At 38.4% G+C, this 66907-nt stretch overlaps 4 protein-coding genes across 5 annotated transcripts; 1 reads left to right on the top strand and 3 right to left on the bottom strand.

Moving 5' to 3' along the window:
• Window positions 1–6089: 6089 nt before the first annotated feature.
• LOC143849466 (uncharacterized) lies at window positions 6090–6596 on the bottom strand. Its single transcript, XM_077358477.1, has one exon. It carries the CDS (start codon window positions 6594–6596, stop codon window positions 6090–6092), a length of 507 nt encoding a protein of 168 aa, XP_077214592.1.
• A 9421-nt stretch (window positions 6597–16017) lies between these two features.
• Window positions 16018–26289, bottom strand: LOC143849310 (putative potassium transporter 12). Its single transcript, XM_077358297.1, has 9 exons — window positions 25794–26289; window positions 21318–21546; window positions 20873–21121; window positions 20726–20776; window positions 20127–20387; window positions 18711–18759; window positions 18463–18581; window positions 17770–18024; window positions 16018–17267 (listed from the first exon to the last, which is right to left on the bottom strand). Exons 1-9 carry the CDS (start codon window positions 26016–26018, stop codon window positions 16171–16173), a joined length of 2535 nt encoding a protein of 844 aa, XP_077214412.1. The 5' UTR covers window positions 26019–26289; the 3' UTR covers window positions 16018–16170.
• Window positions 26290–32759: 6470 nt separating this feature from the next.
• LOC143849922 (serine/arginine-rich splicing factor RSZ21A-like) lies at window positions 32760–45295 on the top strand. Of its 2 annotated transcripts, XM_077359221.1 has the most exons (6): window positions 32760–32915; window positions 36476–36584; window positions 42404–42492; window positions 43364–43598; window positions 43988–44101; window positions 44200–45295. In XM_077359221.1, exons 2-6 carry the CDS (start codon window positions 36496–36498, stop codon window positions 44237–44239), a joined length of 567 nt encoding a protein of 188 aa, XP_077215336.1. In that variant the 5' UTR covers window positions 32760–32915; window positions 36476–36495; the 3' UTR covers window positions 44240–45295. The 2 variants fall into 2 exon arrangements, with proteins under 2 accessions (XP_077215336.1, XP_077215337.1); XM_077359222.1 differs by lacking the exon at window positions 44200–45295 and having other exon boundaries at window positions 43905–44042.
• Window positions 45296–48040: 2745 nt separating this feature from the next.
• LOC143851287 (spermidine synthase 1) lies at window positions 48041–57948 on the bottom strand. Its single transcript, XM_077360652.1, has 9 exons — window positions 57588–57948; window positions 55186–55262; window positions 54946–55068; window positions 53713–53817; window positions 52218–52290; window positions 49066–49137; window positions 48783–48978; window positions 48378–48507; window positions 48041–48301 (listed from the first exon to the last, which is right to left on the bottom strand). Exons 1-9 carry the CDS (start codon window positions 57892–57894, stop codon window positions 48236–48238), a joined length of 1149 nt encoding a protein of 382 aa, XP_077216767.1. The 5' UTR covers window positions 57895–57948; the 3' UTR covers window positions 48041–48235.
• Window positions 57949–66907: the final 8959 nt, after the last annotated feature.

Below are 66907 nucleotides of genomic sequence, written 5' to 3'. Positions count from 1 at the left end.
TCTTTTTTTTCTTTTTTCTTTTTTGCTTTTCTAAGTGGGTCGGTGGTCAGTGGAATACATTATGCAAAATGCAGAGAGTGGTGAGAAAACAAACACAAGTCAAATATGTATGAAATAAAATGGTCCTTCTTTTTTTTTTACTAAGGTTGGGATCTCAAGGGTAGAGGGGGTTTTGGATCATTGAACATGTGGCCACCATTTCCATCCCTCTTGTTTATATTTTCCTAAAAATTGCTGCACTTTAAAAGCTAAAGAAAAGGGAGTGGAAATATCATTTTCCATATATCAGCACCCTCGCGTTTCAAAAAATGGCAATCTATTTCATATTTTACAGTTTTCTAATTAGCTGTTAAGAGCCTTTGGATCATGCTGAAGTCACGTGGTTGTCTCACGATTGTCTTAGATTAGATAATCTCATACTATCATACACCATATATATATAAAACAATTTCAAAGGTGGTTGTGTGACTAAGACAAAGAAGAAAATGGGGAAATCGTAGGTAAAATGTATGGTTTGAGATCGATTTAAGTGACTAAAATAGTACTTATTTATGAGTAGAAAAAAACCACATTGTAGACAACACGTTATGTAGGTGAAACTACATTATCTAACTTATATTATATTATATCAGGAATCTCACACTAAAATATTGCATAGATCAATTCAAAATATGTTCAGTATCTTGCACTTGACGGAGGTTGTATTGATCGTCGGATTTAATATAGGATTAGTCAAGAATTACAGGTGACAGTGCAGATTAGGCATATGTGCTTGTGTGTGTGCGTGCGCGCGCCCAAGCAGGCGGCGTTTGTGCGTGTGTGTTTTTAGCAAGACATTGTCTTGATGAACTTACAAAATAATGACCCAGTGCAAATTAGGCATATGTGCTTGAGTGCTTCATAATCTGGGCCGTTGAATTTGAATTTGGGATGTTTTCGCCTTTTCGGCCTCAATTCCCACGTCGTTTCTATTTGAATTTTTCTTAAAATATACAGTTCCTAAATAAAGTGATCATTCAAGCATTCATGGATACACAACATTCTTCCAATTCTTTGAGAAAAACTTGGGAGTTCCGTGATGTTTGAAAAATTCAAAAACTCAAAGAGAAACTGAAATTTTGATCAAGTTCCTGAACTCCCAGAGGAGAAGCTGCCATCTACCTTCAATAAAAGGTATTTTTCCTTTACTTTAATTTTCTTATACTTTTCTTAGTCTACGTGCTAATATAATTCAGATCTCCATGATTTTCAGTTCATTTAGTCTGCAATTTGAACTCTTTCTTTAACTGTAACTTAATTTCTTCCGGGTCTTTAAGTTTTCCAAAGTTTAGTTAGATTTCATATTTTTCTTTAATTTCTGGACCACTTTTATCATTTGGATCCAATTCTAGTTTAAACTTTGCATTCATTTGTTTTTTTCATAAATTCAGTTTCCTATTAGCCAGTTTCATCAATTTCCAACAAAATTCATGCTTGTTTCAGAGTTTTTTTTTTAATCAAATCCACATTTGATTCTAGAATTTAAACTCAACCCAGGAACTATGGCATACAGACTGATCGGTATGGTTTTTAAACAAATTACCAATTTGGTTTTTAAACAAACTGAAATTTCAAAATTTTAAAATATAGAACTGGTTTAATGATTATATAGTTCTTAGAAGTTCAATTGTAGTTTAATGATTATATAGTTCTTAGAAGTTCAAATTACCCTTAATCACCTGTGTGGCTTTAATTAAGGGCCAACTCTCTATCAGTTATAATTACATTAGGTTTAGTATGATCACCGAACATAGTATTCGACTTTTTCAACATCCCTCTTTTTTATTCATTCAAAAAAAAAAAAACTTCTTCTTCATAGGGAGAAATTTGACGGCGACGGTGGAGATGTAAAATAATTCAAGGCATGCTACAATCGTCACTTTCCCTAAGACACTTTCCGGCTTTTTCGCCACCACCATTTTCGCAAATTGCCTCCAAGATATAATGAATTCTGGTTACAAGACTAATGTATATGTTAAGAGGTAATTTTTTCTCTGTTTTCTGTGTTTGGAATGACAGTTTTCTAATTTTTTTTTATCGACTTATTGGTGGCTTTTCAGTCCGACCTTTGGCTAGAGTATGACTGTGGTTCGCCCTGTAATGCTTATTATACCATTGGTTGGATCGTGATTGATTGTTAATTTGACCGTGGTGAAGTCCAAAGTGCGCCAAAAAGCACAACTAATCGTCCTACAACCCACTACTTGTATGCGTGTGCGGATGCACTCTCCTACGGTCTACCATGCAATGCTTGCTTTAAGTAAAGTAGCAACTAGAGTGAGAGATGCTTTATATACTCCTCCCGTCTCAATTTCTAGTGGGGTACTAAACTTTTTAGCCCAAAAGCCTTTATTTTGAAAATAGTTTTTAAACAACTTCCCCATTCCGTAGAAAAGCAAAGCATGAATAGAGAAAGTGTTAAAGCTTGTAACCCCAACATTATCAAGTAATGACGTCTCATACGCTCTTGTAACACAAATATATTCGAATAGCGCTTGCTCATTGATATTCAATCTGGGTGAGAGATGTAAGATCTTATGTGGGAAAGCATTGATCTAAGATCGATTGTCTAGATTGAAGAATGAGATTGAGTGTGAAATTACTAAAGTTACTAATTTCCACAGTGATTAGTGAAGGCTATAAGGGTAGTCAGTGCATCTCATCCCTATTGAGACATGGATGATTATTGTAGCCTTAGATTCAACTACATCTATTAGATAAGTAGATTAAGCCAAGTAGGGTTTATTTTGGGTGGAACACTGGGAGGTCTTTATCTATAAATAAAGGGGTTGGTCTCTGTTGCTATTTAACTTGACCAAAAGGAGATCACCCCCTCCAGATATCAAACAGACTGGAGAGGCAGTAGAAGATCAAACCTAGTTGATCACCGTCATGACCGATCGAGATGTGTTCCTTAATCCTTCTTTGTATCATAGTCACTTGCATGATACGATCCTTTAGATTACTTTGTTACATTCCTTTATTATGTTTGTGATCCTGGCATATTAAGTGAACACCATGATCCTAGGTTTTATGAGAGAATAAATATCTATTAAATATATACATTAGAGATGCAATAAACAATGACAAGAGGAGTTGATCAATTGTATTTGAAAATATAAAAAAAACTATGCAATAAAATCCATCCGTTCCAAAGATGCTCACCAAATCAAAACCCATCTCGATCTATTGATGAGATTGTTTTAATCACAACATAGAAAGCCATTCTAAGAAATCTAAAACACAGACAAAAGCATGTCAAATGCACTCTCTTTTCTCGGTGGCCTCACTTTTACTGTACACTGCAAGACAAAAATGCGGGTCTATCTCTCCCCATACACGCCACTAATAACCATGAGAAAACATTTATGCTTGGTGTTGGTCCCCTTAGAATATGTGTCTTGAAGAAGTAGAGGAATCTCCCTCTTTAATGGTAGGCACAATGCCACCTAAAATTCATACTATTAGTGGGTTTGTGGACTTTGAACCTACCTAATGCAAACACGAAGTAGGGATCAATGCTTCAATCATGTTACCCACCCAAAAAAAAAAAAAATGCTTCAATCATGATTTAACCCCACATGTATGGCGCAAAGAGGTTAACCTCTCTGTTCAATGGACTAAACTTCCACTAGAAAGAACCATTGATTCCTAATGATAATTTCATTGAGTAGTCCTCGACCACTCTAAATGCAGGCACAGTCAGAAATATTTGTCTAGGGAATTTCTTTGGAAGGAAGTATCCCGAGATATTTTAATTATTTTTTTTATTATCAGGTCTATATCAGGAAAAAATGAAAAAAAAATAAAAATAAAACGTTTAATATAAAAGGGAATTACTAGCGTCCATCACAAAAGGCATTTCGCGGCCGGTCTGTTGCATGTGAGACCACTTTCCTCGTGAATGGAGACAAAAGCTGTTGTCTTCATTCACGAGTTGTCTGGTCTGACATGCGACAAACCAGCTGTGAAATGCCTTATGCGATGGACCCTAGCAAATTCCTATAAAAAAAATATACATTTTAAGAATTAACAAAATTAGGATAACAAATAATATTGTGAATTTATCATTACATTTTCTTAATATTTTTGTGTTACAAATAAAATACGAAGATAACTCAATAATTTTTCAGAATCATGTGAAAATTTTGGAATTTTGTCGTTTGACTAATAAATCACAAAATGTGGCAATTATCAATGATGATTTTCCTGGACAAAAACAATGCTCGTTCAAAGAGATTCTCTTTACGATGATAATGCCTTGGAATTTCTTTTCTTACTATCTACTCAACTCGACTAAGCCTTCATCCCAAACCAGTTGGGGTCGGCTAATGAATCCTTTAGAAAATTTTCATGATGAAGGTGAAAGAATTTACCCAGCTCAATCTCAATATAAAGAGAGAGAAAAAGTAACATTTTATTGGTGTCAACACCACTTGGCTTTCAGAGGCTAATCATGACCATTGATCTTAGTGGGTGGCCATCAGACAGTTTGGGCAAGGTAGATGAAGATCATCTCCTCTCGATCATATCAAAAGGTAAAAATGTGTCTAAAGATCCTCCTTTGAATCATCCGCTGAGTATGGGACCACTAAGAGAATCTAAACCGGTGATTTCTCTTTGGCGTAATCATAGGGATGTGGTGCCCATTCGTAATGGGACCAAGATTATCTGGGTACCGCATAAGATCAAACGTTGAGATTGCACACACACATCTATGTGGGACCCAGTGTTGATCATAAAGATTCAAGGGAAATGATTTATTCGCTCCTGTTTCTTCCCCGAGCCACCCCGTTTATTATTAAAAAAAAAGTAATCATAAATACACTAGAGGAGTGGCATTTTCCGACTACTATGGGATTGGATCGAATATGCAAGCAGAATGCAGAGCCCTTCTAGATGGCCTCAGATTACGTAAAAAAACTAAATGTGTGTCATCTCTATTTTATTGAATCCGATAGCGGCCCAATCAAGGTTTCAGATACCATGGAAAATTAATTACTTTTGGAATGAGATTAAGGAGTTAATGCAGGATCTTTCTCCAGCCATAACTCACATTCAACTAGAGGTCAACAGAACAGCTAACACCTCGGCCAACGAGGGGGGTGTTTTACTCAAGATAACAAGCAGTACTACAAATTGAAAGATCTTCCCAGAGTAGCGAGAGGAGCAAACAGATGTGATAGATTGGACTTACCTAATCTGAGGATGATAGTTTTTCCTTAATCACTTACCTAATCTGAGGATGATAGTTTTTCCTTAATCATATTTCGATATATGTTTAGTATAGATTGCTTTTAGATTATTTTTGGGTCCTGTTGCGGCCAAGTGGCTTTGGAAGAGCTGAAGTGAGGGGAAAGTAGCTATGATGTACTGTTCTTTGCAGAAGGTAACAGATGGTCAGATGACCAACTCGGAGTAGTTTCTCCGGAAAGACCCTCCGATGCTTAAGTCAGTGATTGAAACAGATGATATAAGGACTATGAATAGTAAATTTGATTTTTATTTTTGGGTCGGATTAGGGTTGATATGAGATGGTATTGGGTCCCAGTTCTCCCACCAATGGAAACGGGGAAATCACCAACTTTTATGGTCCATCCACATGAGATGGTATTGGGTCCCACACTTATTCCACCAAATGGAAATTGGCCCATCACTCTCTCATGCTCCCTTTCAAATGAGACACATCTAGTAAGTAGACAATAAAATTTGGATTAAAAGGGGCTTCCATTTCTCATTCCCAAATATTCCTCCTACACAGGTGAAAAACAGAGAAAATGGGTAACAACACATTAACCCACCTTTGCAATGAATAAATTAACAAAAGGAGTATTATTTTTCTAAAACCCTCCATAAAATTACACATCCATCAACCTCCAACAAATTCCAAACAGACAATTATAATTTATAAGTAAACTCCCTGACAAAACAAACAAATTAATTTTTAAAAAAAAAGTAAACGAATCTAATAAATAAATAATCAATACAATATAGCCGACTGAAAATCTTCTACACCCCATCCGTGCACATTAGCCAAAGCCCGAACATTTTCATTTTTCAGTGGCCGTGAAGTCCGGCCCATCCTTGCCGAGATCCATCGAAGATTTCGCCGACACTGGAGGAACGGCATACCGGGCCGAGAAACCTCGGAATCCGTTAAACTCATCCTCAGAATTACCATTTTGCCCATGGCCTTCGTCGAAATTAAGGGCGTAACTCAAAGGATCGTATTGGAATTTACCTTGTTTTCCTCCCGTTCTGATGTTCTTGTTAAATCGCCTTATAAAAGTCTTCCATTTGGGCCCCGCCACGATCTCAGACAATTCTCTCACCTTTTTCCAACCCTTTTCCCACCATCTCTCTTCGTTCTCGGACTTACGGATCCGACCCCACCAGATCGATCCTGATCCGACGGTGTTGGATCGATCGGACTGGAAGCACGGTATCCAGAAGCAGCATCCTCTTTTCGAGAAGATTAGATCGGCTTCATCTCCTAATTCAATTGCCTTCTGGTTCGCGAAATCTGGATTCTCCGCCGTCTGAGAATCAACGGCCATGGAGAAAAAAGAGAAGGGGAGAAGAGAAAGAAAGGGATTTAAGGTAGCAGGAAAAGCAAGGAAAGGGGATCCTTGCCTGATTCCTGCAAACCCTAACCCTAATTCTTCTTTTTTATTCTCTCTCTGCCTTTGGTATGAGAGAGAGAGAGAGAGAGAGAGAGATTGGTAACGTTGTGGTTTTGGGTTGGAATCGTTATATTAGACGGGGTGTCAGGAAATTGCCAGCTGTCGATGACGTGGAAATTTCTAACGGTTCGATATTGGAAAAATGACTATATTTATTCGCGGTCCGTTGTATCTCGCTAAATCCGCTCTCCTTTTCTTATTAACGGTCGGAAAAAGAAAATTAGAAGCGAAAAGAAGAATAGAAAATGTGGGTTGTGTGTTGCGATTTCTGAAATTGTAACGGTTGGATCGAGTGATGTGATGTGGCCCACATTGAAATTGGAGGGACGTTAACGAATGTGACAATATTGAATTGGTGGACCCCACTCATAAACAAATGTGACACTAATGAAGTGGTGGACCCCACTCATGTGCCCAATCCGACGGGGTATCTAGATGTGGTGGGCCCAAGATTAGGACATTTAGACGATTTGCCCTAACATAGTGGGGTCAGATGTAGTTGCCCGCACAACCAGAATAAGACAAAAAATGTGTCCGAGCTGGCAGCAGGTAATGAGATGTGGTGCGGCCTATATTAAGATCCAAGATGTCCATTGACATTAGATGATGATATGTGGGCCCCATTTCTACGTGTATTCATATCCTCCACTGAAAACCCTTTGGCTCTAGTTAGATAGCAAATCACCGTTTATGGGAAACAAAACAGAGAGAGATCAGCCCCTTCTCGGTGTGTGAACTTGAAGTCCGGTACTTTTTCAAATAGTACAGTGGGGCCCGCTTCATATGATGATCCAAACTGTTCATTCATTGGGCCACAACGTAATCCTAACCTTCTAATATATGGGAGGGACTGCACATTATACACACCTCTAGAGATCGGAGGGTTAGGATCATCCTGGAGTGATGATGAACTGGATACATCTTATTTACATTGTGGCCCAACAAATGAACGGTTCGGATCATCATTTGAAGTGGGCCCCAATGTTCTATTTGAAAAATACTAGACATCGCTCTCACTTACCATGTAAAATCTCTGAGAAAGAGAGTTCAAAGTGACATGAACGAATTGTTTGAAGTAATGTTTAATGAAATTTTCAAGATAATCACAAAGAAGTTATGCATAGGAAATCGGTTCGGGATTTGACCAAGAGCAAGCGGTTAAGCTTCTGATTTTCCACGAGTTCTGCTGTATCTCTCATTCATGTATGGACAAAATAGAGTTTTTGTTTTCCTTATTTTTGAGCAACTTGGTACAATCCCCACACATGCGGCCCTCTCAATTTTCTTCCTCTCCAACTCTCCCAAACCGAGAGGGAAATTGTTGATTTGTCCTTGCTCAACCACATCTTGGTTATTCACTTTGTAAGCTACCCGTATATGCATAGCAAGGACTTTATGAAATACAAAAAAATGAGAAGCCACAATCATTCAAAAAAAAAAAAAAAACAGAGTGGAAGAAAGGAAAAAAGATGAGAAACCAGACAATCTCACACAACTTAGAGAACGACTTATGTAGAAGCATGCCATTTTATAGCATTAAAAGATAACACAAATCTGCAGCACAGGTGGCCGGTTACACTTTTTCAACTAGTACCATGATTGTAGTTTGTAATGTGTGTGTGAGTTGTTGTGCTTCTGGTTTGAATAAGCCAATATACAATCTATTTCTATGATTTGAAACTCCAACTTCGAACATACAGCCCTTGTAATATTTTCCAAGTATATCAGAGCAGTTTATGCTTGTCATTTCATCAAAAGAGAAGGGTATTTTTATCATAAAAAATGCATCCTTCTAAAGATGGAAGAATAGAGGGTGATGTGAGTGTGGTGCAGTGACCAGTTCACAAAAGGGCATACTTAGCTCAGTAACCTATGTTGTACCCTCCATAATTTGGACAATGTTCAGTGGAAAAGATGCCTATTATTTATATCTAAAAAAAGGACAAAAAAAGAAAAGCAGAAAACTGCCTAAAAACATCAGACCATAATGCAAGTTCTAACAGTAAGAAGATAAAAGAATTTCAAACTTAAAACATGCAAATAAGGTCATAGCATAATAGAGTGGCAACTTTAAGAGCTGAAACAAATCAGAAAATCTAACACACAGAGGGAACAAAAAGAACTTAATCTTATCAGAGAAAATGGTACTTGTATACCTGCCCATGTTGGCTATTATTGAGATTCAAACTTTGTGTAACTGATCTTTTACCACTGGCAGGAAGAATATTACTGCTAGCTGGATCCAAGTGTACTTGGGCAAACTGTCAACTAAATACACTTTGAGTGTCACAATTCTTGGGGGTTCAACGTGAAAGCAAAGATCCCACATGCATGGGAAAAGTAGTGGGATGTGGATGGACTTTATAAGGATTTGGGCACCCAACCCTTAGTGACTAGCTTTTGGGGTGAGTTCTACCCGGGTCCCAACAACAATGACAGGTTGCAGGGAATTACATAAGACAAACTGAAACAGTATAAAAGAGTATCCCTGAGATTTATGGGGAATGAAATTTGAAATCTTGCACTTTCCAATTTTGTAGTGAATTGTAAGTCATTTAGAAGATGGAACTTAATGCAATATTTTTAGGGAAATGATATATTATCCCCCCCCCCCTCATTTTTTTATTACTTGGGACAGTCCCCTCTAGTGTAAAACAGTAGTCCTAAATACATTAGAAGGGGCTGCCCCAAGTAAAAATAAAGGGGCTAATAGATCACTTGCCTGTTTTTAGTCTGAACGTTACTCTGTGTTGGTTCTTGTTCTTGGCCTTTTATTAACAGAAGTTGGCTTCAATTGTTCATAGAAATGGAAAAGGTTTTAGACTTGTTCCGTCATGTTGCTCCTTTTGGGGTATGGTGTGGAGTTTTGGCCTCTTTGAAGTCATTAGTGGAAAGTCCCTGTGGGGTTTGCAAATTGCAAGTCAAGGAGAACTGGTGAGGAATTCAAAGACTTTAAGAGACCCTCTTTGAATGCCATCGACCTTATTTGTAAATAATATTATTTTAATTAAATCTTTTTTTTTATAAAAGGGACTTTAAGGCCTCTTTGAAAGCCATTAACTTTAACCATTTCTAAAATCTCTTATTATAAACAATATTTACAAATAATCACATTTATCTTGAAAACCCCATATAAGATTATATGCAAATAACTTTTAGGGCTTCCTTTGATGCCTCCAAAGTTGGGCCAAATTTGCAAATAAGATTATATTTTAAGTTTAGTCTAATTCGTAAATTGGACATTGAATCCACTATGGAAGGAATTAACAATGGCTTGAGGCCTAAATTGCAATTTGGTAATTTCAAATGGGAGCAACAAACCCTGACTGTGTACAAAGATATAGAGAAAGACAGATTTCACAACACAAGAAAATCCTCTTCTCAAATAGTGAAACCAAAGTTTACACTAGCCCAAGATGAACAACCAAGTAGAAGAAGAACAATGCCCAAAAGAGATGTGCTTCAATATATGATAGAAAGAACAACACTACAAGATAAACAACAGTAAAAAGAAGAAAGCTTCAAGAGGAAAGCTTGCACACAAGAGAGCTTCAATGGAGCTTCAATGGAGGTCTAGGTTGTGGAGAATCTCTACCAAAATGAAGTTAATGAGAATTTTGCTTGGTCAAGGAAAGTAAAGAGAAGTAATAGCTTTGGTAGGAGATAGTGGGTATGGAAAAATGGTGATTTTAATATTAGGATACTGGGTTTAGAGTTTCAAGTAGGGTTTGAATTTGAAATAGGAAGTAGTGGGAAAAGTTGTAGCAAACATGTGTGGCTCACACATGTGCAAGCTAGGCAAAAAGACCAACATGCCCATGGAAACAAAAGTACATATTTGCCCTCACTACATCTCTCAAAATAAAAATAAAATAAAGCAACCAAAAAATACACTTTAAAATTAGCACTCGTCCTTAAAGTGATTTTTTGGAAACTACTCCAAGCTTACCCCGAAGTAGCTCAAATGGTCCTTTGAAAAGTGACTTAGTAAAGATATCGGCAATGTTCTCTTTGCTCCTCACTTCCGCTACACCAATTGTACCATCTAACACTTTTTCACGAATGAAATGATGCTCGATCTCAATATGCTTTGTTCTTGCATGACAAACCGGATTTGTGGCAAGTTTGAGTGCACTTTGGTTGTCACCAAGAATAGTCGTCGCCTTGTGAATAGGTAAATGAACATCTTCAATCAACCGCCGCAACCAAACACATTCTTGAGACGCAAGAGCGGCGGCCTTATATTCCGCTTCCGTTGTTGAAAGAGACACCGAATCTTGTTTCTTGCTACACCAAGAAACACCCGCCGATCCACACAAAAACACATAACCGGAAGTAGATCTTCGATCATCCAAGTCCCCCTCCATAATCGGCATCGGTAAATCCATTCAACACAAAACCAACTCCTCTTTTGTAAAATAACCCAGAGTCAAGGGTAGAATTCACATACTTCAAAATCCTCTTTGCCGCCTCCAAGTGTGGTTTCCGTGACGCTTGCATATAGCGACTAACAAGCCCAACGGAAAATGAAATATCGGGTTTTGTGATAGTCAAGTAGATGAGACTACCCACAAGAGCACAATATGGTCGTGCATCCGGAAGAAGCTTGCCTTCTCCCCGCCTTATCTTTATGTTGGAATCAAGAGGAGTAGAGGATCATTTACTTTGACTCATCCCAAATCTTCCAACTAATTTCTCCGCATAGCCTTTTTGAGAAACTAGAACATCATCCTTCAAGGTCTCCACCTCCAAGACAAGAAAGTGACTTAGCTCTCCCAAGTCTTTCATCTCAAAACGAATAGATAGCCCCTCCCTTAGCTTTGCAACCTCAACATCATTGTTGCCGGTAACTATCATGTCGTCGACGTAAAGAAGCACAATAACAAGCAAGCCTTTATCTTTCTTCACAAATAAACTAAAATCGGAGTTGGAAGCAAAATAACAACAAAATTGCAAGTATTCGACAATCTTACCATACCATGCCCTTGGAGCTTGCTTCAACCCATAAAGAGCTTTCTTGAGCTTGCAAACATGAGCTTGCTTCAACCCATAAAGAGATTCATGGCAATAGGAGAGAATCCCTGAGATTCCGGTCATTCACCGGCCCCAACTATGATACCGGCAACGACCACGGCATCGCCGCCTCTGACGTAATCTCCAATATCCATCAAATCATTTGACACGTCGCCACCCAAAAGCATGACAGATCCCCATCACTTTCCAACCCATAAACATACGGGACCTCTCAGGGCCATACAGGGCATCCGTTGCTTGCTACCTCACTGATAAGCGCCGCTCCCCCAAATAGCACGTCACATCAATCACCTACCACTCCTTTCAGCCATACCACGGTCCAAAAGCGCCTAATCACCTCTATCCCTTAGCATTAGTACTCTTCTGTGTATAAAATGAGAAGAATTCTTTGGATTTGAAGAAAAATATGAAAATGAATAAAATAATTAAAAAAATAAATACCCCATGAATTGGTTATCCCTAAACGAGTCATGGCCTCTGCAATTTAAGAATCTCTCTGTCGAATGGCATGTTCTCCCCGGTGAGAATTTTCATTTGTTTTTCTTTTTGAATAAGTAATAAGAATAAGAGGTTGGTTGCTTTATCTATGTTCCGCGTGTCGTCCTGTGTCAGTTGTCGACCCTCCATCTATAGGGATATATAAAAGCTCTATGTATTATTTATATTTTTATGGATGTTGTTTATGTTTTAGTTCCAAACAATTTTTTCTTTCCTTTTTTGTTTGGATGATGATTATACTACTGAACAGCCCGGTTACAGAGGTGGTCAAGAAGCAAAGTCCAATCAAACCAGTGATACAAAATGCAATATTAAAATGTATCACTTAGAGGCCTATCTAGATCCAACAGCAACTCTGGGCAGGACTCAGAGACGTTTGAATACATGGATTTTACAATACATGTTTTTAGCCTATAAAACATGGATTATAAAATCCAAGCTTTAGATTGTAAAATCCAGGATTTTACAATTCTAGATTATAAAATCCATTTGTCCAAACGACCCATAAGAGTCATTCTGTTGTCATTTGTCTCTACCGAATGCATCTTTGTATCTTATTATATCTTTTTTATCTAGCTAGGGGGTGAATCTGGCACCAATCCAGATCTACATCTGTAACTCCCCACAATCGTTTTCATTTAAATGAATACAAACTGAATTTGGTGTGTAAGCAACTAGCATTCAAATCTATTGATGGTCGTGGGCTCGTGGCGGAGTGACATTAGGAGCCTAATCTCCTTTTCTCACCCTTTCTTCCTTCATTTCACAACTCTTAATCTTGCCGTCACTCTCCTTCCATAGATCATGATGATTCATGGAGTACCATACCTTCACAACAATACTTCAAAAACAAAACCTACAACCAATTCAATTGTTGGCCATTGCATAAGTCAATAAGTGCAAATCCCTCATCTTAGATGTATCATACTTTGCACTTCATACGGATAAAGGTAAGCAGCCAAGACTTTATCTAGCATTTTTTTTTCCATTTCAACCTACAAAGCTGTTTCCAAATCTACTACATTGACAACTATCCATTGGTTTGTCTTCATAGAAAAGCTATAAATAACAAAGTTCATACTATTACCAGCTACTATTCGAAATGGTTAACATGTATCTAAGATGCAAACAGAGATAAAAGGCAAGTATCCTATCATTACAATTCCAGAAGTCCCCACATGGATATTCATAACTTCTCATACATGATTTATTCGAAGAGTATGTAAGTAAGAAACAGAATACTGATTAGAAATTTATCTCACTTACCTTTCCGGTATCAGAAACTAAATTTTGCCCGCATTTTCTTTGATTCGTACTTTAAATAAAATCCATCCATGTTCCCCTGAAGCTCCTGATTCATTCTGAAGAAACTGAAAAACAGCAATATTCAGATGCTTAAATAGCTGATCCATTGGTGACCCGCCATAATATTTGTTTCTAATAGTTTTCACTTTGGTTAATTTTTATTACTATGAGGGCAGTAACCTAATATGAGATGCAACTTCACCATTTATCTCTACACAAAATAGTTCAAAGCTACAAATCTAGTTCAGAAAACTGAAAACTTTCAATATAACTTCTGTTGTGGGACGGAATCGGGGTGTCCTTAAAGATGAGCATGGTGGGGTGTTGTGGGCTTTTGCGGGGTCAATTGGAGTTGCCGACTGTAGCAAGGTGGAGGTGAGGGCGGTACATCAAGGTATCAAATTGTTCGAGGAGAGAAAGGTTGATCTCAATCGAGTGATGGTGGAAGGTGACTCTCTTAATGTCATTTGGTGGCTTGCCGGTGCACATTCCTTCCCTTGGTGATTCGTGGATTATTTCAATGAGATAAATCATCTTCCATCTCCCTTCGTCATGTAAGGAGATCGGCCAATTGTGAGGCGGATAATCTTGCCAAAAGTGGTGTGGGACTCGTATCCCTTGAATTGTTTGACTTTCTTCCCCATGATACCTTTTGGTATCTCATTTGTACTCTCATTTTTCTCTTTCTTTGTATTCTTTGACCTTTTCTGGTTTTATTAATGAAATTTTGACCATTCAAAAAAAAAAAAAACTTCTTTGTTGTTTAACCCTTGCAGTTATTTGAGTATCAATTGAAATGGTCTGATAAGACGGATTACCACACAGAGAAAGATTTCCTCTGGTATTATTTATAACTAGTAGTCCCTTATATGATTATTTTAAACATTTTCACTTGAATATTTTATTTCCCCATTTCCTTTTGCCCTATCATATCAATCAGAAGGTAACTAAAATTCTAATGCCAAACAACTCACTCTACTGAAGACTGCAATTAAAGAAATAGTAACCTAGCCCTGTTCATCTATGTTCTTCCGGAAAAAAAGTCATTACATAAATTTTCAGAATGCAACAACCACAATCCACAAGGGTGGAGGATAAAATGCAAAGTTAAAAGACAAAGCAGAATAACATTGAACAGCTACAAGCAGCTATCAGAGGCAAGCCAACCAAGTTGACGTACCTGAAATAATAATCTAATATACCACAGAGGCAATTCTGAAACATATTGAAATGATCAGTACCAAACCAAAATAATGAAACCCGTAAATTTCATGACTCAAAGCAACTGATTCACTCACAAACATTAATCCAAGGCCCTATAACACACCTCTTCCTATGATCCCAAAGTCCATTGGCTGGAAAAATTAATGTACTCAACATTATTTATGAAAAATTAATGTTCACGTGTTTGTGTGTACATGAAAAAAGTTTAGAACTCTCAGAAAACTGGTGAGTACAGCATGGCAGAAGTTAACATAAACACACATCGTTCAATGAGTAATTGTATGTCATACACCTGAACTGCACGAACATGATTTAGTGTAACTATGATTATATTATTATTATTATCATCATCATCATACAAATATAGAATATTAAAATGTGGAAAGAATAGCAAAGTAGAAAACACCTCAAATCAAAGGATCTTCACAAACTTCCAAATTTTCTAATAGGAGAAAATTCCTCACATTAAAGGATCTTCACAAACGATAAGAAAATCCTCGGCTTCATCCCCAGTGCTATAAAAATTGTGCTCTCTCCTTGGTACTAGAAAAACAGAATACAGAAAAATATGAGAAATTGAGCAAAAATTTCAAAGTTGTCATATATATAAAGAAGAAAAAACCTCCAAAATCCATTTATAATTACCTCTTAAAAGAACAGGTAGATGAAAATCTCAAAATAGCTGTAGTTGAAACCGATAAATTCTCCAAAACAGAGTGACGAAATTCAGAAAGTTCTGAGAGAGAGAGAAGGATTTCATGGGTCTGTTTGGGGAAGTTACTGAGAGAGAGAGAGAGAGAGAGAGAGAGAGAGAGCAATTTCGTGTGTTTAGGGTTTTGGTCAAAAGGGTGTATGCGTTGAAGTCAGCGTGAACAGTAAAAATCCCATCTAGCTATATATAATATGCGTCCGTGTGTGTCTTTGAGTGAAGTAGAGGGGATGAGATTATTGATATGTTGATTAGACAGGCACAGAACCCACAAAAGAAACCTAAGCAATGAATGCCAGGGATAATGAGAATGAGAAACAATAAATCACCTTGATTATGCCTTGATCAGATACTTTGCACAGTCCGTTTACCTATGAACCTTTTAGTCAACAGATTGTTGTTTGGTGTTCACATTCACAGTCAACAGATTGTTGTTTGAGTGTATAGTAAACAACAAAATCTACAATTTTTCCAGACGAGTTGATAGATGGAACAACCAATCCATTTCATAATACAGAAAGAACATTGGAAACAATAATAGATAAATTATATAATTTGTAATCAGGACAGACATATTATGATGACAAGACTACTACAGCTAGTTCCTCTATAAACTCTCTTACAAATTCTCCCATCTTCCCTATTATTGGAAAACAGTTGCAGTAAGGCCCGAATGCATCAAACCATATATGTCATCCCAACCTGCAAGATGTTGATATGCGGCACACTCATATTTGCCGCACCAGCTCTGCAATTCCTTCTTAGGAATGCATAGAAATAATTTATAATTAGCTTCTTGAGGAACCATGACTCCTTCCTTGCCCTTACGTCTCCATGCGCAAGTAGATATGTAAACCCAGATTCCATAGCTTCTCGAAGGGCTGAAAGTTCATATTCCAAGCTCGGGTCTTCTTCCGATGACATTACACTCGATGGCAACATAGACACAGCTTCTTCTGAAGTAGAAGTCCTCACATCAGACATTAGTAGAATTTGAAGATCCTGAAAATCACTCGGTTCCCCCGATTCCTTAGACGTCAAGCTCGGCAGCCTCCCAACTTGAGGCGTCAGCCAGGGAGGAAGTGGAGTTTGGCTCTCTCCGTTTTCGGACTCCATGTCCAATTCCATCTCCATTAAATTTTCCTCCAGTGCAAGTTCTTGAGCCTCCCTTCTCAAGAACTTCACAAGGCTCTCGACCAAAAGCTGCTCAAATGCATGATGGTCTTCTTTCCTGATATCTTTGTATCCATAACGGGCAATGCAACGGAACATGTGGTAGTCTTTTGGGCATAACCTTCTGAACAAAAACCTTTCCTCTTGAGGAACGACCGGAACTGGGACATACTTAATGCAGACAAACACAATTGTCGAGTGGATAGCTGGAAGGCTGAGAAGAAACTGAACAAAAATTGAGGGAATGCCCTGAACCAGCTCATTGTACAATAATCCTATCCCAGGGACTCTAACAGTTCCGAGTGTGGATCCAAGTTCAAGCATGAAATCCATTGAGACCTTCTCCGTTATCTCATTCTGATATTTCAATACACTTCCATAGTTCCAAGTGTACATCACACACAGAAAACAAGAAGCAAAAACAAGCGGGAGCCAACCACCCTCCATGATCTTTGTCAAGACTGAAGATAAGTAGATGAGCTCAACTGTCCCGAATATGGCAGGGAACCACAGAGCCAGAAATAGGTTGGTCTGCCATATCAGAAGCATTACAAGTGTTACTAATGTAGTGCTCACCAACATCACCCCAACCTCTGCAATGCCTGCAAGAAGAACAATTTGATTAGATAAGTATGCCTCCTAAAGTCTCCCATCATTCTGTATGGAACAGAGAGTGAATTGAAGTCCTTTTGCGTGAGGCAGTTGTAAGCAGGGTTTAAAATTGAAGTCCTGTATGGAACAGAGAGTGAATTGAAGTCCTTTTCAGTTAGGCAGTTGTAAGCAAGGTTTAAAATTTCAGTTTCGGTGTCAGTATAGGCAAACACTTGCTGAAACCGCCTGAAATTTCGGAAGAAATTTTGGAAAACTCAAAAAATTTCTGAAAAAAAAAGGCTAAAATTTAGGAAATTTTCTGAAATTTCAGCCAAAATCTGGGCTGACACCGAATTCATGTACTTTCGGTGTCGGTTTTAAACCATGGTTGTAAGAAGATATTACTTTAGCTTGTATAAATACAAAATCTACCATTCTTTTGTTACTAAAACAAAACAGTGTAGTTATACTGGAGGATTTATACGCAAAATGTTTTGAGTATAAATACTTAACCGTATGCGTTGGCTATTTCATTGGTACTTCTGAAAGAAGCAACCACGGCTATGCACATAATCATCAGAAACCAGTTGATTACAGGAATGTAGATCTGACCCATGAACCTCCGGGAGGTGTGAACTATCTTGAGCCTCGGGAAGCAACCAAGAGCCATGGACTGTTTCACGCATGAAAATGTTGCTGATATCATGGCCTGACTAGCAATCATGGCTGCCAGTGTGGCTATCACAAAGACTGGCCAGAACAAACCACCTGTTCACGCGCATTCGAATATAAAATAGGTTCAAAGTTAATAACTAACCTAATTCCCTTTCTTGAGAAAATGTCTGAAAATATCGAACATGGGCCAGGATATAGAACCATGGTATTAAATTTCAGTCGAAATACCGAAATTTCGGGCGGCACTGACACTGAAAGCACATTGAATCGTTTTGTACCGACTTTCGGCCAAAATTTCGGTATTTCAGCTGAAATTTCAGTTTAAGCCACAGTCGAAACCAAAATTGTAAACCCTGTATAGAACTGATGGCAACAAGAAGAAAATCATTTTCCTTTGGTTACCATCTTATGCTAGTGATCAGTGATTCCATCAATGCATGTATATTATTAGCAGAAAGGATACTAAGGAGAAGCGCAGCACTCTTTCCAAAAATTGAAACATGACTAGCAGCAATTTCAGACAAAGCTTACCTGGAACAGAATCGTAGAATACCATTTCAACCAAAGTTGGATTTTTTATTAGAAATGCAGCTTGGCCCATGTAAGCTAAAAGAAGGCAAGGGAATACCACACACGTGAAGGCAATCTGTGAGAACCAGACATATCCAAAGAAAGAGTTAGCACCTTTGAGTTGTGTAGACCCATGAAAGAAGACGAAACAAGAGATCCCAAATAAAAAAGAAATCAGAAAAAAAAAAAAAAAAATGGGACTTTCCTGTATAGATTTTACAGAGAAATGGCCTAGATCAGCAAACATTGCTTCAGATCCTGCAGTCACATATAACCATTTATTTTTTATGTCAAATGCCAATAGGAACATAACCTCCAAAAAAAAGTTCCACAATCTAACAATCTAGCAACAAATGTCTGGAACTTTGGTTTGTGGAAAATTCGATATCATATCTGAATAAATGTCATGGTGGATTCAATAAATCTTCAGGTTCCCAATCCTACCAATGGAAGACAAGTTTTAAGAAAAAATTCTTACACTTATAATTAAAATAGTAAAATGCAGGTCAAGCATTAATGCATTATTACTTTGGCAAATAAGTTTTTAAGGGAAGTTCCCATTATGGTTAAGTATGGGCCAAATTCAAGAAATGTTAAGTTGGTGAAAATGAAAAATCAATTTCAAGAATGAGATGTGTTTGAGTTAATTTTAATATCTTGAAATTGTAGTTGGAAAGTGTTTTCAAGATCTTGGAAGATCTTGAATTTGGTTTAAATATATCGCAAATGTGGAATGCCTCATTCACAAAATTGGTAATTGGCCTAACGAAATTGGTAGACAGGAACAGAGCCATGGTTGTCCTAAGGAAACACCAAAAAGGTCAGCTGTTCTCAACTTGTCTCTGCGAATCCTGGATATGAGTTCATATGAGTTTATCCTCCAAGAGCTTAGCATTTCCCTCAAAAAACAGAGCAAAGAAATTCCTGAAGAAAAAGAACTCAAAATACAAATTCAACAAGCAACAAATAGCCCTTAGTAAAAAGAACTTAATGCCATTAATGAGCCCTAACTTGAACTCCTCACTCCTCAAACAGTTCGTATAGTTTTCCCTGTGCTTGTCATCTTATCTTGCTTCTGTCATCTTATCTCTTCTCTTTTTTCCTTTTTAATAGCTAAAATTTTATTAAAGAAAAGGGGAAGGATCCCAATGATCGTGATGGCCGAACAAGAGAAATCACTCACTTTTGTGGGCTGTTCCTCTCTCTTCTTGGGAGATGAGGTTGAGGAAACCCTAATTTTATTAATACAATCAAACTACTTTCTACGATTGCTTAGTGCAATCAGATTGGATTTCATGGATTGTTCCTCCCTCTTCTTGCAAGATTTTGTAGGGACAATGCCATGAACGACAGTAATCAATTACATCTCACCATTCAATTATCACAGCCGGAAGCCTCATGGAATATTATTCAAGGATTTGCACCCAATTCACAACATAGATTCATGGAACGATAACTAGCTACAGGTGTAGACATAACAAAGAATATGAAATAAGCAAAAGTAGGAAGAGCAAATCTTGTGAAGAAAATTTAGAGACCAGATAATCCAGATGAGTAGTTTGAAAAGAGGATTTCTGAGGAAACAAACATAAATAGCAATTAAAGAGGCCTAAGGACGAGATAACCTGTAATGCACAAAACAACACCCCCAAGAGCTGACCATGCCTTTGTACTGTTCCTCTTGAAAAATAAATAGATATAAACTGGATTGAATGCCCTTAGAACAGTGATATCATATGTAATTATGTTGTATATCCCAATGGATCCCAGGGAGAAGAACCAAATTGCCAGAACAGGAGAGAAGATGAAACCAACTTTGCGAGTCCCAAACCTCTGCACGCTAAACAGTGCCGCAAGGATTATAATCGAAACAATTACGACAGCATCTGAAAACAACAGAGTTTAAATCAACCTGCGTCATAGATTAGACAGTGGTAATGAAATCCTTATGAAGAATCTCTGAGTCGGGGTTATAAATTGTATGATCATAAATACCTACAAATGAACATGGTTTTAAATTTCGGCCGAACTTTCGGATTTCAGTTGGGACCGAAACCACCAAAATCCAAAATTTTGGTCAGAGACCCAAATTTTGGCCAAAATTTCAGTAACTATTTCAGAAATTTCGGTAATTTCGGCAGAAATATCGGTTTTGGCTGTGTCCAAAACCGAAATTTAAATCCTTGTGAATGACAAAAAATGGATGGAAAAAAAGACAACTAACCTGTACCAAATCCAGAAATTTCGTCCTGCAAGCCACTGACAGCAGACATAACTACAACAATGGAAAAGGACCGTGTGCATAAATGAGATCTTAGTAGCAAATAGACAACAATGTAAAATGCAAGTACATAAGGAACATTCAACATACCCGACATTGCCGGAGTAAGAATGCCGTCCCCAATGATCATGGAAGTGCCCATCAGAACCAAGAGCAATAAAAGAGTTTTTAAAGAGGATCTTTGTTCCAAGCTGTCTTTTATATTCAGTGCCCTTTCCAACTCAGGAGTGGGCAGCTTGAGCCGAAAATTTGAGATTTGTTCATCAGCACGCTGTTGATTTGGTAGCAAATTAACTTTTGCATATCTGCAAATCAATGAATATAATGCAAACGTGCCTCCTGTAGTTACAGTAATGAATTTCAGGCTCAGTACCATACTAGGATTAATAAATATAATAATCACAAATACAGATTAATAAGTACAAAAAAATACAGAAAAGAGTTACGCTCTGCAACATAAAATCTTGCATGGTTTGAACAGCAGGATATAAATTATTTGAAGAGAAAGAATCGATTCAGATTCATAAATCCATACCTTCACCATTATCATTAGCTCTGAGCACTATGAAAATATATTTTGCGAAGGGAAGGAGTGCAATTGTGTACATCACTAACGATAAAGCTCCCAAGACATCAACTTCTGAGTTTATCGGCACCTTGCTGAATACATCACTGAAGACATATAACGGACTTGTTCCCAAGTCACCATAGACCACACCAAGAGTTTGAAATGCCAGTGCAAGGGTACCCCAGAAAGAGAGTTCCTGAGTTAAAAATATATTTAAGTAAACAGGAAGAGAAAAAAGTGCCCTTGCCACTGAAGACATGCATTTGAGATTGATCATCCCATGCCAGTAGTAATTAAATGTATGAATTAATCAAACATTTTTTTGTCCCGAGACTGGACAAGTGGTTCATATTATCGATGCAATTCAGTTAGTTTATGGTTTGCCATCCATAATCAAGGTCATTGTTTCCTAGCAGGTATTAGTAATTGTTCATGAATTTCTAATTGATGATCTAGATGTTCTATTTTTTTCTGCAAACACATAGGTCTACCTCCTTTTCCTTCTTCTTCTTTTTTTTGAATGGTGGGTCTACCTCCTTTTCCTGGTTAGCTATCAGCAATTGGAAACTTGCTATAGATAAATAATTCCACAGGGATTTTATGTTGCAGCAAAATGTGCTGTAGGAGTCACTGTTCTGCCTTATATCAGCCTAAATAATATTGGGCATTCTACACTGCCCTATTTTGTTTTACTAGGAGTACAGTGATTGTATATAACCAGCTCAGTCAGCAGATTTGGATATAAGGACAGCAATGCTGCCATGCTTTAATTAGGCCTTCAGTGAAACCTTTTACATTTTACCAAATTCAAGCTTTTCTTGAGCTTCCAGACTTATCAACGTAGATGATTTCGAACAGGAATCCCCCACTTAATCCTGTTCTGATTGCCCTAAGCAAAACCTTTGGATGCACCAGAGCCAATCCATGTCTTTACGGAATCGAGTTTTCCATTATGAGACATGCACCCATGGCTTACGCTAGACCAATCTATCTTGCAGATGTTACCGAGGCAGCTGAGAGCATGGTTTTAAATTTCGACGGAAATCCGAAATTTGGCGAATTTTCGAATTTCGGCCTTCACCAAATTTCGAGAATTTCGGTACGAAATTTCGAGATAATGCAAATTTTTTAAAAAAAAAGAAACATTACAAAATTTCGACTGAAATTTTGGAATTTCAGGGGTCCGAAACCAGTACCGGAACCGAAATTTTAAACCACTGCTGAGAGTGATGGATTTTAAACACAATCTCCTCTCCTGTCTAATCCTTCCACAGTTCCACCAATGCCTCTTGCAAATTAACCACTTAATTTATGCACTGGATTAACATAGACAAGGTACCTCCATTGTACTTTTTCAGACCATAGTTTCAAAACTCCCCCGCATGACCGCATCACTGTGGACTCCCCCAAGTTTACTCCATTTACCCTGGCCACGTCCTTGTCCGAGTCCACATTTTTCCTTACAAATTCAAACAAAACTCCTTTGACTCTCTCGAGTTATGACCACATCAACCAAGTACTCGACCATGTGGTGCTGAATCGACTAGGATTTGTTTTGGCCGTGTTTTGACCCACATCCGCATTTTGAAACACTGTTTTAGACATTTCGGTAAGAATTTTGGCCCTCACACTGTAATTCCTTAGCTGCTCTTGAGGAAGAGCACAATAACATCTCCATTCTCTATTCAACTTCGAAAGACCAGCTAAATAAACTAAATGGTAAGCTGTTATATATTATAAAATATAGTATATTACTAATAGTGTATTTGGTATTATAAATTATATTATATTATAATAATATGTTTTGAAGGGAAAAAGTCATAGTTTTTTAGACTTGTACAAGTTCCCTCCATTAATTTGAAGGGAAAAATCAAAGTCTTGAAAGTTGTGCAAAGTTCCCTCCATCTTTTTCATTTGGAATCTTTTCAAATGCTTTGTTGGAATTATTTGAAATTTGGTGAATCCCACATGGAGATTTAGGATTCAAACTCCTTCACTCATTCATCTATAAATAGGAGATAGTTTCACTCATCTCATTCAAGTTCTGTGGAGCTCTTTCTCTTTGAGAGAGCACCATGAGAGAACTGTAAGTAATAATAATTATTAATATATATATATGAGAAAACAGTTCCTACACATATGTGTAGATAGGTTATCTACACACTAGCTTAAAATACAGTGGGGGCCACATTATTTGGGTGATCCAAACCATTCATTTTTAAGGCCCTCACATAGATAGGGTGTCCACAAAAAATCAGATCCATAGGATCATCCTAACCATTCGAACTGTGGAGGCAAAAAATAGACTAATTTGTGAAGGTTTAAAGACATCCATTTTACCTCCACAAATCGTAGGGTTGGGATGATCCTATGGATCTGATTTTTTGTAGACACCCAATCTATGTGAGGGCCTTTAAAATGGATGGCTTGGATCACCCAAACAATGTGGGCCCCCACTGTATTTCAAGCTAGTGTGTAGAGAACTCTCTACACATATGTGTAGGAACCATTTTCTCTCTCTCTCTCTCTCTCTCTCTCTCTCTCTCTCTCTCTATATATATATATATATATATATATATATATATATATATATATATATATAGAAAACGGTTCCTACACACATGTGTAGACAAGTTATCTACGCACTACCTTAAAATACAGTGGAGGGCATATTGTTTGGGTGATCCAAACCATTCATTTGATTGGCCCTCACATAGATTGGGTGTCCACAAAAAATCAGCTCCATAGGATCATCCCAACTCTATGATTTATGGAGGTAAAATGGACGTGCATAAACCTTCACAAATCTATCCATTTTTTGCCTCCACGGTTCGAAGGGTTAGGATGATCCTATGGAGCTGATTTTTTGTGGACACCCTATCTATGTGAGGGCCAATCAAATGAATGGTTTGGATCAGCCAAATAATGTGGGCCTCCGCTGTATTTTAAGGTAGTGTGTAGATAACTTATTTACACGTGTGTGTAGAAACCGTTCTCTCTCTCTCTCTCTCTCTCTCTCTCTCTCTCTCTCTCTCTCTCTCTCTCTCTATATATATATATATATATATATATAGAAAAAGAAGAAGAAAGGAAGGAACGACGAAGAAATAAAAAGATGGTTAAGGCCTAACGGCTATAACTTTCATTTAAACAAAAGAGTTTAAATTATATTTGAAGAGTTGCGCCTCTTCTTTAGAAGGGTGCGAGTCTCTTCATGAGAGGGTGTCTTAGCACCGATTCAGAGTCTATAAAAAGACTCGATCCGAGTTTGCTAAGAATCTTCTTCTTCAATCGTTTTCTTCTCTCTTTCATATACGTTTAAATTTTTTTTCTGAGTGGGTTCTGATTCGTGAGAATACAGGAAGTGCAATCATGTTAAAATTCTCGGTGTTGGGCATTGTATCCTGGAGATAGAATTTCAAGAGTCCATTTGCATCTATACGTGGGAAATTACTATCTTAAAGATAGCTTCCTGGAAGTGCCTTGCCTAATTAAGTCTTCTGTTCTATTTTCTGCATTCTGTTCCGTCTTATTTTCTACAACAATAGCACCCATTTCACATGAATGCAAAAAAAATAAGAAAAAAAAAAAAAGTGGAAGTGGATACTCCACTAGGTACTTCAATCAATCCAAAACCAATCGCGTACAATCCACACCCAATTTAAACTACAATACATGTTTCAAACACACAGTGGAAGCAACAAAGAAGACCATATAAAACACCACCTAGGGTTGCAAGTTTGGCCCTGTGAGCCCTGACCCACCAAACCCGCCCTGAGCCCGAACAGGGTCAAGGTTGGAAAATCTGACCCTGAGGACGGGTTTGGGTACATTTTTTTTTGCCCTGACTCAGGGTCGGGTCGGGTTGGGTTCAGGGTAACCCTGAACCCGACCCGCCCCGACCCCCTTTACACTTTACCCCGGCCCGCCCTGACCGACCCGCCCGGCCCTGTTTACACTTTACCCGCGGCCCACCCTTGAGCCTTTCTGTTTTTCATTTCTCCATCTATTGGGTTTTGGTTATGTATTTATCACCAAAAATCATATATCAATTAGAATAATAGATTGTGTAGAAGTATTTTGATTTTTTACAATAAAACAGACCGAAAACATGTAACATTGCCCGGCTCGGTCCGACCCAAGCAGGGCCAGCCTGGCCCGGCCAGGGCCGATCAGGGCGGGAAAGGGTTGGGCTGAACCCTGTAGCGCGGGCATTGGGTTGAGGATTTTCGGCCCTGACTCAGGGTCAGGGCGGGTCAGGAGTAAGATAATGGCAGCTAGGGTTGGGCTAGGGTTTTGCAAAACCCGACCCAACTCGACCCTGCTGCAGCCCTAACACCACCCATGTATAAAATCAAGAACCAAATGAGATTTCACACAAGACAAAAAAAAAAGCATTAAAAAATCCAAGAAGATAACATAAAAGTAGAACTTAAAAACTACCTTGGAACGGTGGCTATGAGAATCAGATACAGACATAGCTTCAACGTCAAAGGAATCTACTGTCTTGGGTTTTTTGGATAGCCTCCTTCTAACACTCCCATATTCTTCCCTCTGCTCCTCTTCGAGCAGAGGCCAATGTGATGATTCTGAATCTACTTCACTACCATCGACCCATCTAGAATCCGAACCCGCCAAAGGAACACTCTCCTCAATCCCACAGTCCATTTTCTTCTCCAGTTCAACGGCAAGTGATGAAAAAACCTTGGAAATTTTTCAGCTTTCTGTTCATCCCGGCAAAAAACCCATCAAAACCCAATTGCAGAAACGCGCCCATAATTGAAAACTCAATGACAAGCACCAATGGGCACTCCAAGAAGTACAAATTTTACACGCAATCTCAGTGTATAACCATCTCAGATTGGTAGACATGCTTACAGACACGGTCAATCCGGTCAATTTCCACACTCTTTTACCTGCCTTTCTAATCCCTCTTGTCTGACTTTTAGCTAGAAATACAATCATTTATAAGAAGAGAACAACACACATTCCTAACAATTGTGGAGGGTATTTTGGTCATTTAGATAGCTTTCGTTAGCTGTGACGTTGTCGTGTTGAACGACTGGTATGAATTTGTGGAGTGGGTCCCACTGAAATGAAGATCATATGTACCGAAACGAGTGGATAAGGCCCAATGCAACCCTGCCACAACATGTTTTACATTTGCCGCACGTTTGAATTTGACCCAGGTTTTTTGGAAAAGTTTGCAAGGAAAAAACTTGTGAATATTGTTAGAAAAATGCGAAGTTTTGTCTAAATTGTGAATAAAGGGTAGTGATTTGAAAATTGTAAAAAAGGTGTTGTCAGGTGAGAGAAGATGGCTTTTAGGACAAATATACCCCTCTTACCTTTTTTTTCTTTCCACATTTTTGCACCTATCCCTATGCACTTATTACCTTCTCACCTACCACCTTCTTCTTCCTCAAGACTTTTCTAATGTGGAAAACTCCATGGAAGGGTTTTGAAGGTTGTCATTTACAACAGGATTTGGTAATCATGAGGGAGAGAGAGAGAGAATCGGACTTCCGAGTCGGACTCTTTGAATAGGGTTTGGTAATTATGAAGGTTGCCATTTACAACAGGGTTTGATAATCCATTTTCTTTGCATTTTTTATTCTAAAACATCAAAATAAAGCTTCAATTTATAGTTGCCTGCATGACACTAAGATCAAAATGTATATTCCTATTATCCTTCGAATTTTTACTCAATTTGAAAATAAAAATCTTTGGAATTATTCTTATTCTACTGGCTTCCGTCGGAAATCCGAACAAAACTTCGGACTTCCGAATGGAAGGCAGTATACATAACCAAAATATTAGTTACATTCGGAAGTCCAAACGTTCGGACTTCCGACGGAAGACAGTCAAACTTTATAGTTCGGTAATTGTCATATGTAAGTGCATCATTTTGGTATTTTTTCGTAATTTTAATACTTTGCTTCTTTTTTTTCGTAATTTTTCATTTAAAACTTAGCAGTTCAGCCACAAATTCGTAATGATTACTATTTTTTGCAAGTAATGATTATTATTTTTTGCAATTATGCTTTTGCTAGCCACCTTTGTACCCATATTATTTCTGTCAATATTTGCATCAAAGGATGGGCCACAAGCCGAGAAGTTGCCTAGACAAAGGTGGCTAACAAAATCCCATAAAAAAAAAGGAAAATGTTATCCACACTAATGTGTTTTGATGAGGGCACTCCTCATTTAATTAAAAGTACTGTATGGCCCGCCATAGGATGATCCAAAGCGTCAATTAGATGGGCCACACCTAAATTGGTTGTGTCCCAAAAATCATTTCCATAGGTTGATCCTAACCCTCCAATCTATAGAGGGTTAGGACCAACCCTCTAACATTCTGATCAGAGGGTTAGGATAAACCTACGGAAATGCTTTTTGGGGCACAACCTATTTAGGCTGTGGCCCATCTAATGAACGATTTGGATCATCCTATGGTGCGGGGCATACCGTACTTTTAATAAAGTGAGGAGTGTCCTCATCAAAATACGGTAGTGCGGATATCATTTTCCAAAAACATCTTAAAAAATACGGGAAAAATCTGGGTGACACGCGGGTCGACCCGGCCCATACGGGCCCGGCGTGGGAACCACATTTTCTACCCCGGAACCATTAGGGAACCAAATTTTATACCTTGGAACCACTAGGGAATCACATTTTATACTCCGAAACCACTAGGGAACCACATTTTCTACCCCGGAACCACTAGAGAACCACATTTTATACACCGGAACCACTAGGGAACCACATTTTATACCTCAGAACCATTACAGAACCACATTTTATACCTCGGAACCACTATGGAACCACATTTTATACCTCGGAACCACTAGGGAACCACATTTTATACCCTCGAACCACTACCGAACCACATTTTATGCTTCAGAACCACTAGGGAACCACATTTTCTACCACAGAACCACTAGGAAAAAACATTTTATACCTCAGAACCACTAAGGAACCATATTTTCTACTCCGGAACCACTAGGGAACCACATTTTCTACTCCGGGACCACTAGGAAACCACATTTTCTACCCCGGAACCATTAGGGAACCACATTTTATACCTCGGAACCACTAAGAAACCACATTTTATACCTCGAAAACCACTACGGAATCACATTCTATACTCCGGAACCACCACGGAACCACATTTTATACCCCGGAACCACTAGGGAACCACATTTTATACATAGCAACCACTAGTGAACCACATTTTATACCTCGGAACAGCTAGGGAACCACATTTTATACCCCGGAACCACTAGGGAACCACATTTTATATCCCGGAACCACTACGAAACCATATTTTATACCCCAGAACCACTACAGAACCACATTTTATACATCAGAACCACTAGGGAACCACAATTTCTACCCCGAAACCACTACAGAACCACATTTTATACCTCGAAACCATTAGGGAACAAGATTTTCTACCCCGGAACCACTACAGAACCACATTTTATACCCCGGAACCACTACGGAACCACATTTTCTACCACAGAACCACTAGGGAACCACATTTTATACCTTGGAACCACTAGGGAACCACAATTTCTACCCCGAAACCACTGGGGAACCACATTTTTTACTAGGGAACCACATTTTATACCTCGACACCACTAGGGAACCACATTTTATACCCTGGAACCACTATGGAAGCACCATTTATACCTCAGAACCACTAGGGAACCCCATTTACACCCCAGAACCACCAGGGAATCGCATTTTATACCTCGAAACCACTGGGGAACCACATTTTATTTCCCGGAACCACTAGGGAACCACATTTTATACCCGAAAACCACTACGGAACCACATTTTATACCTCAGAACCACTACGAAACCACATTTTATACCCCGGAACCAATATGGAACCACATTTTCTACCACCGAACCACTAGGGAACCACATTTTATACCTCGGAACCATTAGGGAACCACAATTTCTACCCTGAAACCACATTTTATACTAGGGAACCACATTTTATACCTCGGAACCACTAGGGAACCACATTTTATACCCTGGAACCACTATGGAAGCACCATTTATACCTCGGAACCACTAGGGAACCCCATTTACACCCCAGAACCACCAGGGAATCACATTTTATACATCGGAACCACTAGGAAACCACATTTTATTCCCCGGAACCACTATGGAACCACATTTTATACCCCGGAACCACTACGGAACCGCATTTTATACCCCAAAACCACTACGGAATCACATTTTATATCCCGAAACCACATTTTCTACCACAGAACCACTAGGGAACCACATTTTATACCTCGGAACCACTAGGGAACCACAATTTCTACCCCGGAACCACTTGGGAACCACATTTTATACTAGGGAACCACTAAGGAACCACATTTTATACCTCAGAACCACTAGGGAACCACATTTTATACCCTAGAACCACTATGGAACCACCATTTACACCTCGGAACCACTAGGGAACCCCATTTACACCCCGGAACTACTAGAGAATCACATTTTATACCTCATAACCACTAGGGAACCACATTTTATACCCCGGAACTGTTAGGGAACCACATTTTATACCCCGGAACCACTAGAGAACCACATTTCGTACCATGAAACCACTAGGGAACCACATTTTATATCTCAGAACCATTAGGGAAGTGAGCTAAAAAGGTGATAGGGTAGGTGAAAATGCATAAGGAAGTGAGCTAAAAAGGTGAAGGGAAAAAGAGAAGGGAGGGTATTCTTGTCCTTAGGGATTTCTAAAAGCACTGACAACCCCTATTTCACAAATAAAAAGAACGTACCCTTACTTGACAATTTAACCAAAACTTTGCATTTTTCTAACAATTTTTCCAAAAAACTTTTCCAGAATTGTCTGCTTTTCCTTGTTTGATCACACATTATAAAGTAAAGTTCAGCTAGCTTGGTTCGGGCTTTGTTTAAAGAGACCTTCAGAGCCATATCCCTCTAAATAATCCATAATCACGTATGTATGATTCATTTTAGGTTTTGACTTGTTCGAAACCGCCGTTGATCTTTCACCGATCGGAAAAATTAAAAATCTTGCATAAATAAGATGGAGAAAATATCTATACCAAATAATAACTACCAAAATGGAGTAAAAGAAATAAATCGCACGCATCGGCACCACAAAATGGATTACATCCACCGACAAAGGCAACTCTCAAATCTACTTTTTTAAACCAAATAGTACAATGTTACCTCCACACCTTTAAAAGCCACCGAAAACCCCTTCTCTCCAACATTATATGGAACCACAAAGCAACCCCAAATCTCTACCACTGAGCACGGGAAAAATTTTCATTGGAAAACCCTCCAACACTATGCTTGGCGTGCAATGAAAAACTAATACATAAGGAGAATGGAAGAAAAGGAACACACATTGAGTAACCAAGAAGAAAAACCTTTCTCTTGCTTCACCACAAAAGGTTTCCTAGAGCTCTGAGAGAAAACCCCTCTTTTCTTGCCCTAATTTTCTCCTCATTGCCTCTCTCCTTTATCTTTCTTTCTTTTCTCAAAACCGTATATAAAGAGAAATAGTTCTACATCCCGCTTAAGTACCAAGTGGGGCCCACTAAAAAAACTAAAAAAAAGAAAACAAATGATTGGTGCTCCATGCATCATCATTTTAACACCGAGGCATCCTGGCATGCCTCGGAAATCGTCTTAGTATGATGATCCTAACCCTTCGAGCGTGGATGTTTCAATGTCATTAGAGTTTTGAACCCCCCCCCCCCCCTTCTCTGTTTGGATATGTGGATTTCATAATCCAGGTTTTAATTTGAAAGCAATGTAGAATTCTATAGGGAAATGATTTATGCGCTCCCGTGTTTTGATAAACATGCACTCCACTTGTTTGCCGTACAATATTTAAAGGGATGCTAGAGGATATTATGGTTCTCGAAAAGCTCGTAAACCCCTCTAAATACTACATGACAAACAAGTGAGTGCATGTATATCAAAACATTGTAGCGTTGAAATCATTTTCCATTCTATATTTTACAATGGAAATAGGTTGCAGATGCGGGGGAAGTACCGAAGTAGATTGCATATGAAGGGTCTAAGTAAAAAATAAAGGTTTTAGAAATCTCATAATGGGGTGGAGATTTCTAAAACCTAGAAAGAGCTGCAATCTCCTACTCTCTCGCTCGAGAAAAAGAAGGGCGAGAAATTATAGAACGACGGACGGTCTCCTTCTTCCCTCGTGTTCCATCCACGATTTTGAGGAAATCCAAGATTCTAAAATCCATGTATCCAAACGGCCCCTTTGACACTGTCCATTCTACTCCAAATATATTGGAAGGTTGGGATCATCTTGATGCAAGCTCACATGAGCATGTCATTCATGCCATGTGGCAAGGATGGACCATCCCAAGAGGGCCTACAAGTAGCCCAATTTTGGCAATATCCACAAGAGAGCAACCGGTCAAAGCTTCCTCACATATCTTCTTTTATTCTTAGGAGGTTTCTCTTTTGCCCATTGATCGAGGAGCACTTTCCATTATAAATTATTTTATATTATCTTTTTTTACACAGTTCTTTATTTTAGAAATATGCTGTATTGAGTCCCTGCTATAATAGTATATATTAGTATGTTGTCTAATGGGCAATGTTGCCTAGTAGTTAATTCTTTACTTAGCTTATTACTCTATTTGGAGAATGAATGTTATTATTCGATAGGAATTGAAAGAGGAGATCAGTTTTTACTTTTGAATAAAATTTAATGCAAAGAAGAAGAAATATTTTAATCTTTCCCTCTCTATTTGTACTCGTAAGGCTACAGGCTTCTCCCATTTGTGATTGAATTCCGCATTTACCATTGTACGGGGCTACATTACATCCTAACTCCTAAGAAGATAGAATTGTGGCATACAAACCATACACGATAGGGACCAACAAAAGAATTGTGTTGACCATTTTAGGCCAATTCGTTTTGAATTTCGAGATGACCAAATTTAAACACAATTTTCAGTCTAATAATCAGCTCTCGACACGGAATCGATTCTCAAATTCCAAAACGAACATGACCTTGAGTAAGGCCAGGTCTGTCCTATTATAGAATAGTAGGGGCACTTTTGTCAAGAAAAATATTCTAACTTTGGCCTAATATGGAGGGATGGCAAGGGACTTCTTAGAAACGGATAACCGTTGGATGGTTGAATTATCCATGTTTGCCCATGATCCGTCTTTAATGGGGGCCCATTAGATGGACGATTAAGATCATGACACACGAGGTCACATGCGTTGAACGGCACACACAAATATATGCCGTTTCGGATATGAAGGTATTTCGGTCAGGCTCGGTCCCTAATGTGTCGCTTAAGAAAATACGCACCCAGCGTATTTTAGCCAGAAGTAAATGCCACCTATAAAATACACCATCCTTTTTCATAATAATAATAAGAGCCCGTCGTGCCTCAATCTAGGGTTTTCAAACCCGGCCAAAACCCTCTCACTTATCTACCAGGCCGTGAGGGATTTGCGAAGAAAATAGAGGAAAAACCCGTTATTTCTCTGATTCGTTCGTTCAAGGTGAGCCGAAACTTTATTTTCTCTCCAACTTCTCTTCCTTCTGTTTTTTCCCCTCGATTTGGATTATGGAGATATATTTTCTTTCTTTTAGTTATTTCGATTAGATGGGCTCTGTTTATCGGCTCCAGCTACATGATTGATTGAGGGTTATTTTTAACGATTTCTGGATAGCGTTTAGCTTTTGAAACTGGATTTGTGCTATCTTGCACTTGTTGTGTTACCGTCTTTACACTCCACAGGAGTGCCTATTATTATTGTTGTTCTTCGTTTTGTTATTGTTAATTATTATTAGGGATTTGCTAGGGAATTTCGCGGAAAGGCAATTCGCGTTGACTTTTCACAAGAGAACAGCCACGCACGCAGGTTCTCTTTTCATCAGATTTTGTCCTGTTCATGTAATTCATCTGAGGTGGCTGTTCTCTCATGCCGCGAAATGCCTTTCCATGAGAATCCCTAGCAAATTCCTTATTGCTATCATTATTTTGACTACTATTAATAGATGGGAATTATAGGATATGCTTGATCTGAACAAAATGATAGGTGGGCCATTGTACAGTGATCGAGATCTGTGGCCCACGATGCATGTGTCTTGTTCCAAGAGCCTCTCTCATCGTATTTCCGTTACTGTTATGTTAGTTGTCTGCAAATGGGAAGCTGGGAAAAAACTTATAAGCCATGGTTCACATGCTGTGGGTAAACCATAGCTGCCAGAAATGCCTTGTGGGAGCCGGAAACGAGTTTCGGAAGAGTGAAAAATGGGTAAATGCTTCAAAAATGCATGAGAAACGTATGAGAACCATATGAAAAGCTTATGTGAACACGTGTGAGACGCATGAAGGGCGTGTTAGAACCATTCAAAAGAAAAAAGGTGTGTTAGAAATGTGTAGAAAACCTGGGTTGCTGAACATATCTGCCAACTTTTCCTCATGCTCCAAGTATGCGAAGAGCTCTTTGGCTCCCTTCTCTTTTCCTGTGAAATAGAGGCCTAAGAATCAACTAACCCTTAGCATGGTAGATTCGGCCCAATCCCCACAAATGTTCTCGAGATCCCATGTCCCAATTCCCACATCTATCAGAAGCTATGATCTGTGAACACGGACATGGAGTGTTTTACACAACAATCTCCCAAAATCTAGAAACAGGGACACGGCTACAATAGAAAGTATGTATAATCGTCGTTCGTGGATACAGATTCGTGTGTCAAGTTTCGAGAGGGATACGGGGTGTCTGACGGCAACCCCTAAAAATCTAAAAATGGTGGCACGTCCATACACGTACATACATATAGAATTACTGATTACTATCATAATTTGCAATAATATAAATACAATATTCATTTAACAAACTAATAAATCTTTGGATTAATCAACTATAGTCTAAAACAATCACAAGAGAATCAAATAACAAGGCATTTATCAATTTAATCTAGCTCTCTTCCGTATCCAATATGCTGCAAGTAAAGGAGACCAATAGGATACAATGAATATAATGTTGGAATAAGAGTTTGTTTAGGATTTTATGTTTTGGGGATGGGATTTCATATAATAGCAAACATTAGTTAAAGAAGAGCTAAAGGAAGAGTTAAATCAATATTCAATAGAAAAATAGAATAGAATGTTACACTTTTTTTTTGAATGGTAAGAATAATTTTATTGAAACCAAAAGGATCAAGATGATCCCCACGAATACAAGAAGAAGTTACAAAAGGTAAAAGAGAAATAGAATAGAATGAGTCAATGACACACTTAATATTGCAAATGTGTTGTCACATCCACATTAAGTCCTTTTAGCAGTATATTTAAGCATTGAAAGGAGTGTCGACACGTGTGGACACGCATGTCGTGTTGTGTCCAACTCCGACACGACACACGTGTCAGCAATAAATTCAAAGCGTTGGCTAAATCATAGATCATAAGGCAATATAACGGATTGGCTTAGCTCTCACTTCACCTGACAAGATCCACTGCGTAGGACCCCTGCCTCCTGATTCCTTCACCCATCTGAGCTCCCTAGAATCTTTCTCCACAACCCGCTGAATGGGGGCAAGACTAACCGCTCCAACGATAGACAAATCAGTCACTAAATTTGTGGTCTGGACATCCATCGTCTGTGGCATATGTTGTGATCCACCAGACAATAGGGGCATCCATCGTGGAAGCCTCAATGATTAATGTACGCACAACACTGGCTCTGATTTCTATCTACTTGGGTTTGTAGCTCACCAAACTCGATCACTTCTGGTTGCTTGCGTCCATCTACACCTCCTAACTCATTGCACATAGACCACACTCCAAGTTGTCCGAGAGAAACTTGTTTTCGGCCGCCCGAGCCTCTTTGCCGTAGGAAAAAACCGAAGGATCCCATCTAATTCATCACCACATGTAGCAGACCCCATAGTCCTATGAGATTCTCCAAACACAGGGGAAGAAGTGGTGGGGCCAGGGCATAAGGTGTAGTTGGCACTTGGGTCCTATCGGCTGGTGATGCTAGCTTCCCTACAACTTAACGTCTGGATGACATGACAATTGGGGCTTGGCGTGCAAGAAGGCAAGTGATCAAATGTCAAAATCGCCTCTATCAACTCCTGAGCGTGCACATCCACCTCTTATCAATAAAAAAAAGAGCATCTGCATCTCGAGTTAGCCAATCACCAAACATTTTGGACCTCTTTATTGCAAGTTGCAACCCTCTAATCTGTCATGGATCTCTTTTATAGCATCCACAAATCTCTATGGGAAAGAGATCCCCCACCTCACCCATCTAACTACATAGACGGAATCTCTCTTAATGATAATCTGGTCAATCTAAGATACATGCACCGGTCTGACCCCATGAAGAATAGCTCTAACCTCCTCCATGTTTATCTTCTTTAAACCTCTCTTTTGACATGGCGTTCGCCTCTCTTGGAATTTGATTGAAGGAGACACTGAAAGTGAAGGTCTCCAAGTCTCCAACCCCCCTCACCGCTGCAAAGATTAATGTAGAAGCTGACAATGGCCTCCTCAATCACGGATTACACAAGAATGCCATTGATAGATAAGGTGCATCTATAGTAGAGTTAATTTTAACCATTAAAAAAAACGAGTTAATTTTATTCAATATGCATGGCAATATTAAGGTGGCCGATATCAATCCTCGTATGGAAATTGGAAACTTGTCTACTTGGCCACTCAATGGCTGGGATTGTCTTGCTGCCTAACATCTTATACTGGACCAATACTTGATAGTATGAATGATCTCTGGCAATGAAATCTGCCATGAGCTCTAGCAATGAATTTCATCGAGTAACAAGTATCTCTGAGGCGTGTTGCTCGGTTGGATGCTTTGACTTTTTTATTATTATTTATGATGTTATCAAGGGCTAATAAAAGGGATCTTTCACTTAAATGTTTTTTTTTGTTGTTCAATATATTTCTACTCTGTTGTTCTAGGTAATGAAAATTGCCGGAGTCTTGAAGATGCCAGTCAATGGCTATTATCAAACATGAAATGTTCAATTTACACTATGTGCTGGATTCAGTTTCTTATATTTTATTATGTTTTATATTTCTTTGGATTAGGATCTTCTTGGTCTCCTATCATGTCTCGAGTGTATGTTGGAAACTTGGATCCACGAGTCACTGAAAGAGAATTAGAAGATGAATTTCGAGCTTACGGTGTACTTCGGAGGTAAAGTTTGATAGGTTTGATATTTGGATATTTTTACTGACATCTTGTGACTGATTATGCATCTTTTTTGCTGCACTCTGAAAACTTTTGGTCAATATTCTCATCCACGTTAGCTTTTCTATTTTGCTTTTCGTTCTTTCCTCCAAAATTGACTATAACAATTATTTGTATGCTATGCTGATGATGTCGAGATAGCTAATTCTAGAAACATGATCTGTCTGTTTCCAATATGTAGAGGACTTCTATTTTTGCGGTTTATCATTTGCTTTCCCCAATTCCTATAATTTTTTTCTTCGAATGACTTCCTTAATTTCTCTTTGCCATTGTGCTGCCAAATTCCAGCTCTTGTTGTTATTATGGTGATGATATACTGTTGTAGGATCTTATTCTTTTCTCAATCCCATTATCATAATTCACTAGTATTATTGAATGGGTTGTTTTATGACTTGTTTTTAACATCAATGGATTTTAGAAGCTAAATGTGTTTGGTGTATGTCCTGGTCTAGATGCGAGCCATTGACCTACTGCTTCTGTCTTGGTTCTGCTAGGTGTTTTTGATCTTGAATGAATTGAGCTACAAAATTGAACTTACAAAATAAAGTTAAACACCAGGACCCTTTAAGACCTATGTCACAAATATCTCTGATATTTTCAAAATACAGTGTTTTTATCGCGAGATTTTGATAAACCGACAAAATCCCGAATCAATCCCGAGATTTTAAAAATATAGTGATAGTTTAGTTTTTATCATAAAATATCCCGATATTATCCCGACTTTTTTACTATTTTTTATTTATATTTTTTCTTAAATTTAATTTTTTTATATATTTTTAAATAATTTTATTTTTACCGTTTATTTCCTGATATAAACCCGAAAAAAATAATAAAAATTAATATATCCCGAGATTTTCCCTTGCCGAGAAATTCCTGAGAACGGCATTTGTGACACAGTTTAAGACATATATTGCCTTAAGAGGAGACATGCATCCAGAATTAAGGCAAATGATACCAGATAGAGTGATAGACGGTCATTTACCAACTAATGCTCAGCTCATTAACCATATCTTTTGAAGATGGACTATTTATTATTTAATACAGTGTTAGGCAGTTGAAATTTATCAAATACAAGATTCTCCCTACATGCTTCAGGTTCTAGTGCATGCTTGGGCCATATGCAAGGTTTTAAATGTCGGTTTTGGCCACTCCCGAAACCAAAATATTCAGTTTAGGTGGGAATTTCGGCCAAAATCATGTAAAAATTTGACAAAAATTCCGATTTTCTTAAAATTTCCACCGAAAAGCACAAACTTTCTGTAATTTCAGTGGAAATCTTTACATTTCATGGAATTCTTTGACATTTTGGTAGAAATTTTGTAAATAAGGGTGAAAAACAAAGTTTTGGTTGAAATTTCTGCCGAAATTTTAGATTTCGGCGAGAAATCATGTAAAAATCCGATTCAATGTAATTTTGGTTTTGGTCCAAACCAAAACCGAAATATTTCGGCCAAAATTTTGGATTTCTGCCGAAACCTAAAACTATGGCCATATGATGAATATGGTGTGTGCCATTACTCATTAGCATCCACTAGGAGAGGACACCTCATACTTTGATGCATACGCCTTATTTACACTTTCTAAGAAACTTCCATACTTCTCTTTCTTGGCTCTTTCCCTCTCTCTCAGTTAGTAAGAAATACATTGCGTTACCAAATGACTACTATCGTGGTTTAGAGACGTATTCAGGATTTTCGAGGACCCAATTCGGTCCGATATGGACAAAACCAGATGCGATGAGTACAGATGTTGTGTATCGGTTTGGGAACTGTTTGATACAATTCCTGGTTTGGATTTTAAAAACTTGATAGTGCGTCAAAAAAGGGAAGACTGGATTAGATGAATGATCCTGGATGACTAAGTTATTATGACGCAGCCATGTTTTGCAATTTGTTAGCTGGGAAATTGTCATGTGGTTATGTGACATCGATTCGGCTCAGATGGACGCAAGTAGGAGAAGATCCACCATCAGGGAATTGAACTCTGTTTCTTGAGGGGAACTCATCCAAAATCTCTAAAATGATATTTTTGCCATTCAGAAGGCTAACAGACTAAATTTCACCATGAATTTCCAAAGCTAGGGAGATTCTATTGATAGCAGATTACAATTAAATAATCTTCTTCTATTCAGACTGGTTGACATGGTAGGTCATATGTCCCCACAACACCAATACTCAGTCTCAATTACATGACTGGCCCTATTGGCATGTGTAAGCCTATGGAACTACGACAACTCTATTTGAGGCATTCCCACCATATCCAACATGTGCTTCTCTTTTTCCGTTCAAACTTGTTGAGAAAATCCACTGAGCAAATCCGATCTGACCATGCACAAATAAACGGAAAAGTAAAAGTAAACACAAGGTACAAGATGAACACCGAAATTTTACGTGGTTCGGCTAAGATGCCTACATCCATGGGCAAGAATACGATCTTCCACTATGAGAAAAACAATATACAAGGATTACAACAAACCGGCAACCCTTTCCTAGATCTCTCAACCAAGATTTTACAAGAGAGTAACCCGAGAAAAACCCAAGAAGAAGGCCCACTAGGAACTTGAGAAAACCCAAGAGGAAAAACCCGAGAAGAAGCCAACATCTTCTAACTTCATCGTATCATTACCATATAATAAAGTCAAGGTTGTCATACGAATCAAGAAGCGAAGCAAGAAGCAAAAAGGGCGACACTGTGACTTCTTTGATTCCCACCATGAGCAATCAACCCATGCTCTTGACTCCCATCAAGAACATGTTTCTTCCACATTTCATTCGAAAAGAGTGACATTGTGACTTCTAGCTTTATCGTATCCTTACCATATGATAAAGTCGTCACCGGGTTGTCACACGTATCAAGAAGCGAAGTAAGAAGCAAAAAAGGGCCTTGTCTTCTTCCTTCAACTTTTCATCAACCTTGTGGAGCTGATCCACAAGCCCATTGAATGCAGTAATGTGCTCTAGAAGATTCCTGCCTTCCTGCATCTTCAACATGTACAACTGCCACTTCAGATACAATCGCTTGGCCAAGTTTTTGACAAGTAGAGTTTTACAACTTCTCCCATAATTTAGGCGCTTCTTCTATGACGATAAACATAACGTTTTCTGCCAGGCATAGTCGAATCATTTGAACCGCCTTCGACTCAATGTCTTTCTACTCAGTATCCATCACCCTCTCCGGCTTCCCATCATTTCCCTTCAACGCCTTAGTCAAGCTATGTTGAACAAGGATGGCCTTCACCCTCATGTGCCATAGGGTGAAACTGCCCTTTTTGTCAAATCTATCAATGTTGAATTGGGTAGAGCTCGATTTTATCGCCATCTCAAATCACCCTCGGTGTGAAGCCCTACCTCGAATGAGAATTCAGACAATCTTTCTACCTTCGACAATCACCCTAACCGCGCGATCCAACAACAATACCCACGATTGCTCCAACCGCGACCCGACGACAATCTCTCCAACCTGATTTGACAAAACCCGCCGGGCAAATCCGATCCGATCGTGCACAAATAAACGGTAAAATAAAAGTAAACACAAGCCGCAAGATGATCACCGAGATTTCACGTGTTCGGCTACGATGCCGACATCCATGGGTGTGAACACCATCTTCCACTATGTGAAAAACAATATAAAGGATCACAATGGAGTAACCCAAACCCACAAACCGGCAATCCTTTCCTTTCCTTCTCAACCAAGATCATACAAGAGATTAACCTGGGAAAAAAAAAAACCCAAGAAGAAGATTCAATATTAACCCGAGAAAACCCAAGAGGAAAAACCGAGAAGAAGCCCACCCCTCTCTTTATCTCCCCTTTTCTCTCCTAACATTCTCACAGCAAGAAAAAAACGTCTCTTGCTTTTACCTTTTATGTTTAGGGTTTCCCAAAAAACCTAAAAGACTTCTTTCTATTTTCATTTCCCACTACATACAAGAATCAAGGCAACTTTCCCAACAAAACTAATGTATTTTGTTTGAGTTTGATCCAAACAACAAGGGGAAGTTGCTAATTGTCCATACCTCCCTTTTCTGCCTTCTTATTGTTTGCATTTTCAAAGCACTATTTTAGTCTTAAGAAAATTGGTGCAACGAAATTCCAATGAAAACAATTGTCAGTCATTGGGCTTCATGTGACGAGAAGTTCCCGTTCTCACCAATCTAGCTACTTCATGTTTTTTGCAAAGAAATACATTAAGAAATACTGGAGAGAGGTCCCTCTTATAAACATCATTGATGATGCCTCTTATAAACTCCTCCACTTGGTGAAAACATAGGGGAACACTTGTCGTTTTCTCCTACCAAACGGTTCAAATTGTTAATTGGAAACAAATACGACAGACGTACTTTGTTTGTTTATTTTTTATTCCCCACAACTACACCATTTGCACCAAGGCTTTCATTAGTAATAAGTAGAGTTGAGATCAGTGAAAACATTAAACGAAAGAAATCTCCGTCTCACCCTAGGGCTGCTCCTTGCTCTAATAAGGGGAAGAGGGTTGAAACCATACATCCACATAATGGATTCCCTTCCTCTAGAGGGTTCATGTCAACCATCTTATGATATAGTGTTTCACCTTATTACAGTTCACTATTCACCAGCTAGTGGAACGCGGCCATGGTTTTAAATTTCGACCGAAATCCGAAATTTCGGGTTTCGATGGATACCGAAATCGAAATCGGTAAAACCTGAAATGGTTTATTTTGGTCAAAATTTCGTTTATCGTCCGAAATTTAAGGGGTTTCACCCAAAAATCTCGATTTATGATAATTATTTAATATTATCCCAAAATTCCGTAAGAGATAAAATAGCTGTTATTTGATTTCGTTAGATTTCATCCGAAATTTCAGTTTTGGTGAGGACCGAAATGCATTCTGAAACCGAAATTTGAAACCATGAACGCGGCTGAAGAAAATCCTAGTTGACTCGGCACGACGCGGTCGAGTACTCGGTTGATGCGGTCATAATTCGAGAGAGTCAAAGGAGTTTTTATTGACTTTGTAGGGAAAATTGTGGAACGAGAAGCGGCGCAACGTGGAACACGGCCTAGGTAAAAGGGAGTCAACTCGGGGGAGTCGACGCGAACACGGGAGAGTTTTAAAACTATGCATTTGACACTAAGATCTGGTCATGTGTGAACAGACTTCTGGCCCGACAAATAAGGCTGCAATATCAACTCCTGCACGTGTGTTTTCTAAGAACAATCGCTGGGTGGTCTGGTGATCTTAATCCCAAAGCATATGTCAACTTGATCTTTCATATGAAAACGTCTATAGTTGAGTTTTAAGAAATTTTTCTCCAGATATCATTGTCAGTAAATTTTCTCCAGATAGCAGGTGAATTTTCAAACATTACTTGGTGTGGCTTAAAAATTGCAGCCAACATGGATTGTAACTGGGGTTGTTTGTGAATGAATTTTCTTTTCTATGTTGGATTATGTGATGCCCAGTATTATGATTTTCTTGGAAAGCAGTAACTTCTACCATCTTGTTGTATGTCCATTTTAAAATAGCTTATTCAATGTCTATACTGCCCTTTATGGCTCACACTTTAAAATGTTGTAGAAAAACATAGAAAAGGTTCCCGTTTGACCTGAGGCTTTTTCGTAACACGTTAGATGTTGAAGGAAGGTAAGATGCCTATTTATATATAGTATGGGTAACCTAGCCTGATGGTGCTGGCACTGTTTATTACTATTGATGTCATCTTAGGTTATACTGTAGGCAAAGTTGTGTTCCTAGTCTCATACACTCATTGTGAATTAAAATGCAGTGTCTGGGTTGCCCGGAAGCCACCTGGCTATGCATTCGTTGAATTCGATGACCGCAGGGATGCCCTAGATGCAATCCGTGCCTTGGATGGTAAGTACAAAACATTCTTTCGATCTGCTGTTTTAAGCTCTTACTTTATCGGTGTACAGAATTTATAAATTACTTTATCTCCTACTAAAATCTTATTCGTTATGACCATACCTTTGATGAAGCTGTCTTAGTCATTCATATCTAAGGGTATTTTAGTCGTTCTATCGAAAAGGAGTGATTTCTTTGAACATGTTTAATTTAATGATCACTGGCTAAACTTCAGCTACTTGCAATTACCAAGTAATTAATGATGCTTATGCAGCTCCACTTGATATTCCTTGTCAACTAGGGGTGCAACTTGGGTGGGCTCAACCCGGAAAAAAGTTGGGTTGGGTTGAGTTCAAGTCGGGTTCGGGTTCAGGTTCGGGTTGGGTTTTCTCAACCCGGGTTGAGTTCGGGTCGGGTTCAGGTTGAGGGCTCTGGCAACCCGACCCGAGTGAACCTGACATTTTTATAATTATTTATATTTTTTAAGCTTAAAATCTCAGGTTGGGTCGGGTTGAACTCGGGTCGGGTTCTTGCAAAAAGGGTTCTTCGGGTTGGGTTGGGTCGGGTTTGGGTTGAGCAAATGGTTCCTCGGGTCGGGTTCGGGTTGGCCTCAACCCGATCCGACCCGACCCGAGTTGCACCCCTATTGTGAACTGTCTTTCTGAAAATATTGTATTTAGATTAGAATGCACATCACAATTGCCAGTGGTTGGGTTGCTATCAATCCTTCTGTTCCTCTACAACAATTTCCTAGTTTACATTTTAGGGCCCTTTTTACCCGCTTCGTTTTACAGTCAAGGAACCATGCATGAAGGGAAAGTTGTTTCTATCTTATGCGTTCTCAAATTGGGAGAATTTATCTCTTCATGGTTTTATCTACCAGGGAAAAATGGCTGGCGTGTTGAGCTTTCTCATAATTCCAAGAGTGGTGGTGGAGGCCGTGGTGGTGGTGGTGGACGTGGTCGTGGCGGGGGTGAGGATTTGAAATGTTATGAGTGTGGTGAACCTGGTCATTTTGCTCGGGAATGCCGCTTGCGCATTGGTTCTGGAGGCATGGGTAGTGGACGACGTCGAAGCCCAAGTCCTCGTTATCGTCGAAGCCCAAGTTATGGGCGCAGGTATGCTTTCACTCGTCTTTGTCCAGGAGATATGTTGCATTCATCCTACATTTGTGGGCTGTTTTAGCATTTTTTGGCACTTATCTCAGAAACTTGGTTTAGTTTATACTTCACAACTTTTGGAGTTATATTATAGTTGGGAGAGCTCTAGCCATTAGCTTGAGGAGTTGGTGATTTAATTCACAACTTTGCCCCACTTGGTTTGTTTGGGTGGTCAGCGATTTGAATCACTCAGCTGAGGCCAAGTCAAAATAATCAACCAATTTGGGAGAGTCCAAATTGAAATGAACCAATCTAACTTAACAGGGGACCGTGCCAAAGATTGCTTCCAAGGTTATCTTTGATTTGGGCGTATGATCTAAAAACCTAATATGTTGTGGGAGTTACAGTCCCCGCGGGAAAAGATCTCCAAGACGACGCAGCATATCACCTCGCCGTGGCCGTAGCTACAGCAGGTCACCACCATATCGCAGCGCTCCGCGTGATTCACCTTACTCTAATGGGTATGCCATGATTCTATTCATATGAACTTTCTTTCTGGTGCCTTTTCTTCATGTCTTTATATTTGATTGGCCGAAACTTATGTCTTTGCTTGTTTCAGAAGCCCTGTTGGCAGAGATCGACGCCGGAGTCGGAGCTGAAGTAGATTTTCCTGTTACGAGAATTGATATGATCCCAGCATTACTATACTACTGTTGGGATTGGAAGTTCCAAGACAAAAAAGCCCCTTACTATTTTCATCTTCTGCATGGAATTTGGGTTTGTTAGACAATTGAAAAATGTGCTTTGATGAGTAACTTTCTTCTCCAAAGTGGTTAGCTGTCTAGTGGAGGCTTTGGACTCCTCACTTTCAAACGACAGAACTCTCTTCAGCTTGCTGACATAAGGAGAGGTCACTTTTCTACTTTATATTGTTTTCTTATCTATTTTTACATATTTCAGTTTAGTTGTTAACTCTAATGACCATGGCTTTCTAATTTACTACTTGGTAATCATCTATGATAACCCATAGTGGGGTTTAGAACAGAGGTTTCTGAAAAATCTTACATAAACTGTGCCTTTGTGTTTGTTTTGAGGTGAGGTTCTGCTAAACGGTATCGTTCGGAACTCTCCGACACGGGTTTTCTGCATCTGTGCTTCACACCATCTACTTGTTGCTTCTTGTGCTTTTTCCTGCTTGAACACCCCGTCGAAATTGCAAAAGCTTGGAAGCTTTGGTTACGCACCACATTGTTAGATGCTCGCCCTTCTGCAACAAAATCTTTTTTGACGTTTTTCTTAGACCTTAAACGCTTAGCTATGTGATTTCAAGACAAGGAGGCTGCTCCAAGCTCTTCAGGTACTTCTCCGCGTCACGATACTAGGCAATAATCCATCTTATATATCTTCGGCTTTATGTCGGTTGTTTGCCTTCTGCGATGATACGTCCTTGAAGAAACATGCAAGGGGGATCAAATTTCGGCTGTCGTATTTGGTCTTAATGGCAGGTTTGTTATTATCGCCCCATAATTGACTTGAAGGTCTAGTGATTAATCTTTTCATATGGGTCAATCATACTTGCAACCAAGCATGTTTGCAAAGAGCCCCATAAACCAAAATAAACAGTATGGTCACCTGTTTGATTAGTGATCAAAGGAACATGTGAAACATGTTTTTTTGTATTTGCTTCCCACCATGAGTTTATTCGTCTTACAGCATTATGGTGTCTATTCTTGATTGTGGAGTTTTATTGTTTTCAGTAGCCAGTTGTTTGCCTATTTGTGCGGATGTTGCCTTCACAAAATAGGCAGGAGTCAAGCATCTTTAGTGACAGTAATACACTAATACTACTTCACTCTAACATAAGCATGTTGTATGTGCGTATTTCTGTATAGTCTGTGCCAACCATGGCTTTTGCAAGCCATAGAGCGTCTTGTTCTCCATTGTTTTCTTAAACTCCGTGTGAGTTGTGTGATGATGCTCTACAAGATAAATGGTCTTCGATGTCATATACATATCCCTGCAGTTGTACCTGAAATTTACCTTTTACCGTAATTACTCTTATTTTTTTGGTAGGTCACATAATTGTTATCTTTAAATAAAGGAAAATGCTAAACGATGATTACTCTCCTTAAAGCTTATTCGGCATTTCGGCCTCTATTTTGCCTTGCCTATGTGATTAGATTTGTTGATAAACTCGATATGAACGACAACAATGTCCCACCAAATGTTGTTAAAAACACACGGGCCATATGATGCTGAGCCCTTGTTCCATCAAGCCTGGTTTGGGCCCCGTTTGGATGTCATAAAAAAAAGGATGTAAAAGGGAATGCCCTTATTTTTTCAGCCAAAAGTTAAATGGGTGTTTGGTTTACAGGAGAAAAGATTTTTTCATAATTTGCCTTGTCAACAGCTTATTGGCCAACATGGCTCTCTCTCTCTCTCTCCATTGTCACCACCATCAACCTCAGGCCTTGTTGTATGAACAAGATATCTTGTATGAAGCGAAGTAAAGAACATGCTTCCAAGAGAACCCTAAACCCTTGTCTGGAATTCGTTGATGGTGCTTCTATGAGAAATCAAATTTCCTGTTTTAATTCTCTTCTTGCTTTCAAGAAAAAGCCTTGTCCGGTTTGATTTCTGTACAAAGCCTATGCAAGAAAGGGAGAAAACCCCTCTAAGAAAATTCTCTCCTTTTTTTTTTTGCCGCCTTAATTTTGCTCTAATCCTTGTCCAGGTGAAAACTCAAACCCTTTCAAATTACCCAATCCAATTTTTTTTCAAGCTTCCAAGATTCCAAGTTTCTAAGAACATGATTTGAAGCGTCTTTTTTTTTTTTTTTTGTCAACTTCTAATATTCCAAGCTTCTACGAAAATGATTCCAGGCTTGATTTTTGCAAACAAAGGTCCTCAAATTGTTTTCCAGCTTTTCACGTCTCTGCATTATGCTTCACTTTTCCAACGGCATCGGGAAAAACCTTCCGTGACTTTGATGGAAGGATTCTTGAATCATCCATTCTCTCTAATGGCTGGTCTAGCGTTTGGATAACCAATATGAAGAGAAAGTATAAGTAGAGCTTTGGATGTCCTTTGGATTTTAACTTATAGTCTACCGGATCCTCTCTATTTACGTGAAAACACGTAAATTGGGTGTGCCCCAAAAATCATTTCCATAGGATGATCCTAACCCTCCGATCTGAACTGGAGATTTCCAAAAATCATTTATGGAATCTTCTACAGATCGGAGGGTTAGGATCATCCTATGGAAATGATATTTGGGGCACAACATATTTACGTTGTGCCCGAACAGATGAACGGTTTGGATCATAAAAAGAAGTGGACCGTACCTACTTTTTTAGACTTCACTTGTTTTCACGGCCACCCATCATATAAATTCTCTCCATTTTAAGTACTCATTAATTGTACCAACTCCCAAAGGCATTAACTGCAAAATGATAGGAATGCATGTTGGCATGCCTGATCTTGGAACACTTTTTAATCTTCCACATAATTTAATTTCGTATATTTCTAGCCCTTGTAAGCTTATATGAGCAGAGACGTTCAAAAGTTTTGGACAATACTCAAAAACAGATGTGCAAGGGGTTTTTTTGCCCAGACCCAAAAGAATAGGGTTAGTAAATTCTCTTCTTTTGTTTTGCACGGACCCAAAAGAATGAAAACTGGGCTCATTTCAGTCTGCCTATATCCTTTGGACTATCTTACTACTGCTATAGGTGGTCTCTACTTTGAGGTAGATCTTGGCAAAGTTATAAGTCCAAAGTGATTGGGAAGTGGTGCATCTATCTCATGTATATCCATTTTAAACCAATTTTATTCATTGAAAGCCCATCTTCATTACGACTAATCTTTTCTCGTCTCTTCTTATTATTTTGATAACTTTTAATTACACTTGGGCCACGTTTGGATACTCACAAGATTTAGAATTGAATTTCTCACATTTGCAGTTGAGATTTGGAACTGGATTAGACCCTTAGATTTTCAATCAGTTACAACAATGAAAATAAATCCGATTTTCAAATATGTTATCCAAGACATTATTTGGAAATCGAAATTTTTGGCAATTACCTTCACCCCCACTGCACGTCGACGTTGCTGCTGCAGCAGCAGCCAGACATCCCTCCCTCCCTCGTACAACATGAGCATGAGGATGATTGACGTATTTTGTACCCAAAACTCAAATCCAAATACAAATACAAAAACATGAGGTATCCAAACGTGGCCTTAATTCTTGGTTATGAGAAGCTGGGAACTAATATATGACACTGTTAGTTCGTTGTCTGCCATTCTGCTAAGGGTTTCTCCATTTTAATATTCTATAAACACTGGTCATGCCAACTACATTGGGGTGAGGAATTCAAACATAGTGTGGAGTTTTACCTTGAAACTAGATCATATTCGGGTTGAATAATGTTCATTTTTAAGCACAACATCAACCCTTTGCATGCCTAATCATACTCTTACCTTAACTTTGACCCAAAGAAATTCCATTATCTTTGAGCTACAACTGCCTACTTGACATATAAAGATAAACCATTTTAAACCTCAATTTATTTTTCGGTCCGAATTCACGGTCTATTATGATGATGATGATTGCACATAAATTACAACAGCAATCCCATCTGTCAAAACTGTTGGATTCACTTAATTTTGGAATCGATTACCCTCTTTGCGAAAGATGGTAAACAGAATGCAGCAGAATGGATCTGCAAAAGAGAACCCATGTGTGAGAGAGAATAAATATGAATGCATGGAAAGGAGAATTAGGAGGACGAAAATCACCTGTGAGTTATAAAACTTCAAGGGTCCTTTCGATTTGCACTGATCTTCATTCTCGTCAATGGGATTCACTGGATGCTGGAAATCAACTGTTGGCCCCGCAGTTGAGCAAAGCATGAAACCAATCACGCCACTGCCACCATTGAACATTAACATTACCTTTAATATTTTCTAGATATAAAATCTATTTCTTAACAAGAAAACAGTAGGGAGTGCAAGTTGGGTCGATTTTTAGGAATTTGGGTTGAACTTTTACCATAAAATCGGGCGGGTTTGATTGATTCCAATTCGCTCAACCCGACCCGACCCAAGTTGCACCCCTAAATAACAGGAAGATAATTGAACCATAATGAATAACTGATTAACTGAAAAGAAGTAATATAATGTAAATAAAGTTTCAGAATCTGCCTTGGATATGTAGGTACTGTTGTCCATGCATAGTCGACAGCGCCTTTGAAAATTTGGCGGCAAACAGAAACAATGTCTTCAATAATGTGCATATGCAACCATATACTTTCTGCCTGAGTGCATACCACTCCTCCTGGGCGAAGAGCTTTGGCCACTGACTCAAAGAAGGGCTTCTCAAAAAGTTCTTGTGCCGGCCCTGATGTAGCACAAACAATTTTGGAAAAGGTTTCATACTAGTAAACATGAATGGATAGTGGACGGAACAGGTTTGAATAGGCTTTACCTATCGGATCAGAGGAATCCACTATGATTGCATCATAAGTACCTTCAGGAACCGCCTTTAAGAAAGCGACGCCTGAAAATTGAGAATCACAAAAAAGAAATCATGCATTTTTTATTTTGAAGAGATGATGCATTAACAAATGAAAAATCATGAATATACACAACAGTTTTCTCTCTCACTCGAATTTCCCCACGGAATGTTTAGAAATCTGCATTTAATCCAGAAACTGGTCTTTTAATTTCCGAGTTTCTTTCAAACAATTTAGCAAATAATTTACTGTTTTACAAAAGGTACTGATGTCCGCAGGACCATGTTTTGAAAATGGGAGGAGCTCACCTTGTTTTACATGTTTTAACCAGCTGTCAAAGGCTCCTTAGCTTTCTAGGAATTGTAACAGCCTTTGACAGATAGTTATAACATGTAAAACAAAGTGATTTCGTCCCATTATCAAAACATGGTTGTGCGGGTGTCAGTCCCCTTTATAAAAACGTGAGTCCGCACTATGCTTGGAACCAAACCAAACCAAGCAGAGCTGGCGGAGTTACAAGTCAATCAATGAGTTTTTGAACATTAGGCTTCATGGCCTGTTGCCGTTGCGAACTATTTCACTGCTGGAAGTTATGCATCTGAAGAGCTGAACCTTAGAAGCCATTAGGGGGCTGGGAATGGAGTGGAAGAATGGGCATTTTTTTGTTGCAGGTATGAGTGGCCGAGGGAAAGTCATTCAATTAAATACGTACTTTTTACCCATCCACGCCTTTTAAATACTTTTTATACATCTTTTTAAAACTTTTCGTTAGTGCTAAAGTTATCCTTATACACTGGTCAGCTGTTGGAAGTATTTCCATGCCTGATTGATGTAGCACTACTTTGCAGCCAGATTTTGACCCAGGATTATAGCCGAAGCATGAACCATAGAGGGGTGAAAAAAAAAACCATTGTTCATGACCTAGAATTGGAACCCAGTTTTAACGTAGATGGAGTCCACTTCAATGTAGGACCGTTTGACACAGATTGAGCCCATCCTTCACAAGAATGAAGAAAGATTCACTTAAGTTACTTCAGGTGAATTAGAATAAAAGAAGACCCCACGTATTGTACATGCCCACTGTTCATAGCACTGTTACAGTTCACATTACTATTCACAGGCATAGTGTTTGGGTCTGAAGTTAATTCATTTCTGTTTACAAGTCAATAGTTAGAAGGTTCAAGTATTAGAACTTTTTATTTATATATGAATGATAGATAATTTTATTAAAGAGAAAAAAGGCAAGATTGAAATGTTCGGAACAAGAAGAGAAGCCAAAAGGCAACAAAACATAACAACTCGACAAAGGGAACGCAAGAGGGCAGCGAGTCAAATAACTACAATATAAGCATGTTCACCCATGAGCGGGCAAGATGGCCCTTAGTCACATCGCACATATTATATATATTTGCATTCTTTTGTTTGAGGAGTTTTGGAACATTGAATAAAGAAAGGAAGAAGCTGGACACAAGTTTTCTTTTTTTGGCAGTTACTAGCTGATTGTGGGGTTTTATTGGAAAAGAACAATCCAAACGAATACTCCTGCTGCTATGTTTTGTAGGATTTTCATTAGATTTGACTATGACTGTAATCAACCTAGTTTCTGGTCGGGACTCTTCTTCTCTTTGATTGAGGTGTTAACAACAAAAGGTGAGTGCTATAATTTATTTTCTATTGAGAATTATTTCTAAATTGAATCAAGGTTGGATTATTCTGTTAAAATATGTAACAAAAAGCCACCCATTGACTTTTGGTTCTAATTTTTCATAAAAGTTTCAAAAAAAAAATATCATTCTTCAGCTTGACAAAGGGCTCTCTGTAGCAGACATACTCCATGTCGAAGAAGAGCTTCGATTTGGTGGTCATGGCTTCCTTCTGCTCGACAATGTATGTCGGATGAGCTGCATGTCAAAGATCTCTCGCCTGATCTGCTCGATCAAGCACTCTTTCTTTACAAGATTGTAGTTTTCACTTTAGTGGTAATGCTTTCGTTGGATTGAATATGTCTTCCATGATAAACCTTCGCAAAGGTACCTTTCGGCAGAAGCCTTCCCACCTCATACTTTTCGAACAGCAGATACCTCGGGGTGTGATGCCATTGTTGCTTTCCCCTCATCCATTTTCCCTATTTCTAAAGAAAAAATTTGTTTCGAAAGATTGTGTCCTCTTGAAAACCTCAAAAGTCACGGTAATTCTTGGATTTTTCCATACCAGGGGTATAGGCACCGGAATCCATGATAGGACAACATGCTTGTAGCCATTAGTACTTCCTAGAATGGGATCAGACTGAGTAAGGGAAAATTGGCCGGAAAAGGAAATTTCAGCTCTCTCCTCAGCTTCATTTCTTCTTCGTCTTCCTTTTCGCTTCTCTCTCTCTCTCTCTCTCTCTCTCTCTCTCTCACTCACACACACACACACACACACACACAGGCAGCCTATATACACTATATTCCCATGTGCCATACATGTGAGGCCAACCATGATTGATCTAAAACAGTCATGTTGTAGGGCACATCTTGGGCAATTCTCTACCAAGAGATTATTATGATCAAGCAATTTTTGTTCGATCAAGATCCATAAAAAAAATAGTGAAATAGATTGACCTGCAACAATCTAGACTTGGTAGCCAAAAAAGCCATCAAAGACATGGTTAGAGTGGTTAATTTTTGGGAAAAGGGTAATCCAAGGTGGAGAACACTGTGAATGGCTCATATTAGTCAACCTAGACCACACAAGAATGATAGAACCAGGAAGCATGGGAATATGATATGTCCCAGTGAGCATGGGAATCCATTTCATTATAAAATGTATAAATTTTAATAAAAAATTTGCATAGTATACATAAAAAGTTAGAGAACAAAGTAGAATAGCATTTTCCCTTTAAACTATTCATTGAGATTCATGAAAAGAAACAAACAAAACGGTCACATAACTAATAAACTACTAAAATTTCATGTCCCACACTTAATATTCTAATATATATATATATATATATGGAGTATGGTAGTGAGACTTATTTGTTTTGGTACTCTCCACCCATTTCTTTATTTGAATTTTGCCATCAGTTTGCAGTTCTGAACATGATAAATGGACAAATATGGGAACCTTTGGAAGTTGATCATACCATCACCAACATGGAGAGACACACGAGGATCCTCATATCCAATTGCAAGGTCTGGAAAAAATTGCTTAGAAACCTGGATAAGAAGAAAGAAATTCGAATTTAAAAATCAGAGAACTTTCCATGTTAGGAGAAGATGTGTGGCGTGTGCTATCAGGTTCAGATATTGTTTGGCATTCCAATGGAGTCCATTTAAGCTTAATATTATTCCAAATGCCCAACCAAAAGATAATATAACCATATAATATACTACATTAAGTGCGAGCCAGATTTTGACTATGACAAATAATATACTAACATAGCATAAACAATTAAAGCTTTAACACATAGCATATGCTTTTGTTTAAGTGAATTGTCTGACATTTTTGAACCATAGAACCAAGACGGTATCATTATATAAACTCATACCTATGATATAAATAACCATGAATTCCTATATATGTTGTTATGCTATCCATTAAATTATCACATGTTATGCAAAAAATGTTATCATTGATGTGTCCATATGAAGTACCACATCCAAATACAGGTCTTGACTTGTGTATCCTTAAACTAGGACAAAGTACGGAGATTATAATCTTCTTACCATAATCATTTGATACCATAACTTACAAATAAAAGAAACTTTGTACTCAGTGTAATATCTGACGTAGTAAATCAGGTCAAGGTTCCATTAATTTATGATAAATTATAGGTCCTGACATGAGTATAATAAAATACAGACCCTGTATTTATAATAAAACAATCAAGTCAGAACTTGTATTAATAATAAGATACAGGTACTGACTTGAGTATCCCTAAACAAGGGAAAGTGCAGAGATGATAATCTTCTGACCATAATCATTTGATACCGCAATGTACAAAGATAAGGCCTGTATTTATAATAAAATACAGGACCTGACTTGAGTATCTACAAAATAAGTACAAATGGCACTGAAATACAGCTACATAAAAGTATTTCATTATTTTATTGGTGAGAAAGCTGAGAGAGAGAGAGAGAGAGAGAGAGAGAGAGAGAGAGAGAGAGAGAACCTGATCTCGATGCTGACATCCTTGCATCTAACCATATATTTTTGCAATTTTTAAGAGAATTTGTAACTTTGCAATAGTTAAGAGAATAACTGTATTTTTTGTAAGCTAAAGGAATATATAAATCAGTATACAAGCCATTAAAAAAAACAGTATACAGTAAGCTATTCACACAAGTATGTTAAGAATCTTATCAAATATAACCGTTAACTTCAAAGGTGACTAGGAACATGGTTTTCCAGCAAATAAGAACTTGTATCCCTTATTTCAAAAACATATGTTTCCTTTTTTGTTGAACAAAACATTCTCAAAACTGTAAATAACAAGGCAAGAGGCTATGAAATATCAAAAGAAGAATAATAAAACAATAACATATATGATAAATGTGTATATACCAGAAACATTGCTCTTAATTCATTAAGCCATGTGCAAATCATGAGGAACGACTGAAAAGGTATCATTTACTCACATCCACAACCATTCCATCGATTTCACATATATCAATATGCTCCACAGAAGAATGTCGAGATACTTCCCGCAAAACTCCACCGTCACCTCCTCCAATAACCAATACCTGAAGAAAGTGACAACTGTCTAAATCAGTAAAAGCAATAGAAGTGAAAATAATGAAGAAAAGTATTATGTGAGAGGAGCAACTACTTGTTAGTTATGAAACACTACGAGGAAAATCGTCGACCACAAGAAACATATAACTAGGACACTAGTTTAAAACTACATTTTATGATTAATATTCTATCTAGCAATCCAGCAGACCTATCAAAACCTGTCTACGGAAGTTAGGTTCCAAATAAAAAAGATGCCCATACAAGTTGTATGCGCTCCTAACAGAAGATCAACACGCAGATGGGAAAAAAAACAACAATAATCACAGTGTCACTTTCTACCTTCAAGTAAAGCCGTGAATAAACTGTGCTAAAAGGCTTCACTGGTTCCATGGCAGCAGAGGCTAAAAAAGTAGGTAAACATTTTTCACCACTGAAATTAAGGAACTACAGTGAAACACTGCAGTGGCCAGTTGGAGAAAACATTAATCCAGTTACCCATGGAAGTGAAATTTAACTAGAAAAAATCAAGGTGTCCTAGACAGCTTGGAATACATCCTCTCCCATTTCATAGTGCACATAGAGCGTGTGGGCCACAGAGTTTAGGAGTCCAATTAAACATGGAGGATCAGGTCCATTCCTCCACTAGTTTCTTTCCTTTTACATATATAGGGACTCTGAATTCATATGCATACAGTCTCATTACAGTTGTTCCAATTTGTTCTGGAGTTATTTTATCTTTATATATATTTTTTAACAATTTCCTACAAATCAATCCACTTGATTTAACTCAATTTTTGTCACCTAATAGAGGTTGAACAGTTATTTACTTCTTTGCTACAGAGTAGATTCAATTTCATTAAAAAATATAGACGGTAGAAGAAACAAAATCTTCTGATCCTAATTTCTACTGAGAGCCGACAAGTTAATGGTCCATACAAAATGCAAAATACTTCACAGATCCAATCCACACACTTTGGTGTGAGAAAATGTTATTTGGGACACAAAGGGAATATGTTGAGCCAACATGTAGCTAAATACAAAGATTCTTATCTCAGACTAAGGATGCAACATAGAGGCCTAGTATTTAAGAGTTCAAAAAAAATAAGTAGTCGATTAATTCTAGAGGATAGGAAGACCTTCTTAGGATTTGGAATGGAGCAAAGCGGAAGGTGGGCTATCATTTCTTGGTATGCACATTCATCCCTCTCTGTGACTTGAATTACCCCATCCAAGACAAGAACCTTGCCATATGTTGATGACTGAAACAATAAATAAGACCAAGATATATTGCAGTTAGAATAAAGTAGCTTAGGTAGGGAGGATATGTGGAAGAAAAACAAAGATAAAATTGTTTAGTTACATAGAGCATTAAATACCTGAAATATCATAATATTTTGGTATTCAGACTTTCCTTGGAATAAGATCTTTTCTACCTTCAAAGAGTGTGCCTCTCCTATAGGAAATCAAATCAAAGAAGTACAGTTATTCACAAGCATATTGTTTGAAGCAGAAATTTTGGAAAGTATAGTAGAAATACATGAACAAGGATAAATCAGGAATTCTAAGAACAAAATCCGAAAAAGAAAGATAAGAAAAGATCAAAAGACTACTAAGAGTTCAAAAACATTTCACAATAATATTTACCTGATTTGCAAGCCTTGCAACTACAATATTCACATGCATAGCAAATAATAGATACAAGTCACAACATAGACATGCATGTCTGAGAGAGAGGATGGAGATAAAACTATAAGCCTGTGGAATAATAACTAAACAACATATCCATCAGATGGGACCTAAGGTCTTATGAACAAAATCTTCTACCGAAAGTATCATTCCCACTATGGAATCTCACTCCAATTCCTACTTCAGAATCTCTTCTTCCTCCTGCACCCGACTACCTCTACCATGATCACATAAAGACCCCTTTCAACTCAATTTTGGTCATCATCTAAGGGGCCGTTTGGATACAGGTATTTTAAAATCCAGGTTTTTAGTTTGAAAACAGTGTAAAAGATGGTTCATGATCAAGTTGTTGTATGCTGTCCTGACAGCGTTTCTTGGATTTTAAGTGAGAAATCCAGGTTTTAAAAATCTCTCCTGCATCATGAGATTTCCAAAACCTGGAAATATGGGAGGATCTGCTACTCTTGCTGACAGAAAGAAGGGCGAGAAGTCAAAAACGACAGCTGGTCCGCTTCTTCTCTTGTCTCTTAGCTACAATTTTGAAGAAATCCTGGATTCTAAAATCCGTGTATCCAAACGGCCCCTAAGTGTCCATGAACTAGGTGATCACCTGTAAGTTATCCTAGGAAAAAGGGTATCTTTCCTTTTAATAATGAAAAATTAACTAGAAATAAAGTCTAGCTCATGCTGATTTTTTCCTTTAAGATTATTCATGCTAGGTTCCTCATAAAGACCGACACACTTGTCATCTCGAACATCAGAGTTTCCAGGGAAGATTGACACACTAATGATCTTGAACATTTATAACTGTATATTATATGCATTTCGTTTACCAAAGTTTACAAGTACAAGTTTACGTATGAATCGAATTCAATTTCAATAGCGCCAAATCAACTCTTATTACAAAGACTCTTCAAGAATACAAATGACATACAGAGCAAGGCAAATATAGTAACCACAGTATCTTCTGACATCCACAACAATGTTTTATAAAATGTTCATTATACTAAGATGCCTAAATAAAACTTAGGTCACCCAAAATATATTTATCAACTACCGTTTCACAAAAGAAACATTGAAAAACTTGAGCAGACCACAAAAAATAAAGGATACAACTTAAATAGGAAACATGGATCAGAATCCAACTCATAAAATCATGAAAATATGTGATAACAATAACAAGAAACCTTATGCCTGAACATGATTTTGCAACATATACAAAAAAATAAATGAAAAATCTTGAGTAATCCAATGAGAAAAAGCAGCCTTATAAATGGATCTGGTTTCATTGCCTCTCACAAGAACCAAAAGTAAAAGAAATCCTTATGCAATCAATGTATGAAATCTATGAAAACCCTCCAAAAGCATGAGATAAAAAGACTTTGGCTTCAAAGCCAGACTAGCAACATAAAAAGTCTTTAACAAATCATAGTACCATATACATAAAAGAGGAGAGCTCAATAAAAATAGTAATAAACTATAAGTGGCAGTGCTCATAAAGATGATGATGATGATATGTAATATATAATAAAAGACCAAAAGAAAGGGAAATTTTGAGCAATCCCCAAGTCAGAAACTTCCACAACCCCCAAAAAAAAACATGACAACCACATCTGCAAAAGCGCACTCAACAAATACAACCCAATCCTTTAAAGCCCACCTTAACAAAAGAACAGAAGAATTGTAAGATAAAAACAAGAGATATAACCAAAATATAGCCAACACATTTAAAATTTATGGTTCTACAGCCTCACGAGCACAAGAACATATTCAGCAATCCTATTTCAAACAGCATCCATGGGAATTGAAAAACGCCCATGGTTTTACTCCCTCTTCATAAACCATAAGAAATCAAAGCAACCATCTCCAAAAACCACCCAACAGAAACCCAAAAGCAAAACTTACAGAGCAATAAACAAACAAAACCAGTAATGCAGAGCAAGCCATATTCAACAAACCAGTGATTTCACAGCAACCCAAAAAAACAAAAAAGGTAAAAATAGCAACACATCAACAACAAGGAAAAGAGAAAAGAGAAAATAAATACCCAGATGTCTAAAAAAAAAAAAAGATAATTTGAACAGAAAGCCACCTGGCCACATGGGACTAATCTCAGAGAACCATCCAGGAATAATAGAAGAGATGAAATCAGGTTCCTTTCCATTCTCCATCTCAATGGAAACAGATGAAGAAATCCCATTCACATTGTTTTCATCATTCTTCCCATCAAAATCATCATGTGCTCTCTGCCTCTTGATGGACAAATCAGAAGCAAAAGCAGTCTCTTCTGCCATGAATTTCCTCTCTACCCTTTTCTCCAAAAACCCAATAGAACCCAAAAACTCTCTGTGAGGAAGGATTCTCGGCACAAGTCTAGTTATAGGAAGAAGAGAAATCATGCACCTAATCAGGTCTCGTGAGAGACCGACCACTTGCGAGTGAGAAAAGAACAAAACAAAAAAGGAAATAAAATAAGGAAAAAAGTAAATGATATGATAAGCTCTGCTTAGGAAAGATGCCTAAGACCAAAAAAGTTATGATTACTGTTGAAGTACAGTATAAAATGATAGACCTCTCAATTAGGGTTGAAACTTTTTCACTGTTTTACAGGGCATCGAGGGAATGTTAGGGGTTTGAGCTGATTAGAAAAATAAAAAAAAATTCACCCCCTTGTAGGATGAATTCACCCCTTATTTTTCAAAATCGATTGTATAATCCACACCATAGGATGATCTGAACTGTCCATTTGATGGGCCACAACGTAAATAGGTTGTGCCCGAAAAATCATTTCCATAGGATGATCCCAACCATCCGATCTATAGATGCTTGATTATGGAGTTTCTCTATAGATTGGAGGGCTAGGATCATCCTATGGAAATGAGTTTTTGGGCACAACCTATTTATGTTGTGACCCATCAAATGGGCAGTTAAATGTGCGGTTTGGATCATCCTATGGTGTGCCCTGTACAGTCCATTTTGAAAAATACGGGGTGAAATCATCCTAAAAGGGGCTAATTTATCACTGCCCTGTTTTATTTAATTGATATAAGTGGGGGGAAATGACTAAAAAAAAGGGCCTACTGACTATGACGTGGCGGGAGGGGGGTGTTTTCTAAATTACCAATTTGAAGTGATGTTGACAGGTTTGGGTGGGTTTCGGATGAAAATGCCCTCATTTTGAAAACTCAAACGTTTTTACTGACGATCCAAACCGTCCATTTGATGGGCTACAACGTAAATAGGTTGTGTCCCAAGATATAATTTCCATAGACTGATCCTCGCCCTCCGATCTAAATAGAAACTACATATTATGCAACCTCTATAGTTTGGAGGGTTGCGATCATCCTATGGAAATGATTTTTGGGGCACAACCTTTTTACATTGTGGCCCATCAAATGATGGTTTGGATCATCCTATGGAGTTGGTCGTACAGTAACATTACAGCCCAATCGTAGGCCCCACCCATATTTTTCAAAATGAAGTGTATGGTCCACACCATAGGATGATCCAACCCGTCCATGGTTTGGATCATCCTATAGTGTGGTTCGTACAGTAACATTAAGGCCCAATTGTCGGCCCCACCCATATTTTTGAAAATGAAGTGTATGATCCAGACCATAGGATGATCCAAACCATCCATTTGATGGGCCACAATGTAAATCGGTAGCGCCCCAAAATATCATTTGCATAGGATGATCGCAACCCTCCAATCTACTGAGGTTCCCATAATAAGCAGTTTCTCTTTATATTAGAGGGTTAGGATCATCATATGGAAATGGTTTTTTTGGGACACAACCTATTTAAGATGTGGCCTATCAAATGGATGGCTTGAATCATCCTATGGTGTGGGCCATAGTTCATTTTGAAAAAACTGGATGGATGGAGAGAGAGAGAGAGAGAGAGAGAGAGAGAGAGAAGGGTTGCATAATATGTAGTTTCTATTTAGATTGAAGGGCAAGGATCAGCCTATGGAAATGATATTTTGGGATGCAACCTTTGTGGCCCATCAAATGGACGGTTTGAATCATCCTATGGCGTTGTGTTCATTTTAAAAACTATACCAAACACTTATAAACACTCTAAACCACTGCTTATCCTATAGTAAACACTCTAAATCATTGCTTACCATATATAAACCACTTATAAATACTCTAAACCACTGCCAGGCTTATATAAACCACTTATAAACACTCTAAACCATTGTTTACCCTATATAAACCGCTTATAAACACTCTAAACCACTGTTTACCATATATAAACCACTTGTAAATACTCTAAACCACTGCTTACCCTATATAAACCACTTAGAAACACTATAAACCACTGCTTACCCTGTATAAACCACTTATAAACACTCTAAACCATTGTTAAGCCTATATAAACCACTTATAAGCACTCTAAACCACTGATAGGCTTATATAAACCACTTATAAACACTTTAAACCACTGCTTACCCTATATAAACTACTTATAAACACTACAAACCACTGCTTACCATGTATATATAAACCACTTATAAACACTCTAACCACTGTTAAGCCTATATAAACCACTTATAAACACTTTAAACCACTACTGAAGATTATAAGCCACTGCAGACGATTATAAACCACTACCGACGATTATAAACCACTACTGAAGATTCTTAACCACTACTGAGGACTATAAACCACTACTCATTTACTGGTTTATAATCACCAGTAGTGGTTTAGGTTGAGTAAACCACAGAAGCTATATAAACCACTTATAAACACTCATTTAATGGCCATTCAATAGTGGTTTATCGTAGTGAAATAGTGGTTTATCTTATGAAAATAGTGGTTTACAGTAAAATAACAATATTTAGAAAGTGTTTAAAGCAATTTAAATGTGATTAAATTGTGATTGAAGGCTTTGTCCAATGGAAGACAGTGGTTTAACGTGAAGAACCTTCATTCAAGTTTGTAAACATGCATTATAATGGAAAAAGAAGGGAGAGGGTGAGAAATACACACATTTCCATAGAATGGAGGCTTTGTGCAATGGAATTGTGGTTTGTAGTGAAGATTTTTGCAATTTCAGATTCCAATAACGTTTTTGTGCAATAGTTGTTGCAAATGGAGGCGTTGTGCAATGCAATGAAGGCTTTGGCATCTAAAAAGGAGGTTTTGTGCAATGCAATGGAGCTTTTGGCATCTAAAAATGGTGGATTTCGATTTCAACAATGGAGATTTTAGGGTTTTTGAAACGTAGGTGGGAGGAAGAAGAGGATAAATGTGGGTTTTGAGATTTGTAGTGTAAAGGTAATGATTGCAAGAAAGGTGATTTGAGAGAGAGAGAGAGAGAGAGAGAGAGAGAGAGAGAGAATCAAGGGCATTTTCGTCAGATGCATTCTTGATTGTTAATTTAGAAAACACCCCCTGCCACATCATAGTCAGTACAAAGCCATTTATTTTAGTCATTTTGGGGTCTGGTTTTTAATTATTTTATGAATTTATTTTTATACTTTTCACTCCTCATGTGCAGAATATTTTGGGAAATGATATTTGTGCCAAGTGTTTTGTAAACATGCGCCCCACTTGTTTGTCGTGTAGTATTTAAAGGGATGTCAGAGGATATTACGGTTATCAAAAAACGCTTAAAACCCTTTAAATGCTAAACGACAAACAAGTGGAGCGGTTGCTTATCAAAACACTTGGCACATATATCATTTCCCAATATTTTTCATGCTATTAGTGTTGTGGGAGCAAAATATTGGTCATTAAATCAAGGAAAAAAATTGTGGGGGCAAAATGGTGGCCAATTAATCCAAGAAATAAGAAAAATCCATATTATTGCCATTAATTTCTTTTTTCTTTTGTTAGCGTCGATTAAGCTGATATTTTTGCATTATCCGCCATAAACAATTGATAAAACTCTTATGGACCCACCTTTGAAATTGCCGGGCTAGCAAGATAATCCCGTCTCAATGAACGAAAAGGACCATGATCCAATGGATGCATGCCGTACTTGCTTAGTGATCGAGACTGTTGTTGATCTGATGGGCCATCAGCCCATCACCAGGGTGACTCAAAGGGTCCAATTTGATGCCAGACATAGATCTTATTTGAAAGATTGAGCCGAACACAAATCAATAGCTTAAAGATCATGCTTGATCAAAGGTCTAGAATCCATCGATGAGAGTCCAATCAAGGGCAAATGGGCAGGGCTTGTCGTGGCCAACAAAAATCACGCACCTGATCACTGCACACACACACACGGCAATGGATCCAAGTTTGTACCTAACCTAGTTGTTTTTTCTTAGGCTATGTTTCTTTTGACATAAAATGAGTGTAAACAAATTTTACAGCCTTAATGAAAACGAAACAAATCCACCTAAAAAGATAATTTCATCCGCCTTTATTGCAAATATACCTACTAAATTTTTTTAGAAAACATTGTAAATCTTTTTTGTTAGAGAAATTGAGGGTACTGTTGTTGATAGAAAACGGACACTTGTTGCTTCAAGGCGTGATATCACTTTCCTTAAGACAAGATTCGCCCCCACCAGTAGTGTGCAAAGGGGATCCGCGAATTGTCTCCAAGATACAGTGAAGCCTAGTAGGGAAAGCCCTACTAACGTTTGATGACGTCTTGCACTAGCGGAATCAAACTCGAAATGCCCTTCTGAAAATTCAAGCCTTAGAGAATTTTCCAGATACTATTTCTGCAGAAGAACAGTATCTAGAATAATAAAACAAAAGAAAACAGTATGTATAAATACTTGGGGAGTTTGTAAGAATTTAGAAGAGAGTTTAAAATCTGTCAGAATAGCAGAAGGAAATTGGTAATTCGATTCTCTTATGAAATGACCGATGGTAATTCGATTCTCTTATGAAATGACCGAATTCTGCACATTTTACAAACTACCAGGTGTCCTCTCTCCAACCCCGTCATCGTTAGATCAATTATCTATGGTGCGGATCGCACCCCTTTGGCTTTTGACCGTTGGGGGAAGGTACACAATCCATTTGATCACACTCCTTGACCGTTGGAGTTCTGGGCCCGTTGGGCCTACCGTTAGGCCCGAATCGAAGCCCAACCCAACCGAACCATTCGGCATTGGCTTGATGGGCCTACGAACCATTTGGCCCTATAGCCTATTGCCCACGCCGCGCGCGCGTGTGCGAACGGTGCGTTCCACCGTCCCGCGAGTCCAACCATGGGTTCAACCCAATGTGCAACCAAACAAGTAGTAGAAAAGTGTAGTGCTTTATAAGCTCTTCTCTTTCCTTTATCTCATTCGGTACGGGACTATCTTTTCAACTACACTTCTATAACCTTTTGTAAAAGCAAATCTTTCTAATAAAACATTTTCTTTTTCCCAAACGCTTTTGATAAAATATTTTCCAAAACATTAAAACATGCAAAATACATGATTTTGAAAATCCAAAATCACTAACAATTTTTACTACCGAGATAAGGTATTTCCAAATAAAAATGATGTTTAATTGCATGAAACAAATACATACCATCAATAGGAAAATATTGTAAACATACTTTTTATTTCTTATAATTTTGTCTTATACAAGGGATTTGCTAGGGAACTTCGCAAAAAGGCATTTCGCTCTGTCGCATGAGTGCAGCCACATCATGAATAAAGACAAAGTCCGTTGAAAAGTGAGCCTAAGTGGCTGGTCTCTCATTGTGGAACCAGATCCGGGACGGGCGTGAGGGGACGGGCCCCCGCGCGAGTCTCTAGATCGTCCACGTGAAGGAGAGCCCCACCAAGGAACTCTCGAAAGAGTGCCCCTCACAGCATGAGCGGCGATGTAAAGTGAGATACCTCTCGATTCGGGGACTAGCCCGGATTCGAGACGCACCCTAAGCAAAGAAAGAGTCGCCATCCAAGGAAGTGGGCCCTGGATCCCATGCTGTGCTCTGTCGCAACAGATAACCAGAGATACGAAGGGTTCGTGCCTGATGACGAATGGGGAAGGGGTTAGGCGCCCCCAATTCGCCCAAGTGCGAGCACCTGGTCTCTTATGCCATTTATTATTAACTTTGAAGAATTTTGGGCGAAAATCATGTGAAATGGGAACGAGCATCCCCGAGAAAACGTCTATCTAAGCATGCATGACCCGGGGATGAGCAAAAGAAAATAGACGTCCAAATCCTAACTCACCGCATCTACTCCTAACCCATCACATCTAGGAAAGCAGTAACATCCGCATGCACAACTACAACTAAACAAGCAATATCAGATATGGTAAGCAAAAAAAGCAGTAAATAGCGCACAAAGAATAAGCAAGCTGAAAATAAACACACAAGGAACCAAATACAAACACACGATAAACTAAAAGATGCAAGGAAAGAAGGGATCGAAAAATAGACGGTATGCGCAAACCCAAAATGCCAGGTAAAAGAAAATGAGACATACGATAGGCTCAGAGGGCGATTCAAAGGAATCAAGCCCAGCGATCCTAATCTGCTGAAGATCGGATAAGTCTCGCGATCGTCATGACCTATCGTTGGGCTCAGCGAGGACAATCCCTGTAAAGGGGCCGCGCTACGTCATCGCCCGTCCCAAAACCCGATAAAACGTCAGAAAACCGATGGAAACCCGGAAAATCACGATGAAAACCGAAAATGGAATGAAAAGAGGGCTCCGAGTGACCTGGCAATCACCATCCTTGCCCATTTTTTTTGTTTTTTGTATTTTTGGGAAAAGCTTGAAAGATATTTTTGGATATTGGAAATTTTTGGAAATTGTGGAAATATTTAAAAATGGTGACTGCACTCAGGATGCCAGCAGCACGCCTGAGCTGCCTACGTACCCCTCAGCTAGGGATCAAGCCATCCGTAGTTCGGAAGGAAATGTGAGAAATAATGGTAAAGGGGTATAAAAAAGAGTGACTGCACTCAGGATGCCAGCAGCACGCCTGAGCTGCCTACGTACCCCTCAGTTAGGGATCAAGCCATCCGTAGTTCGGAACGATTTTCCTAACTACACTCTAATGACTCGAGATTTTTGAGATTTTTGATTTTTCAGATGTTTTTGATTTTTTCGACACAAGAGGACAAAATCCTATCATCACAAGGGGATGACAGACTCCTGATATCCCGCAAAGGTTGGACAGCATCCTATGCTTTGCGAGGGGAATGAACAGAATAACAACTCTGCAAGGGTTGGACAGCATCCTATACCTTGCAGGAACGGATAAAATTCACGTGATTTGATGAGGGGATGGACAGAATCCTAACCCCTATGATGATAGGACGGACTCCTGAAAGACTGAAGGACTGACTCCTATGCTGAAGACTGACTCTGAAAGATGGAAGGACGGAATCCTAAATTTTATGAAGGGATAGGACAGAATCCTAAACTCTACAAGGGTAGGACAGACTCCTAAACTCTCTAGGACAGACTCTAAAGAGGAAGAAATCCCTTAACCTGCGAAAACTCTAAGGCAGGAAGGGAAGGGGTTGGCTCAAGAAGCATTCCGTCATAGCCTGTCTCCCTGAGGATAAGCTTTTCTACGAAACAAAGCATGTCTCTCTAAAAGAATGTGACTTTGCTTACCTGAGACATAGCTTGTCTCCCTAAATTGGGGCTCTAGATGACAACGTTTAAGGGTTTCCAAAAGACTGGGCAAGTCTTGAAACAAATGAGGGGAGGTCTACTCGGACTAAGAGAGTCCCCTAAGGATGGGCTTGGGCTAACGCCTTCATCGCCCTTGCAAGGATAAAAAGATTAGGCAACTGACAGACCAAGTTGGTCTTCAACTGTAAAAAGGATTTTATAAAATGAGGCTCAATGGAATTTAAAAAGTCTAGACATGATTTAGAAGTGATTCTAGAAGTTTAGATGTCTAGGTTGACATATAACACGGGTTCCACTCATTTAGGATAAAAATATATATATATGTATATATATTGAAGGCACTATGCACAACATGCAATTTTCGCAAATAAGGCTCTAAAATATAAAGTGAATGATGAAAATTGATCAATATATGATTTGTGACTTGATAGCATGCTCATCATATCCCAATACAAGCATTAGAATCAATATAGGCTCAAACAATCTAAAAAAAAAAAAAAGAAAAGGTGAAATTTTCACCCAACATGTAATTTTCACCACAAATGGTCAAAAATACCAAACAAATCATGGGAATGATTCAATATATGATTTAAAACTTGCTACCAGGCTCTAAACATCCAAAACAATCATTAAAATTGAATTGAGCTCAAGTTATTCATGATTTTCAAGAAATAGCACAATTATGACATATAGTGTGAAAAATGCAACTTTGCACTGACTTTTAGACCCCCCAAACATCAAAACCATCAAAAACTCTACTGATCAATCTTGTAGATCTCAGCATAAGAAACATTCTCTCAGTTGACCATTTCGCTTGGATCTGGCCAGAAGCGGCCGGAAAATGGCCTCTTCCGATCCATCGCCATTAGAAGACATATTAGCACTTTTACTGAAAGTTCGGGCTCAGTTTTGACACTTAAAACATCGTTTCTGGAAACATTCACTCATTGACAAAGTATTAGAAAATCTTGTGAAGAACACTTTTTCTTTGTATGATTTCGGACGAAACAGACCTGGAATAGCCTAAAAATGGCCCACAAGCTGATGTTGCAGAAATGACAGTTTTTTCAGAAAGTCTGAAGCTTGTAAGTATTTTTTGACATATTAAAAAGCCTTTATGGAAACATTTGCTCAAGAAGACAGTTTTAGGAAATATTATAGCGAACACTTTTCCAGCTGACAATTTCGAACAATTCTGAGCAAAAGCAGCCCAAAAATTACTCGACATGATAATTTCTAAAAAACTTGACCGAAAACATCATTATGAACTGAAAACTTTAAACGAGCATAACTCTCTCGTCTTTTGGCGAAATTTGGGCCGCCATATGTCGAACTGACCGGCTCGCCGAGATCTACAAGATTGAAATGTATATTTTTGAAAGTTTTGAGCATTTGAGGTCAAAACTGAAAAATTCGGAACTGGACAGTGTAAGGATCACCATACCTAGGAGAATACACACATACACTCACTCACACTCACATACACACACGCACACGCACACACACACATGTATACGCATAGACCTATGTTCACAGACATACACAACTCACTCACACACACAGACATACATACATCAGCCACTGAGAAAAACGAATTGCTAAATGCATGCAAAACCATTCCACAATTCTCAATTAAAGGCAAAGCATGAGACCCGAAACTCATTTGATAACACCGTGGAAATCACAAAGTGAATCACTCAAGGACAAGCACAATATAATTTTCTAGATGGACCAACCTTGATTTTGATTTTCAGTTCAAGCACAATGGAAAGGAGATACAATACTTGTCAGTTTAAGATAATGAAGATGAAGCATAATGAAGACGAGCCATAACATGTTAAGACAGGGGC

The sequence above is a fragment of the Tasmannia lanceolata genome, unplaced genomic scaffold (assembly GCF_043159265.1).
Source record: "Tasmannia lanceolata isolate RefF3 unplaced genomic scaffold, GAP_Taslan_0.1 ptg000018l, whole genome shotgun sequence".
Lineage (NCBI taxonomy): Eukaryota > Viridiplantae > Streptophyta > Magnoliopsida > Canellales > Winteraceae > Tasmannia > Tasmannia lanceolata.
Note: the sequence above shows the minus strand (reverse complement) of the source record. Positions and strands in the feature narration are given on the sequence as shown.

Coding starts and splice junctions, on each gene's coding strand:
- LOC143851287 (XM_077360652.1), bottom strand. CDS start 57,894: ATGATTTCTCTTCTTCCTATAACTAGACTTGTGCCGAGAATCCTTCCT. Junction 55,069..55,185: donor AAAATATTATGATATTTCAG/GTATTTAATGCT, acceptor TTATTGTTTCAG/TCATCAACATATGGCAAGGT. Junction 48,302..48,377: donor TGAAGTTTTATAACTCACAG/GTGATTTTCGTC, acceptor TCTCTTTTGCAG/ATCCATTCTGCTGCATTCTG.
- LOC143849310 (XM_077358297.1), bottom strand. CDS start 26,018: ATGGACTGTGGGATTGAGGAGAGTGTTCCTTTGGCGGGTTCGGATTCT. Junction 20,777..20,872: donor TCTTACTCCGGCAATGTCGG/GTATGTTGAATG, acceptor CCATTGTTGTAG/TTATGTCTGCTGTCAGTGGC. Junction 18,760..20,126: donor TGTTGTTTTGTGCATTACAG/GTTATCTCGTCC, acceptor ATGTGACTGCAG/GATCTGAAGCAATGTTTGCT.
- LOC143849466 (XM_077358477.1), bottom strand. CDS start 6,596: ATGGCCGTTGATTCTCAGACGGCGGAGAATCCAGATTTCGCGAACCAG.
- LOC143849922 (XM_077359221.1), top strand. CDS start 36,496: ATGTCTCGAGTGTATGTTGGAAACTTGGATCCACGAGTCACTGAAAGA. Junction 36,585..42,403: donor GCTTACGGTGTACTTCGGAG/GTAAAGTTTGAT, acceptor ATTAAAATGCAG/TGTCTGGGTTGCCCGGAAGC. Junction 43,599..43,987: donor AGCCCAAGTTATGGGCGCAG/GTATGCTTTCAC, acceptor TGGGAGTTACAG/TCCCCGCGGGAAAAGATCTC.